The sequence below is a fragment of the Ostrea edulis genome, chromosome 1, assembly GCF_947568905.1.
Source record: "Ostrea edulis chromosome 1, xbOstEdul1.1, whole genome shotgun sequence".
Taxonomy (NCBI): domain Eukaryota; kingdom Metazoa; phylum Mollusca; class Bivalvia; order Ostreida; family Ostreidae; genus Ostrea; species Ostrea edulis.
This window is the reverse complement of record NC_079164.1, coordinates 103,340,445-103,412,533: the sequence shown is the minus strand read 5'-3', so window position 1 is coordinate 103,412,533 and position 72,089 is coordinate 103,340,445. Positions and strand designations below refer to the sequence as shown.

Here is a 72,089-nt window from a genome sequence, read left to right as displayed (position 1 = left end):
CAGAGTATGATGAACTTGTGAATGTGTCAGTCGGTGCAAAGGTTCTCGGTATTCTATGGACTATTTCTGTGTCTTGTTTTCTTAGAGATGCACATAACTTTAAAAACACGTGCACCGATAACGAGATTGGAAACCATTGTATTAAATGTTCGAATCAAAATAATGTTGTAATCTGTCGAGACCCCCCTCCAATTTTATCACCTTTTTGCGATGACTTTGTTAAAATCCACCATAGGTTTGTCCACGTACATGTAGTTTTTTTGTTGCTAATTTGCAATACAAGTCACTTTGATAGTTCACGGGAAAGGAGTCTATTGTAGAGGACTACTAATATTGTAATAAGGAATTACAGAGATAGTGTCAATTATGATTTGTTAGACCCATGTTTTGCTTAAAATCCGAATTTCATTTGCAGAATGCATGGATGCATAGTAAATTTGAAAGCACAAAACTTTACCCATATCAACAGCATCAAAACGCACTACCTTTCAACACTTTACACGACCATTCCTCGCGATAAATTAAAGACCAGGCTTTTTGACATTACAGACAGCCGTTTCTTCATTAAAAATGGAACATGAAAATATTCATATTTTGTTCTCATTCATCCAAAATATTACTTGGTTAAACACCACTCTGATTCTACACTCAGATACTATGAAGATGAGTTTAAAAAGGTGCTGGAGTTCCTCATTCACAATATTTACGTAGTTATTGGTGATCAGATCTTCTAACAGCCTGTTAGAATTTCCACGGGTACAAATTGTTCTCCATAATATTATTAGTTGATATGATTTTGAATTCTTATGGGGCAGAATTTATTCAAAAGCTTGTACATGAGAAAAAAATATCTTGTTGTGGCCTTCAACTCGACATTTAATACTCATTTTCATTCGATATATATCTGGGCATTTTAATGAACAGAGATGTCGACGGCAAACTGATAACATACCTTTATGACAAACGGAATGACTTCAACTTCTCAATAGTCAACTTCCCATATTTGTGTACCAATATTCCATTATCTCATGCATATAGTGTTTACATCTCTCAACTGATTCGATACGAGAAAGCATGATCTGCGTATGATCAGTTTTTAAATCGAGGCAGGCTACTGACAAATACGTTGATGTTATAGGTGTTTCAACAGTCTCGTTTAAAGTCAACATTTCGCAAATTCTATGGTCGTTATACTACAAATACAAGCTATCACTGGGTCGTATGCTGTTCGACATGTTTCATAGCAATTGTTAGGCCGTTCTTTACATACTGATTTTGACTACAAATTACCCCGTTTACCTGATCAATATAAAGGGATCACGGTGGATGTGACCGGTCGACAGGGGATGATTGCTCCTTCTAGGCACCTGATCCCGCCTCTGGTATGTCCGGGGATCCGTGTTTGCCCTTCTCTTAATTTTGTAATCTTTATATGATTGATGAGATTGATCACTGTTCGTTATCTTCATTTGTTCAGATGATTCTTTTTTCATCAATAAATGTGCAATGAGGGTGCACCGTGATAACCAATATTGCATTGATGTGTTTAGTGTATGCAGCTCTTGTAGTTTAGGTTTATATTCAAAATATATTCTTTTCATTGTTACCACTTCTATACGTTTCAGGTCCCGTGGGGACCGAGTTCGATAGGTCATCAGTACCCCTTGCTTGTCGTAAGAGGCAACTAAATAGGGCGGTCTTTTGGATGAGACCGTAAAAACCGAGGCCCCGTGTCACAGCAGGTGTGGCACGATAAAGATCCCTCCCTGCTCAATGGGCAAAAGCGCCGAGCATAGGCCTAAATTTCGCAGCCCTTTACCGGCAGTGGTGACGTCTCCATATGAGTGAAATATTAGTTTGTGTTATCTGTTCTTTCGTATTACGTAAGTCATATAAATTTAAGATACATTATGACTATGATTTCTTTAAGTACAATTATTCATTGCAAAGTGCAGTAAAATATAAATTAAAGAAAACATTCAAAAATTAATTTAAATTTCAATTACATGATATTGGTTTACAATGAATTTTATATTCACACATTGGAAGTGACTCGTTACGTCAAAACTCCTCAACACTGGAGCATCTACTTACACATGATGCATTGTTATGGAGAAGTGCAACAGTAATTATAATTGTATGGTACATTGCATCTCAGACATAAGCAAATTATTTAGAGGCTATATATTCTTTCTCTAAATTTATAGAAATAAAAACAATTTTTTTTCTCAACCTCAACTATCTTCAGCACCCTTCTTTTTAGCTCCCTTCCCTGTATATCAAGACTGACAATCGATTGAATACTGTTGTTTGTTTACGTCATATTTTACATTAAATGATAAATCAAAGAATCTTATGTATCACTAATATTGAAAGATAATTTTTTCATATCAAAGCATAAGACAGACACTATGCTCTTATCAAGCTTAAAACTCTAATCCAAGCCTCGTTATCGTGAGAAGAAAAAAAAAATGGAGTATCTGGAATAAAATTTGATGTATATCTGCCTGGAGTCATTGAAGTGTGTGCTGATGGTTATGTTATGCACATATGTCATGAAATTAAGTGCTAATTGATCAGATGGTATGAACATTAGCACCACATATATAGGCCAATTACTTTTTTTCTAATTTTAAAAGAAGAAACCACGCACGGTCGGTTAAGTGCAAAATGATTGATTGCTATCAGATCATGTTTTGACGCAACACTAGTTACAATTACGTACACTGTAAATGAACAGAATTCATCTTCAGTTTTGTGGAAAATTGGATCGAATTTAATTGTTGTTCTGTAACTTTCGAAAAAAAATAATTCCAAGATGGTCATCTTCAAGATCTTGTACGTCTCCAAGTAAAATGGCTCGATACACGACTGGTTGTCTCAGGGATCCTTAACGTGTAACACGCGTTATAAACACTCTGTATACATGCTATCGAAAGGTTGCAATCATAACTACATTGCAGACATGTCCAAAAAGATAAATAGAGTAAATGAATTCTTTATCTGATCGACGTCCATCATAATGGTATTTCACACTAAAATCTCTTGTCATGGTTTTGTTACCGTAAGAACATTGACTCAATGATTTCAAAAAGTCATGAACTTCGTTCAGGCGGACTATGAAAACTGTATGTTCTTCGCGTTTCCGGATTTATAACATTTTTAATCATGACCATCGTGTTATGACTTTACTTCAATATTATCACGAAGTTTTATATAATGAATCAGACAAAGTATAAATATAGTAATGGTTTATGTAATTGCAAGGTATAACGGATGCCACTGCCAGACAAAAGGTGAAAAAGGGTCACGGTTTCTTTGTCGCGTGTCATTTTTTTCTTTGATCTTCTGATAAGTTAACATACGGGTCTTCCTATATATCATGACATACAGGATACAAATCAAAAGTCTCTGTAGAGGCTGTAGCACTACTGGTCAGGTCGTAAACATCACAGACAAAATCGATATGGTAAAGCATATCATTTGTACAACATCTCATTGACATCAGAGACTGTAGAAGAAGTAGCAGTTTGAAATCATTTGATAGATCAATGTATCCTCAATAATTTTAAGTTATACGTGTACATGTTACTAGAGTATATTCATTCAAAGTGACATATAAGTCTACTGGACCAAGTGTTAATAAATATAGGTTTGCTGTATTACAGTATTATCAAATTGTGTACAACACATATCACTAGAATGCAGTACTTCTTATACAAGTATCATGGAAATCAAACGAAACCCATTGGAGGAGTAATTGAAATGATTTGATACGTTGATCCTTTTATAGTAACAGCCGACATATTGACCATCATTACATAAAATATATTATATTTGGACTGAATTATGCAACAACTTACTTTGTGTGTACAAAACCTTGCAGGAGAGGTAACATTTTGAAAAACTTTGATACAGTGAACTTAGTTTTAGCAACAGCGACCAACGAATTATGCGCCTTTATATTAAGTCTTGTACCATAGTTTGGCGTGCTTTCTTTTGTTAAAAGTGTGGGTTATCTGTACATAACCCACACTTTTCTTCAAACTCCGCCCACATTCTCGAAAGAAAAACACACAACATCACTGTCCACTGTATGAAGTTCCTCCAGATCAGAACACGGATAACTGACTCAGACTAAGTTCTCCAAATACATTATAAATATTCGCACCGAATCTCACTTAAACCTTGATACAAGATAATATCGTCAATGGTCTCGTCCCAAAGACTTTCTATTTCCATATTCTCCTCAAGTCGAGAAACACATGTACGTAGAAATACGGGTATCATTTATAAAGAGCTTTATAAAAGACCCAGTCACGTGATAAGAACGCGTTTGAGAGATAAACTTGTTTAGCGGACAGAGTGAATCAGACTTGTGTTTCTTTTATGGTTTCGCATCTTAAAATTCTTAATCTTTTTTCTCTCTTATGTTTCACCATTTACTGTATATACATGTAAATGTTTTTCCAGCCAGTTTAGTCAAAATATGTATTAGAATGAAGGATATCAAATAGTATTTTCAAAAGAGTAACCACCATCATCAGTTGAGTATATTGCTAAATTTTTAAACACAAAAATGCACGAATATGGGTTCTTAGAATTTTATTTTAATTTTTAAATATCAATTCTTTAAAGCCAATACCGGTACTAAAAGTCGGAGAATGCCTAAATGTTAAATAAAAATATCAAAACCAACAGTCCAAACATTTATATGCACTTTAAAAACGGCCTTTTAAAAACAATTAATGAACATACAATTTTCGGTGATAGAAAGTCATTATGATAGAAATATATGGTGTACAAAGTGTAATGTAAAGACATAACAATTGTCATCATATTATAAACAGGCGACCGCGCTTCCGAAAGCTATAATAAAATATAATGAATAATAGTAAACTATGGTACAATTCACTTACCCCATATAATATTGTTGATTATGTGCAGATACCCGATGGGCGTGGTCATTATGACCACGCCCATCGGGTATCTGCACATAACCAACAATACCATATGGGGTAACTACTACTTATTGAATCTTAAAAAAAAGAAGCGCAGTAAGAGTAGCAATGTTTGAAATGATTTGACAGATTTGCTTATTTTAGGACCAGTAGACAGTTCGTTCGATATGCAAAAAAGAAGTTTCATCATGTTCAAAAACACCTGTAACAGGGGTTGGTTTTTGAAATGATTTTTCCAGATTACTAGTAATGTATGGTTAGTAACAAAAGTCATGCTGTTATCGAAATAGAAAATCGATACGCAGAGTTATACTTACATGTACGTCTCTGCAATCTTCGTTTGACTCCACCGTCAATCAGATACAATGGGTAGCAGGAGGGACATTTTGAATTGCTTTGATATATTCCCTAAATTTAGCAACAATAGCCACATCATCATTTTTTTTATTTGTACTCTTCATTTATACAAAACTGAACTAAGATAATATATGAACTCTAAGGAAGAAGAGCATTTTAAACAGTTTACGATATCTTTCATAGAAAAAAACATACTGTAGGAAATATATTCTTCGGAGGAGGACCCTCGCGGGAACAATATGTGAAATTAATGCACAAGCATTCTCATGTAGTGTAGATTTCCTAAATCTTAATCTTGGGACCAGACCGGGGCCACAATATGGTGTTCAAGTTCCTTATAGGACTCTGTGGGAAACATGTTTAAAACACCTTCTCTACAAGAATTCTTGAGATTAAATGCAAAAATTATCATTTAGATTCTAGCGCTAGTTTCTTCAAACCTGACCCATATATCTAAAATACGGGTAAATAAAGTTATACATATGTATATGTAAAACTTATACATTAACAAAATAGAAAAATAAATCTTGAAAAGTACATTGTCAAATATGCAAGCGTCATGAAGTAATGCACAAATTCAGATATCTTCGTTCCACGACCCCAGGAACAAGAGTGCCGTCACAGTAGAACTCTGACGTTTTACTTGGGTAAGTATGAAAAAAATTATCCTCTAAAGAACTACAAAGAAACCATTTGTCACAATATAAGTAACCAGTTATTGAATGTGATTTATTACCATTGCGGATTCACTCAGTAAACTTTTGAATTTATATTAGAGTTGAAAGAAGATCAAAATTAACAAAAGCAACAGGTCCCATTACAATTCAGTACAGCCGTGCTATTGAATATTTAATAACTACTGTAGCAGACTTTGATGATTAATTGATTTTGTTCTGTAAAATAATACAATGTTATATTTAACCTTTTATCATAAGATTGCGCATGCACTTGTTTGCCTCATCGGTCCATGTAAACAACCGCCTACAATCTTGACACCAGTTCAAGTACAATGAAAACAAAGTTAATTAATCTAATTGTAAAAATATGTTAAAATATTTCAAATCATTAAGTGTATGCAGTGGGATTTTCCATGAGTAGTTCTAAGTTGGAAGAAGGTAAAATTATTTTGTTCTTCATCTTTCATAAAGAAACAACAACGGATATCTACATGACTGTTATTTGTGGTTTACATTCACCTCTTTAACTAGAACACGTGTATACTAATATAGCTTTTAGTTTGTTTTGTTGACATAAAAGTGAAATCTTTTCATCTAACTAACAGCTCTGATAAACTTAAAAGCTAAAATCGTTTCAATGATGGCAAATGATACCATGATAAATACATTCAATTCACCTTCAGCGGCCTCCAGTAGTCAACGAGATACTACATGTATTAACCTTATCAGGATAAACACAGCACACGTTCAGCCGTGAAACAAAAACAGAAATACTATAACCAGCATCCTACTGATTCACTTAAATACTTACGATGTGGTTTTCTGAATGAAGGCTAAACTTTTCTTTCTACAATGTACATTGCCTACAGTATACATGCCACAGCGAAAAAAGAGAGAACCAAAACAAGACTATTTACCTACAGGAGATAAAATGACTTATCAATAAAACTAAATATTGTATTGCATAAGTCAACGTTTCTTTCAATTAGTGAAAACCAAACACTTTTGACCAAATTTACTTTTTTTTTTAAAATCTAGAATACTTAGAGTTATGAATGTCCCACCTCTCACTCATACATAGATGCAATATGTTGATTATATCATATATTGATGATGAGGTGTGATTTTCATTGTATTGTTTAACATGTTTTTCATTGAACTAAAGTATGTAAAATGGTCTGTATGTATACAGTTTTGAGTAATTATTTGTATCTTGTTCGTTCATAGGCGCACCATGCCTTCTGTCCAATCCTATGCATGGTAGTATAGTCTGCAGAATATTTCTTAAAGTACATAGGGAAATATGCATGTTGGCTGAACTAATAGTATTTTCGCGAGATTAAGTTGATTTCCAATTGTAATTAGATTTTTTTTTTATCGTGAATTTAAAACACCTAGTATATTGACGATGAGATAACTGGATACATTATTTGAATTTTGTAATCGCCATTATGTTTACCGAAGTCTAAAATGGTAAAAATCACTGAATTCAAAAATAAGGGTAAAAATTTAAGTATTAACTCCAGATAGTTTTTGTGTGACAATTAGTAATCGTAATTACAATCAGAAAAGTCGTAATTAAGACTTAACAATATTCAGGGAATTACAACTTCCTAAAATGGTTACATTAACCTTATCTCGTAATTACTACTTTATATTAGTACATCCATTTGACCTTGATAGGCCTTTGTAGGTCATAGTGCCAGTGGTGACAATAAGAATAATCGAATGTTGAGGGAATGACCATAGGCACCTTGTATCAAGAAAAGAACCCACTCAATCTCCTGGTGTGGAAACGTAATTTTGGGTCATTTTAATTAAAGATATCTAATCGGTCAAAATTTCTAACTTTCAAACCTCCTTCACATTCTACGTTGTGAACTTATACTGCTCATTAAACGTTTTGGATGATGTCGGCTAGATCAAATGTTTACTTACATGTACAACAGTGAAAGCAACTAAAACATTGGGTAATTCATAAACACTGTGTGCGACAGAATGCCTCCCTTTCAACAGTATAGATCAAGACAGCAACAGTCATTTTAATGAGTTGTAACTGATTGAATTTTAATAAATTCACAATTACGTATTCAACCTGCAACTCACCTGCCCTTGATACTCTGCTCTGGGTAATCGTATATGTATGTAGTATGTACCAGGGTTGGTTTCATATGTATGGTAAAGTGGGTTTTTTTTCGAGCCAAAAAGTTGTATGTAAATGTGCTAGAGGTAAAAATTTCGAAATAAAAATTTTCATGACCAAGAATTAATCTTGTATGAAACAATAACATAAAAGGCAAATCTCAGTGTCGTTAAAAAGAATGCAATATACAACTAGACGTGTCTGATCAACACGAATGCCCCCGCTGACATACGAAGTTTAAATCTTGGACTCTATTTTGTTGTTTTACTTAATTAAGGGAAGTGTTTAAAATATCCATAGAAACTATGAATTGATTAAAATTTCAAAAGCCGAGATAAAGAGCGGAAACCGAATTATTTTTAAAAAAATCAAGTCCAAGGGGCACAACTCTGTCAAAAAGTATTCAACCATAACCAAATAAGACTTTGACCTGGATATTCTCAAGACGTACCTTCTGTATTCCAAATATCAGTTGAATATGTACATTGGTAGCAGAGATACATTATGACTGAAAGTAGTACATGTAACACTATATATTTGTACATGTGTCCTTGCCATTTCATGGCGGGGACATAAAAAGTTATAAACTCGCGGGGAAACAGTTCAAACTAACATTTTACACGGATGGTTTTCTTTCATTTTCTATGTTCCTCACCAAAATGTAAAGAAATTTACCGTTTCACATAACTGGTCTTTGGAATTGTGGTTTATAAAAACGAAAACCAGAAAACAATGCTTGTTTCAGAAGTATCATTTCAGAAAACCCATAAAGCGATTTCAGAAAGCTTGTTTCCGTGTGGTCTAGAAATGGAATTGCAAATTTTGGCCCAATAAGGACACTGTTATATTTGATCTGTGTGAAATGTACTCCGTTGTGAAGGATTTTACTATCTCATATTCAGTATTGTAATTATTGTAAATTAATTAAAATGTATTTTAAGCACAGAATATTAGCCAAAGTATATAGAATGTTCACAGGGACAACCTACTCAACGGATGCTTAGAATTTCAATGATTGTTTAGTTTTGAAATTTTTAAAGATATATTTCAGAATATATGAAGAGCATTTTGAAATACTAGTTATCAAATTATGTTGAAAATAAGCACATTTCTCAAAGAAAATATAAAAAAAGAAACGTTTTTACTGATATTCCTGCGTTTAAGCGTAAAAACCGAGTAATTGAAATCTTTTCTCTGTGTGACTGAAGATAACAACAACACTACGCCTACCCCTGAAAGTTCACCATCTGTAACATTAGCGCACATCAGTTCCAGAAGAAATAGCTGAAAATTATCTGAGAAATCTACAACATCCGGCGAAACCAGGTATCTATACTGCATCTACCCAAGTTCATCCGAGTCTGTCATAATGACAGGAAACCAACACCGAGCGCAGACGATTCCCATAAAACAGACGATCCTTGGAATGACGTTTAAGGCATTTTAAATGAATATTCATAGTCGAAGGAGGGATGTGTATACTCTCAAATATCCCACCAGGTATTAAGTACAAATACTTCAAGATCTTACTCAGATTTCTAATACCCACCTCCATGTTTTCAGTTGATCTCCATGGGGCATCAGAATAAACCAGATCTACTGCGTATATAGATGTGTTTTAAATTCTTAGATTGGATATGTTGTATTTTCGGTCATACGATCCCTAATTTTATATTTCCAATGTTTTTGCCTTCGATATCTTTACCAATTGTGATGATAGCCATTTCCTCATGAATGCGATGCAGATGTGAACAAAATGCGTAGGAATCTTGATAAATATAGAACGTCTATTTTGACAACTGCGAATTCCAATAAGAATGAAAGTAGTACGTCAATACATGAGTGTATGAACTGCAGCACTTCACGCCAGAACGTCAATACATGAGTGTATGAACTGCAGCACTTCACGTCAGCATACTTTACATGAGTGTATGAACTGCAGCACTTCACGCCAGCAGACTTGTTTTGAGCTCTAACGCGCTTCATGAAGTATAATGGCGAAATGGTCTCAGTTCTTATCCTCACGTATTTTCAAATTTGTATTTCTTATATAGTCTTCATCTACAGGCGTTATATTGTATTTCTTATATAGTCTTCATCTACAGGCGTTATATTGTTTGTTTTGCATGTTGACAACTCTTGACGTATAGTGCAATTAGATCATCAAAAAGAATCATCCGTCAAAGGCCATCTTAACTAATTATACATGTATTTTTTGCTTGGAAATGCCCAATGCTTGATCCTTTATCGTAGATAATTATAATCAGTCATTACAATTAGGTGGAAATTTCCCTTCTGATGTTAGCATATTCAATTACTTCGAGGTCATCCTTTAGCTATTGTTGTCTATAAATGTGGGCGTTTATTTGATCGGAAAGAACATTAAAATGTCAATTACATATGTTATTATGTGATATTAAACTTATGTGTCAATATTTCCCAAAAAAGGTGCTTGGGAATGAATAAGCTAGTTCTGAAGGCCGTAATCATCAAGAAACGAATCTTTTTACATACTTAAGTACTCGTGATTTACTGAGATTCCAATAATATCTGGTTTGTCACGCTTGTGGAATTATGACTGCAAGGGATATTTCCACGAGAAGCACTTTTGGAAAAAGGTGAGAAACCAATGATGTCATGAAAAGCACTCTGAAGTAAGATATAAAAATCTTATGCTTTATACTCATTTTCTCAAATCACTCAACACTTTGAAGATTTAGAAACGACGAGCAAGATTATTCAGTTCTGCATGTAAACACGCACCAGAAATCTGTGAAGACGTCTCTCTGACGTTATGAAATATATCAATTTTATACCCCGGGATTGTGATCAAACTAAATATCGTATTTGATAGCTATTTTTAACGGAACTGGAACACACTGACGGTATTATGGAAGGCTGCGATAAGACACCATGCGCTGTCGCTTTTTTTTAAACGTCCTACTGTGCTCTGTGAAAAGAGAGGAAGGTCGTGTTGGAGCCTAGCTTGTTATTAATAGTTTCACAGGTCTTAGTTTATCCCAAATAATTTTCAGTGCATGTTACATAAATCGAAAATGGCTCTAACCACTAGAAGTGCGCGTTCATGTATTTATTAAATAAAATCTGCACTAATGGTAAGTAATAAGTATACTATATTTCGATTTTGTAGTTACTTTTGAAACGCGTAGAAATCTCCATTTAACTACAATGCTTTATGATGATTAGAATACTGTAATCCGTGTCAGATTTGAAAATAATTGAAATTACAATTGGTTCTCAATTAACCATTTGAATGAAATATCCATTAGATTGATTGAATATTGTTTAACTCCCTCGAGAATATTTCGTCCATATGGAGACGTCACCACTGCCGGTGAAGGGCTGCAAAATTTAGGCCTATGCTCGGCGCTTATGGCCATTGAACATGGAGGGATCTTTATCGTGCCACACCTGCTGTGACACGGGACCTCGGTTTTTGCAGTCTCATCCGAAGGACCGCCCCATTTACTCGGCTCTTACGACAAGAAAGGGGGTACTGAGGACCTATTCTAACCCGGATCCCCACGGGATTATCCGTAAGATATTTATGCATGTGACATAAACTTTCAAAATGGAGCATATATTCTGAACTTCGCACTCCGGAATCTTGAAGTGTTATATATAAGATAACGAGTGAACTGTCTTCGCTGTGTATATAAATAACACTGCAAAATTTGAAAATATCAACAACCAACCAATCATCAAACAAACCCGAATCAAATTTTCTCTTTTGGTCTTTGACCCAAACAAATGAAAGTTACATGTAATGTCAGGACGAGCACCTCATTGAACCAAAAATCACTTTTCTGCCAAGAGAAAATTAAAGTTCAATTATTTCCTTCCTAGTGACTTGAGCTAGTCTCAATGACCTTGACTTAATTACATGTAATTAAGAGAATAGATTGTTTGGACATGTCAAGGTCATTAAAGGCGCAGTATTATACTCTTTCCAATGCTAAGTTTTTGATGCACAGGCATTCTAAAAATCTCTTGTGTGTTGTAAACCAAACTCCTATCATTTGGACAAAATACAAGCCAAGATTGTGATCACATTGGTATCCTAAATTTATTTGAACAAAGTCGTTGTTCTTGTTAGGAAACATGAAATGTTGGCCCGGACATACCGTCGTCAGAGAGTTAACAGGACCAGACCTGACACTACAGTCGTTGGTGATCTGCGAATCAAACAGAGGTTGTGTCAAAAGAGTGTCGTATATTTCCTTCGTTGAAACATGTCTTATATGGAGAACAATTTCATACTTTTTTCTCACAGTATAATTTTATACACCGTCCATATAATTTTTCGTTCCTCGTAGATTTCTAGAGATACATACACTTTTTTCCCAGTGTCCTTGGCCTTGTTGTTGGGATTACTTTCTTAATGCGAGTCCGATTCTATTACACGAATATATATTTAATTACATGTAAACCTCATGAAGTGGTTCTTGATTAAAAAAAAAAAAAACCATTTACCAATATTTTGTTACACATAAACCTTATGCTGTGTAATCTATGTTTATGAAAACACCGATACAAAGTAACGTTTCAACTTGATATAATATAAAGAAACATAAGAAATGAATGTCTAGGGTGTTTGCATGATTAGGGGACATAAAATCCCGAATACAGTCAAACTAGACATTTGGTACTTTTAAAATAGTTTTCTGTGTAATGTCAAAATACGGAAAATAATATTATGGTGGGTTTTTTTCCCATTCAAAATGTACTGTGAATAAGTTATAGAGCACTATCAACATTCGGGCAAAACCTGCGTGCATGCGCACTCTATATGGAAGTAATAAAATAAAACTGACAAGTTATTGCATTATCCGAGCAAGTCATTTAATAAAGTGCATCCATTAAAGTTTCTCGGAGTACAAAGGTATATTAAGTATAAACAGCACTAAATTAAAAATTTCAATCACTAAAAGGTTAAAGGAAAATTCATTTATATACAATGTCTTGTATCAAAGCTAAATGAATGTATGATAATATTTAAATGGTATTGTGGAAGTTCTGAATGCTCTGAAATGCATGGAAGTTTTTGGACGTTTAAAATAGCAGAGATCTGAGAACCCTCGTTAAAGAACGGTATCAAGTAAAAGTACTGGATTGACTACCAACTTCTATTTCTAGGAAACGGTCGTCTGTACTGGATATATTACAATGTAACCTTTGGAAAATTGCCGTCAATATAGAAATTAGAAATGTTCCGAGAAAAAAAAAACCACATTGAGACTTAATGAAGTCATGTAATAATTTTGCAATTGTCAAAAAAGACACATGGAAACAAGAAATGTATTTTCTGAACACAAGTTCATACAGGGGAGGAGGTCTTTAAAATTGTAATTGTATTCTAACATTTTTATGTAGTGTTTTTGTACATGTATGATGTATCATTATAACTTATTATGATAATTTAGTTCTTAACCTTCAGTGTATTGACAAACCAAGAAAGTATCCTGCTCGGCGGATCACTCCCTATACGGAAGCGATTTCGAAACGCGATGGGAAATAGTGGAAACACCCAAATACTTATTCATTGGTGGGAACGTTGAGAAATAATCATGAAAATTATATAGATATGCGCCTTAGATAACAAAGGTACAAGTCTGAATATTTAATTTGGCATTTTTAACTATTTATTAGGTGAACAGCTCATAAGGTGGGCGAGAAGTGCACGAGCTTTTTAAATAAGAATTCTTGAAAAAAAAAATGTGTGTAGCTTGAATGGTCATTAGTCATACAAAAGATAGCCATGTAAAAAAGACTTATTACATAATTTCCAGACTGTGCACCCATCTAAGTTTAGCAATTAGCATTTCTTTCGAACTGCTGCTGCAATAGTATAGATTGAGGTATTTAGTCCTATCCAAGTCTCAATAATTAAAAAAAAATTAATAATGATAAATTGATAAAATAAAAAAAAAACTTTGAAAAAAAACCTCCAACGAAAATAAGCAATATGATTTGAAAACATCACATATCCATTTATCTTCCAATCGTTTTCAGACCTCTGTATGAGAAATATAACCCTTTATATACCAAGACTTGCGTATTTACTTTGTGGGCAGGAAGTGGGAGTTGATAGACGTAGTATGCTTCTTACCCCTACAATTTGTTAAATGTTCTTCGATCGAAGAAGCTTGATCAAAATGTTGAATAATATTTAGAGATATTCAAGAATTACGTTTTTATTCATATATATGAAGAGTTTGTATGTATTCTAGAGCTGTTCTTTGTATACTTCTTCATAAGCCTCACATTTATCATTATTTTAAATGCGTTTGAAAGCAAAGCTGGGTTTTTTTTTAATACGAATATTGTAATCAACATTAATTGCAATTCTGATTGACTTGTGCTGTATGTATTTGATAGTTCCATGTTAAACAAAATAAGACAATGCACGAGTTTTCCGATTTATTCCAAGATGTTTACCATTTCAAATGACGAGCTACATGTACTTATAAATTCTGGAGATGGGTACTTTTTAATCGGTACGGTGTACTGACATGAATGGGGTTTGCTGAGAAATATCACGTGGCAAGTGCAATAAAACTGTTTATCAGAATCTTCTTTTCACCCATATAGTAAGTTGGCAGTTAACGTGGTTCTGCGCATATCTGGTTATCTATTTGTGTTCTGTTTATCATACAATATATATTTGCGAGAGCATTGGAATACACATGCACATCATAGTAGAGGGAAAAAAATCAACAGCAATGTAGATACGGGAAACACCTTTTGACCACAAAATCTTTTAAGATACCTATGTGCCGAACCTATGAACTTATGAGAGCAAAAATAAGTTCGACCAAACAAAAATGTTGGCAACTACGGTTCCAAACTAGAGGATCAGGCGGGAATTATCAGCTGTTATGAATGAGCTCTTTGCGTAGCGGAATCCCTAAATTTGGCGCAGAAGGCATAAACTGATCACAAGAAATTACGTTAAGCAGTGCGCTGACATAATTTTACAACAATAAAATAAGGTGGGGATTTTTTTTGCAGAAAGGACAAAAAACAGGTTGTTATTCCTTCCATTTTCGTCACACAACCTCTTTCCTACTCTAGCAAGTTTGAGTAAATTTCACTACATGAACTCATTGAAGGTGGGAAAGGCAGATTAAAACTGAAATTAACCTTTAGTGTTTATCAAGGACAATCATATACAATTTTGATTTGTGAGGTTTATCCCTCTGAACAACTGCCAATTTCTTTATCGAGCAAATAAGTACAATTGTTTTGGATGGGGGCGTAAATATATTGTGATACAGCAATGTCTGCGTGTCTGGTTTGTACTTATCTCCGCCCGTCCCAGTTTTGCTATGTGCCTTCCTTTTAGATTATGACGTTCTTATTCCACGTTTTCCTAACGATGCCGATTACTACCACTACAAATACTAATTGGGCCAGTGGCGGATCCATAAGGGTGGGGTGGGGGTGGGGGGTCCGGGGATCGGCAACCCCCCCCCCCCTTTGTCAGATTATTTTGCTAAAAAAGGTCAAAATAACGCTTTTTGAGAGTCGAACCTTGCTTTGAAAACCAAAATTAATGACAGAATCCCTCCTTTCAAAAATTCCTCTATCCATCCCCGTGTACTGACACCACCATACCACACCTCAAGAATAAATTCTAGGTTAGTAATTTCATGTAAGTTATAAATTTATTTATTGTTTTGAAATATTAAAGTTATATATCATGGTGGATATATAAACACAATGGAAGCATGGGCTATTTTCTACTTTTATCGAGAAATATGAAAAATTGAAACGCCGTATAAGATTATCACTAAGAAAACATTACTAACTAATGATAAAGTTGACATCACCATAAAACAGCCATATTTTTAAAATAGCTGTTACGCATGGCTGCTCAAGAAAATCTGAAATTAAGGATAATTTCAAATACTTAGTATTGAAATGTACATGTTGTAAACATGTAAACGTAAATCACCCTCTTTCCCAAAAGTGATGCCCCTTTAAGTGAAATTAGTTATTACATACACAAAGATTATCATAGTATATAATATGGTTTGTTCATCAAACTAGCCAGGACCCTTTATTTCAAACAGTATATGGGTATTGAAGATGTTCCTTTTTTTTTATAAACTGTGTTTTTTTTCTTTCGTATTTTCATCAAAATCCCGTTTGGTGAACTTCCTGCATTTTTTGATAGAGTAACACAAGAAACCCGTACACGGATCTAACTCAATCTGAAATTGTGGGGCCCTATCATTTCACAGGGTTTCTATTGGTATTAGAATTTTTGCAAAATGCTTGGATTTTGATTTTCATGGATATTGCAGGTTTTTGAACTTGGTAAATTCTTGGATGAAAAAGTGCTCCCTTAATAATGACGATGCAGTAGACTCAGCCTATAAAATTTTTCTCCTGGGCTAAAAATAGGCTACATTGATATTTTGTATGTATATCGAGTTGGTGATATTTTAACAACCAGTCCACCCCTACATCCTCTAGATTTATAGTAAAACTGAAACACCTCATCAAATTTCTGACGGGTGTGTTAAAGATACCATTATGTGTATCATTGTTAATCTTTAAGAGAAAAAAACCCCACAGCCACTGAAAGCATTTAAAGAATAATAAAATTTTATTTTGTTCAAAATGCATATACTCGGTGAAAAAATGAAGATTTATATACACTATGATAACATACTTCGAATGTGATTACGTGCACACGTCAAGGTTAACCTAAGATACTACGGCAATTTAATACACTACACATGATATAACAATAATATTTAAAATTCTTAAAGAATAATTCACAAATGCCAAAATCGTCTTTCCAGTTCTTAGAGGACACAGTTAATTGATGGCCGAACGTTATTTCACCCCATTCCTGTCAAATATGATGGTCCAATTCATAAGTATAAAAGGAAGCTCTTGTATTGAGGTGGCAACGTGTCACTGCCCCCTTTCGAGGTTTTGGTGTAAGCTATCTTCATCCTATTTGTCAACGCATGTAACATTTTCTGACCTTGAGTACATTTTCATCATTCGACTGAAGCCAGTTTTATTGGATTATCGGAGTTGAAACATCCACCAATTGCAATAGACCTTTTTTTTTTTTGCTACTGGATTCTAAATCTACCATGACGTCAACAGAGGGTATTTTCAAAACAAACATATAACCCCTTTCTCATGTAACTCTGCAACTAATCGAGCAGAAAATGTAGCATTGAAGAATTTTTCATATTTGTAAATGCTTTTTCTGCACAAGAATCCAAGGAAAGACCCAGCCATCACCTTAAGATATAGATGGGTTGTTATAGAGTGAAGCCAGAATCAGTGTGCATATTTTGTTAGTGCCATCATATAGAAAACAATCATTATGATTACAATTAATGCTTTCAGTGACCTAGCTGGTGCTAGGTACAGCACCGGATTAACCTCGTGCCATCCTGGATTTACCCAAAGTTTATTTTCCTAGTTCTTTTTTCGTCGGTGCTGGGGTGCAGTGAAGTCATAAGATGCTTTATTTTTGGATGGACCTGAAAGATGGAAGTAAACGAAACCTTTCAGTTTAAACAGGTGTCTACATCGCGTTTTCTTCTCGCCTACTCCGTTTTCAGTACAACCAAGTGAACGAGTTACGGCAATGAACCATTATTTTTGACGGAACCACGCCGAACTATCATTTTTCCAGATGCAATGTCATTTTGGTGGTAGGTGCAAAAATGTCTGGCATTTATGCTTCTTACATGGTTCTGTAATCCGAAAGAAATTACAATAAAAACTGTTTACCTGTGCCGATCATTCTTCTTCTTTTTTAACATTGTGTCTCAAAAAGTGTTTCAAGGAATTAAACCCATTTTGTGAGGAGAAATAAACCCATTGTTATCTATAATGTTAGTTCAACAACCTTAGTAAAGAAACAAAAACCCCTAAATGAATCTAGTTTACCTTTCTCAACTCTTAGTATTTTACACCACAGGAAGAATGTTGTAGTTTTGGTTTCTGTTCATCCTAGATCTAGTACCAGACTGACGCAGTAGGCTAAATGATGTGATAAATTTAATAATGTGTCCACAACAACGCCCGTGACAGTTTGGCAGACTGAATGAAAAGAAACTACAGCGGACATTACGATAGAAAAACTGCCCCCGAGTCATGACACAAAGTTTGTAGATAGGTCATTGAGTGCAACAGTCGACGTTAACCTTGTAAATTGTATATGAAATGTACAGATTGAGTAGGAAGAAATGCATCAAAGTAATGGTACTGAAAATAATTTTTATAGATCAATAACGTCTGCTTTAAAACCAATTAAAAAGTAATTTTATTCTCCAGTGGTCTTTGCAGAAATCGATAATGTGACAAAAACGCTCTTTTTGTTGACAGAAGAACAGAATGTCGTAAGACACTTATGATGCTATCAGTGCACTTCTTCACCTCAGACTCTAGAGCATTTGGTCGCCAAAGGAATGATTGAAATATTTATGCTGTAGAATATGATATTTAATTATCCCTGGAAACAATCAGTGGATACAAATCGCTCCCAAGATATTCATGCACTCTGCAACCCCAGGGTCGTAAATTTCAGTTTGGTGTAATTTGCTAAAATTATTTATATTATGGGTTTTCCCATGTATTCCCAAAATTCCTTGAGTTTAGATTTGCAATTTGCAGGGTAAAAATACATATAAGGAATGAAAATAATCGAAATGAAACGAGAAAGAATTACAGAGAGCATGGGAAACCCCTGAACGAGTGCAATGCGTACAATACTCGCAACACGGACAAATTGGCTGCCAGTATTTTACAGCTGACGAAGTCAATACAAAATATGATTTTGAAATGATACTAAGTGAAATTCCCAGAAATTCAAATTTGTCTGATTACATTCACAAATTTTAAATGAATATAAAATTTATGCTTCACATTCAATTAAACAAGTGTGAAATTTTTAAATGCCTAAAAAAGTTATGTTATCTATCAAGCCACGCAAAAATTTATTTGGTTATTTTTTCCATCGCATTGAAATATTCACTCATTATATAATGCTTCTTCAAAATAGCAAATGTGCAATATTAAGGGTATACTTTTCAACGACGTTAATCGCTAAATAATCTACAAATTTATTAATAGGTAGCAAACTGACAGGAACAAGCGGGTAGTGCCACATGAATGAAATTTGGCAAGTGAAGAGAAAATCGGAGTTAAGTCTATTCATCAATCATTCGATGAAAACACAAAACAAACTGAGAAGGTGGATTTCTGCTCGCATCAATGCATATGAACCGTCCAATCACATTTGCCCTAGCTGACAAAAATGTCTTTCTAGCCAATCGCCGCACGGCACTGACATTCCATACAAGGCTTTTTCGGCCTGTTTACCCTTTAGGCCCTGCCCCTTTGCCGACTTATGAATGAGTGAAAACAGCGCTCGTACGCTATAAATAGACGCCATCGGTGTCTTTGCGTGCAGTGTATGTGTCGATGAATAGCATGCCGGAGTAAAAACTTTGTGGTGTATTACAAGTGTAATCAGACAGAATCATTCCCTTTCTGTGTGGATTTTTTAAGCACAGGTAAGATAAGCAGGTGTGATTTACATTACACTGTGCATGTTTCATTTATATCGTGGCATAATACAAAATCGTTTTCCCCGTTTATATGTACAATATTATATATATTACACTTTCAATGCAAAAAAAAAAAAAAAAAAAAAAAAATGAAGTCAGCAATTAGTTTCCAAACCATTTCGTGACAGCCCTTCCTTGATGCCCAGCAATTAAAACAACAACCAAGGGGAAAACACACCCCTAAAAAATCTTCTCTTCTATAATGGACATGTATTTGGTATATAAATTCTGCAGGATATTTTAGCAAAAAATTTCATCGCCCTTCAACTTAAACGTAGAAACAAAATAACAGGTCGCATAATTTTACGGTATATTTATATTATGCTTAAAAGTTATTGTTTCCAGATAGGCAAATCGCCACCGGTCCCCTTATCAAAATTATAAGTAAAAGTTATAAGAAAGCGTTATGAAAACACGTAATTAAAGGAATAAAAGTGAAAAATGCGTCGTTTGAGAAATATAAAAGGTGTCATTTATTGACGGTGAATTTTACCATTCCATTTCAATGTAAGACGCATTGTTTTTTTTTTTTAACCATTTTGTTTCATTGCAGAACATAATCTACTTCAAAATAGGTCGCATTGTAGAATGAGCAGTTTTTTACCATTCTAAATTTGCGATCGTTCATAAGGAAGGAATGCTAAGTACACGATTTTTCTCTTTCAGCAGTGATAGAAATTTCTAAAAAAAAAAAAAAAAAAAAAAAAAAAAAGAGGTGCATGAAAGAACTCCAAATCCCCCTTTTCCCGTTTAGAATATAAAACGTTTAGAGAATTTCAATAAAACTAAGTTTATATCACCGTATACCACAGAGTTCTCATTCAAATTCTAACTTTTAGTTTTAAAAAAATTTGAAGCATTAGTAATGATATAAAACGTCACATACTTGTATCCGCCGACTGTCAGTTATTGGCTCCTCAGAAGATAAACCGAATCAAGATAGATTGCGGTTTAACTGGGTGTATTCAGACAATAGTTTAAGTTTGATTTGTTATTATCGAGAATACAATTCACTAAATATTTGATAACTCTACCGAGGCATTAGAATTCAAGTGTTTTAATGAAGAATTTCCCCCCGATTATTTTACCAGCATTGAAATCCATCCATCTTTAATGTTCATAAACAATTAGATCTACTTTAAACTTAGTTTTTAAATATTGTGGTCGCAATGTAGACCGGTAATAATCGTTTTTACCTTTACCTGCTTATTGTAAACGCTCCGTGCGGAAGCACTGGGGCTATATAAAGAATTTCACTGACACGGTGTGGCATACAGCTCTTTGCAGCCAGCGAGAGAAGAGCTCCGCTGGTGTTTGGAAGAATAATACATCAATGAAATGTGATTAATTGGAAGTCAAATTCACCACTGCTAATTTTATTTCATTGCAGAATATTTCTCTTGGATTTGTGTGGATTTAAAATCGTAAATTTCGTCCGTGGAAGCATAAAAGAACAGATTGTATTGACCATGTCAGAACGCACAGTACAGAGACTTTTTTCGAGGAGTTTTGCAGCGAAGAAACTTCTTCAAAATCAGAAAAGGAACTGTTTTACAGACGTATCGCAAAAATCAATGTCGGGAGTTAGACTTATTGCTGAAGCTGTTGCCGATAGAACAGACATTGCGGATATATCCCAAAGTGATACGAAACTGAAAACAATTGATGATTTACCTGGGCCCCGGGGTTACCCGGTTGTTGGGACAGCTCCGGAATATTTCAGGAAAGCCAACAGAGGACAAATGCATGAAGTGCAGGTAAGCGAAAAAAATCTTTTGTGTATTTTGTACCGTCTTCCTTAGCAACTTTGCATTCTGGTATTTCTGTCGTTCTTAACCTAAAACAAATATTATGGAAGTCTCCTGTTGGCTGTAAAATATATGCCTAGAATTTAGTCTCTAAAATTCCATTCATATATTTTTGAAAAAAAGAGAGTAATGAATGGAATTTTGGGATATAGGTGATTATCTCCGATAATTCAATTGAAGCCCAGTCGTGTCGAGGTGAGCCTCGGATCATTGCACCCCTTGACGCCAAGATAGGGTCTTGTCATGTTATAGAAAATTTACGTCGGATTGACTTAACTGATGGTGCTGTCTGCTGAACTCAGAGAAAAAAGTATAACAGTACATACATGCATATACTGAAGACCTCTTTACATATAGTATAAAGAAGAGAGAAAAATAATGTGTCGTCACGCTGCTTAGATGTAGACCAGAAAACATTCTTAGCGATTTTCAACTTTTTTAGTGGATTATTTGTTTACTGCTTTTTAATGGATTATTTGTTTATTAAATGACATGAGATTTATACAGTGTTACCTACATCTCCACTCGAGACCATCCATAATCGGTGGCAGGACGTTAACTTTTATGTATGTCCACAAACAGTTTTTACCCGTTTATGTATCTGAGCAAACACCTTGTCAGAAACTAAAGGACATTAGGAAAACCGTCCGTGGTTTTTTTTTTGGTACACACTCAAGTATATATTCAATATTTACTCATTGACCCCAGGCATGCTTACCCCCAGTGTACGTGCACCGAGCGGTGTATCTATGTCAATGCAATATTTTAAAAGGATAGTGAAGGTATTGTGAACGTTGTACAAGAATGTCATTGATTACCGTGTGATTAAAGTGCATTTCTATTTACTGAAACTTATCATGTCTTGAAACTGAAGAATTTGATTTTGCTAGCATACGTCAGACGATATGGAAATATTAGCTACAAAAATACACCATTCTGCCAGAAATAATCTTTTCCTTAAACCCGTCAATCGACTTAATATGCTAATTTGTGCCATAAAGAATGTTTGTCGAAAGATGATCGTGTATTTGGCTGCTTGACTATCGATAAGCAGAACTCGAAAAGAAGTTATTTTTTATTATTTTTATTAAAAACACAAATCTTAGCTCCCCTAAGTTTATATAAAAACTTTTGTCAATTGTACATTCTAGAAATAGAGAAATTTTCTGTACAAAGCAGATGATCTGAAAGATTTTGCAGTTAGGAAGAAATTTACCATACGATGCTTTTTGTCACATTCTAACTTCAAGTTGTATAAATTACAGAGACGATTTCACCGAAAATACGGAAGCATGTTCAAAGAAAAACTGGGACCTGTTACAAATGTGTCAATTGCCGATCCAGATATTGTAGAAGAACTCGTTCGGAAAGAGGGAAAATATCCACTTCGACCTCCCTACGAGTCATGGGTTCTTTATAGGAAATTCCGTAATCAGAAATATGCTGGTGTGATGTCCTCGTAAGTTTTCACACGTCTTTTACATAAAATGGTAATATGAATTCTCTCTGGTTTGTACATGTATCGTGTAAATTTCATATTTTTAAAAACTTCACGTTCTTTCGGTAGTGTTGGACCAGAGTGGCATAAGATGCGCCAGTCAACAGCAAAGCACACTTTGAGACCCAAAACAGTCGCAGAATATACTGGAATCCTGAACGGAGTTTCTGATCTTTTCGTAAACCGATTAAGATTTCTCAGAAACAACGAAGGATCTGTTGCACAACTTAGCTCAGAGCTCAGTAAATGGGCGTTAGAATGTAAGTGGCTGATTTTATATATATATATATGGGGATTTGGCTTGTTTTTGGCCTTTATTTGTAAGATATATCCAAAACTGTAAACATGTATATATCGTTATTTTATTCTTTTTGCAGGTGGCACGGGAATCATTTTGGAAAAGAATGTGGGTTGCCTGGAAAACGAAATTGAGCCAAGAATAGCCGATTTTATCGAAGCTGTAGGAAATATGTTCTTGACGGGTCATGAATTGATGGTTTTCCCAGAAGTTCACAAAAAACTCAACACCAAACCATGGAGAGTTCACGTACAAGCATGGGATACCATTTTCTCAGTTGGTAAGTACTGCACCATATGGTCTGCGACGTTCATACACAAATTTCTGATCTGTATGGAAGAATATATATCTATAATACCTTTCATTATATTTTAGCTACGGAATTAATCGAAAACAGAATTACTGAAATTCAAAATTCCCTCCAGAGCGGAGAACTTGAAAAAGAAACCACCACAGGTGTCTTGCGGCACTTGATATCGCACACAAAGTTGAACATAGACGAGATTTATGTCAATGCCACAGAACTGCTTCTAGGTGGAGTCGATACGGTACGTTTTCGAATCGAATAAAAACATGAATAAATGTAAAAAAAAAAAAAAAAAAAAAAAAAGTGATAGAGCAATTCGCTGCGATGAAAAGTTATTTCACACGACAAAGCAACCTAATTAAAGTTTCACTTGAATGGCACTGACCAGAATTTTATGACTACATAAATAGATCAATCTGATGAATATTGGGTGGTCTTGTGGCTGACCTTTTTGAGTTATAGTTCTTAGTTTAACGGTATTGAAATACAACTGGGGGACTTGTTCAGCAAAATTAAACAGGCACGCATGTATGTACGATGCTGTGGTCACGGGAGACCGCAGCCGGTCGCCGAAGCTTTTAAGCATGAGAGGGTACTTTTTAATCAGATGACATCTTGTTAATTCTTTTTATATAAGGTAACAATGCGGAAAAGATGACTGACAGTTTAACAATGATTATCGGGTGATTGCGGGAAAATTTATCTACCAGTTAACCCAATACTTAGGGAACTCTGGTGTAAACTGATACTGTCATTAGCAATTCAAGTGCTTAAACAGTCATTCGATAACATTTTATATGACCACATGGACGTAGTTTTCATTCTGTATTTTCTAACGAACTTCATTAATTGTATTCCATATCAAGAGACCCACAAATTTTATGCATATCAGATGACCTATACATCGCAGTGTTCTGCGCTTTAATAGCAATAATCATTTTGGGTGTAAGCTAGAGCTTAATCTTTCTTTTAACAGTCTTCAAATGCACTTGGGTTTGCCATGTACCTTCTTGCAAAAAATCCAAATGCCCAGGAGAGATTACATCAGGAGGTCGATACAGTGTGTAATGGAAACCCTTGCACCTCCGAAAACCTCCAGAACATGCCATATTTAAAGGCAGTTCTGAAAGAAAGCTTAAGGTAAATTTCATATTTTGAATAATGATAATGATTTTTATGGAAGATTCAACGTGAGTAGTTTTGTAACAATCTTTTGTTTTTCCAGAATGTATCCTATCATACCAATCAATGCGAGAGTCATGCAAGAAGACACTGTTTTAAATGGTCACGTCATACCCAAAAATGTAAGTTATAAAAGTCACTGTATAGGCATTTTACACCTCTGGTGTGTCCAGGGGTCCGTGTTTGCCCAACTCTATATTTTGTATTGCTTATAGGAGGTATAGGATTGATTACTGTTCGTTATCTTCACCTTTCATTGATATTACTAGGAACTCGGCTTTAAATATTGAAAATTTTATTCACAGACTTGTGTCTTACTGAATGGATATACTATGGGCTATAATGAAAAATATTTTCCTGAGCCTGAACAATTTCGACCAGAACGATGGCTGCGAAGTTCTGAAAATGAGAGGCACCCTTTTGCCATGCTGCCATTTGGATTCGGTTCCAGAATGTGTGCTGGTAAGGTTGATTGTTGCCATCTTCCGGAAACATTTAACGAAAAAGAGATATAATACCGTATTTGAATAATTTTCATATTTTCATTGACTTAAATTTACAGGCAGAAGAATTGCAGAGCAACAGATATTTACCACTTTAATAAAAGTAAGTGAACTGTATTTATTCTGTGAAATCGTTAACGAGATGATACAAAAAAATAGACATGATTTGAAGAATGCAAAATGTTAAAGGTGTGTTACCGTTCATTTTAGACGATACAAAGCTTTTGGATGGAATCTGACGGGGATGTTGAAACAACTGTACGGACTGTTATAACCCCTAAACATCGAGAAATTCCCATTCAGTTCATTGACCGATAAGGAGAGAAGGCTCAGGGACTCGGGAAAACCACATCTAACAAACCTTGTTCCGACAACAAGAGGAAACTTTCGAAATCCAGAACAACATGTTCCCGTACAGAGTGACTTATTCTCTTCCTTTACCCCTGAAGTGACAGTTCTACCTTACATGGCTATATCGCATACACGTGTTTGCCAGAGAGACCAGTGTTTGAACTTGTCAGATTGTACATAACCTCTCGTGTACAGATGCCATGGGTGCTTCTCACGTTCGTGATAGACTCGGAACAGACGGGTATTGATATGTTCACTATCATGTTTCATGTGATTCTTATTGGCTTTTTATACAATGCAAGTTTCATTTAATATCTTTCACTACTTATCGTTGCATTTACATATTACGATACTGTGTCATTCACTTGCATTGCAAGTAATCTTTCATTTATTTATTTGACGAATCTCTTCAAACGAGTTTTAAGGTCCTTTGTAACGTTTGATTTAAAGAAACAAATCCACGATACGAAACGTAAGGCATCATCCCTTTGTCAGAAAGATATTGTCATCTCTTAACGTTATACGGATGACTCTGATCAAATTCGTTTGAAGGGATAATAATACGATTTCAAGGTGCAATATTTATTTGTCATGAAGATAGCTTTTATTTGATGAATTGTAAGACATTCTAATCATACGTCGCTCTTTGACATGTACAGTGAAAAATTTCATCAATGTTAATGATATGTGCACACCTGGGACTAGTGACCTTAAGGGTCTTGAAATGTGCGACACTTTAAGTTACTTTGTAAAGTACGTTCACGCGCTGTCATGTTGGACTTGAGATATGTCTTATCCCTTCTTGGGTGTTGTTTCGACGAATTTTATTGAATTGATTAGAACTGTTTTTAACTGAATGTAATTCGACATGCATAATAATTTATGGAAAGCAATTTATACCTCAATTCTATACGACACATCTTTTGTTAGTTGTGTAAAATGAAATAAATAAAAAATCAAGTGAAAACGTCTCTTTTTATCTTTCCACGTGCAAAGTCACGAAAAATAAGACGAGTTTTGATAATAACATTCATTAAAACTCATTTATTCTCAGGTGTATGTAGTCTATCTAAAAGCTAGAGATAGATAGAGATTACAATAGCAATTCATAATAGCAATATCTGTGTTAAAGACCGCTGCATCAATTACATGTAGAGGGGGACATAATATGAACATGGCGACTCCCAAGACAAAATCGTAGGCAACCTCGTTATGACAATGTCATAGGTCGTGATATCCATGACAAAATGGATGGTGCTGCAAAAGACATGGGTCACCAAGGATCAACATAATATTGTTTTCTTTTCCAAAGTACGACTGACCAAAATTCGAAACGCTGGTAGTTTTGGATTATTGTGTACTGATCATTAAAAAATAAAATTCATTTTACATGGGAACAGACAGGCATAACCCATATCTGAAGTGGAACATAAATTCGTAATCTCTATCTAAGATAAATGAAGACTGATTTCATCCAGGTATAATTCGCAGCAGGATTGCAAAACAATGTGAATGTTAACCTTGGGTTCTTAAGCTTGTTGAACTAGTTGTAAGATGCTCAGGTATACGAATATGACCAGTACATGTAAACATTGACGTTCAATAAAAGATAAGTATTTGAGGTCTTGGTATTAGTGGGGTAAATTTATCGATTTATGAAATGGAACTGCTTGATTATATTGCACTACGCACCGAGTTGAAAATCAGGAATTTGACTTTAAGACGGGTCGCATAGTGCAAATAAAGTAAGAACAGAGGGTTAAACGAAGTGGATCTTACTACATCTACGTCATGTCAGGGGGAAACCGCCTTAAGTTAGATTTTAGTAAGCAAGAACATTAATGAAAGTTTCAAACCTTAATTTTATATGTCGTCTGTATAGTAAGAAAAATCTTGTCCCCCGAGGGCAATCATTTTTTGAGGGTGAATAGAGTTTCTCATGTCGCTGATACATATAATAAAGGTTACGGATACCACATGCACAAGTGTTTCTTTCTATGAAATAAAGGTTCAGAACTGTTTACAAACTTTAATTTTATAACTGTTTAAAAGCGGAAAACATATGAAAGTATATGATACGAACACAAGTTGGACCAGAGAAGGAGTCGATACTTAGGCCTAAAATGGATGACATTTGCTGGATGGTACGTTTTTTGTCTAAATATTACTATATTTCAAGTTTTGTGAAAGCTTTAATTTCATTTGACATCTGATGTTAAAATGTAAATATTTACATTTGCCAATGCACTTCCTTTTATGACAGTACTAATGAAATCGATGTTCAATTTCGTGTGACATGAATTTGGTCACGTGATCAGTTTGGTCTTGCGTATGAATACAATCACCGCTTCAAAAGTCAGTTCCTCTACTTTCACTTGGCTTCTTGTTTATGCAATGCAGTGGGGGATTTAGACCCCCCCCCCCTTTCGCCAAAAAATTAGGATTATCTCCCTCATGCATAGCTCTTATCCTTGGACGAATTTGGCTCCACTTTTTTGGCACGCTGTTTTTGGCTATATTTAGCTCTAAAACTTCATAGTTATTTCGGATTTCAAACATTTCGGTTGAGCATCACTGAAGAGACATTATTTGTCGAAATGCGCATCTGGTTCATCAAAATTGGTACCGTATAAGTTTTACATTATGACCCCTGGGTCGAGGCCTCTGCTGGTGGACTGTTAGTCCCCGAGGGTCTCTACAGCCCAGTAGCTAAGTACTTCGTTACTAGCTTGAAAATACGGATGTATATTTAATTGCTGTTATAAAATTTAGAAATTCATTTCAAAATTAAGGATTATCTCCCTCATGCATAGCTCTTATCCTTGGACGAATTTGGCTCCACTTTTTTTGGCACGCTGTTTTTGGCTATATTTAGCTCCAAAACTTCATAGTTATTTCGGATTTCAAACATTTCGGTTGAGCATCACTGAAGAGACATTATTTGTCGAAATGCGCATCTGGTGCATCAAAATTGGTACCGTATAAGTTTTACTTTATAATAGAAATAGTGTGAGTAAAATTCCAGATTGGCACCCAAAATGGCTGAGTATTTTGGCTAATACTTGACTTTCACACACACCCTTTCGTAAACCCTGGATCCGCCACTGCAATGACATCATAACAGAAACACACGCAGCAGGATATTTATACAAAGTTTATTTTGTAAACAAACAAGAATTTCATCAATTTATAAAAGAGAAACATTAAACATACCATTCTTTTGTTTCATTTTATACAGTTTAAAATACCGTCTGCAACTTATGCATGGCGAATTTATAAAATAAAGTTCTATAATATTGAAAGCGAAAAATGTAGGCAGAGTTATAAGCCTATTTACTTTATGATGATAAGTTAACCTGTAGTTTCCTGGCAACTGCCATCACGGCTATGACTCGGCATGATCATAAGCGAGGCTGGTTTCGAGACTCGAATTTTTTTTATGTTCATGTAAGGATACCGGTGCGAGTCTTCATTAAAATCCTACAACAGAAATCTCTCAAGTGAACAAAAACTCCGTCAGTTTTTTTTTTTAATTTACTCATACACACACTGAAAGTAAATAAAAGACGCAACCTACCTGCACTTAGTGTAAATCTGTCCTACTGTTCGATGAACATGCCGTTGATTCTTTCCAAAAACCTGACTAAGAGCTTACCATCATATCCACCATCAATTGTCTCAGATCCTTTGAATTTCTGTCGAAATCTGTGTTCAACAATTGCGTTTTCAACTTAGTAAGATAGACCTATGCCAGTTTCTTCATCGCTGATCGCGACCAAATCACATCACGGATGTAGTTTACTCCGCTATTCTTGTCTTCATTTCAGTTAACTTTACGCTCTAAATTACCCTTATTTTACACATGTTTCGTCTTGTTTTAACATTTTTAATTAAATATCTATATCTTATATTCTCTTTGATATTGTTCCTAATATTTATTTGATAAAACTCTAACAAACTGTATTTTGTGTTCTACGATCGTTATTTTGGTCATCTGCTACATAATCATGGAAGCTCGGTAAGAACACAAATCAAAATAGAAAATATAAATATAAGAAATGAAATATCATTTTTGAGTGTTATTGGGATATGACATGAAGTTGGTACGTGATCAGATCTACTATAACACCCTTCGGGCGTTATAGGATTTGATCACGTGACCAAATTCATGTCATATCCCAACAACATTCAAAAATAATATCTTATTTCTTAAATAAAAGATTTCTCAATCGAATAAAAGCAACATTGGAAGGTTTTTGGTATTTGGAACAAATTTCTATTAAATTTTTAAATTCTTATTTCCTAAATATCTTCTGGTATTATAAAAAAACACCACGATTTAGTATTGAAATAAAGATCCCCATAATCATGTCTGTTGATAGCAGTAAACATTTATCCCATTTTTATGTCGGCGAATTTCATAGCCCGAATTTCTTCTGATGCATTGGATAAATTAATATCTCAGCAGTATCATAATACAGCAAAAAGAAGTATCTATGCATTCCGTTACTTTAAGTGAATTAACTCTACCAACACTTCGGGTGCACGGCATATGGCAACTCCCGTCAACAAACTCCCGAACCGTCACATTAGGTGCCGAACAGTCACACAACCGAACCGTTGCGAATCTGAACTGTCGGTAATTCTAGAGATTCATAAAAAGAGATTCATGACTGCGGATAACTCCGTTTACCTGATCAGGATATGGGGCTCACGGCGGGTGTGACCGGTCAACAGGGGATGCTTACTCCTCCTAGGCACCTGATCCCACCTCTGGTGTGTCCAGGGGTCCGTGTTTGCCCAACTATCTATTTTGTATTGCTTGAAGGAGTTATGAGATTGATCACTGTACGTTATCTTCACCTTGCATTCATAAAACGAAATTTATCTTGGGTTTTGGTAATGGAAAATAAAATAAAATTTCCCATTTTAAGGGTTAGGGACTTAAATATAAAGGATTTCTAAAATTACCTCATCGTATCTAGATTTTTCACTAATTTTCATTTCATAAACACATTAGTGGAAGTAAAACCTAATTTGACATATTAGTACTGAAAATATAAGTACCTGCACATTGTTATGTACCACTGGTCAGTGGCCTGGCACTACAGGTCAGATTTAAACTTCTACACGAATTTGTGTTTAAGTTTGTATTAGTATTGCTTCAGGTGACACTAATTGTTTTGTCAGTACGATTTACGGTACACAAAGAGTTCATTCGAACGGTCCATCATCCACTGAAGACAAAACACATACATGTGATCGATAAATTCACAATGAATTTTAATAAAACCGATCATACAATAGTACTTGCGTGGAAGTTTCATATAGCATACAATTTTAAAACTGCCCCCCCCCCCCCAACAATTTACAGAGATCGTCTCATAAAATAGTGTACCGTCAAAAATGACATTGAGTGTCGCTTTTATATTTTGAGATTTCAATTGTCAGATAATCATGTTGACTCGTCTGATGATTTTGTTGACTTTGTTAAATAAGATAAATCTAAATGTAAAATGTTTTCACGCTCAAAACGTGCTACCCCCTTAACAAAGTAATGATATGGCAGGTCGACATAATAATCTGACAAGACGACATAAAGATCGGACAAGTCGACATAATGTTCTGACAATTACGTAGAGTCAGAATTTTTTGTCGACTTTTCAGACGATTATGTTGACTTGTCAGGTAATTATATTTACTTGTCAGATCGTGATGTTGACTTAACAGATATCAAGACGGAAAGTAGACTGTCAGCGAATGGTAATGGAAAATCAGAAGCAAAAGATATTGAGAGAACATGAAAGGTAAAGATAACGAACAGTGATCAATCTCATAACTTCCATAAGCAATACAAAATACAGAGTTGGGCAAACACGGACCCCTGGATATACAAGAGGCGGGATCAGGTGCCTAGGAGGAGTAAGCATCCCCTGTCGACCGGTCACACCCGCCATGAGCCTTATGACGAACGATGGTTTCTTACGACAAGTGGGCATGATCATCTGACAAATGGACATAATATCCTGATAAGTCGACACAATTCTATGATGGCATATTTCTACCATTACTTGTCAGATAATTGTGTGATGGCTGAGATATGCCACTATACTGTACACCTTTGGGGAAACTTTGACCGATTAACTAATGATCCACCAGAGTGTGGTTCATACAACAGGACTTTGAAATATTCCCACAAGGGAAACACTCAATGAGCTTAAATCAGGGGAGTGTAGTGACCAGATATAGTCCGTCCTTTTCTACAAACGTTTCTTGTAGCAAATCAACAACTTTTCCTGACGCGTGTGGAATTAATAGAATAATTCATTATGACGAGTGTGGGATTGTGAACTTCCACGGGTGATTATATAAGAAAACCCTTCTTGTGATTTACAGTGAAAAAATGTATTGTTTTCTTCAAATTTCGATAAGACATAACTTTCTGGGGGGTAGCCTTGGGATTTTTAGTTCACTAATCACCATATTTGGGTATGCTTTTTTTTTTACTGTTTAATTAGTTTTTGATGTTTGGTTATTTGGAGATTTTGTTAGTTTTGACTTTTTTAAAGCTCCTGAATTAATGCACTAGATTATGGTTAAAATGTAAGAAAAATAACCATTCATTATAAACTCGTGTGAGATAGTGAATTTCCGCCTAGGGGCCATGCTTCACGGTCTTTGGACTCGGCAAAAGCTCGTTCTAGCCCGTGAACCTTGTCCCCTCGGTAGAATTTCTCCCATACTCGTTATAACATGAGGTACTGTGAGCAATACTCACTAAGAATATCCCCCGCTTACCCCAATCTCCCAAATAGTGTTGTTAATAGGTATAAATTACCTCTTTCCCGAGTGTAAAAATATGGTATGCCTTTGTAGAAGAAAATGGAAGATATAATCCGAACACAAATCCATGGCATAAACCTATAGTTTTGACCTTTAGATCAAAGGTCAAGGTTATAAAGAGGTCATGAATGTACATGACACATAGTCTCATGGTGATATACCCATGTTTTATGGTATGACTATGTCAAAACCCTATAATCAATTTTGACCTTGAGGTCAAAGTTCAAGGTCATATAGAGGTCATGAAGGTACATGACACATCGTCTCATGGTGATACACTCACGTGTCAAATATGGTATGCCTATGTCAAAGAACAAAGAAGTTATAGCCCAGACACGAATCCATTGTTAAAAAAACCCTTTAATTTTGACCTTGAGGTCAAGTCATATAGAGGTATTGAAGGTACTCGACACATCGTCTCATGGTGATTCACTTGTGTGCCAAATATGGTATGCCTAACTCAAAGAACAAAGAAGTTATGGCCCGGACACGAATCTGCACAGACAGACGGACGGACGGACGGACAGAGTGATTCCTATATACTCCCCTGAACTTTGTTCTGGGGGTATAATAAATGATTTGACTAATCTTGCTTTATATGATTACATACACAATGCACGGTAATCTTTGATTTGTTTCCTGGCAAAATCAAGTATCGATCACCTGTGTCGTTTCTGGTTTACGCTATGGAGACATCTGTGTTGCTCTCTGTTCCTGCTTGCTGTTGCAGTCCTCCTTGAAATCGCTTCACTAACCTTATTGTTTAGCAAGCTTTGTGTCAGATGCATATCTTACATTGCACGAGTCACTGGACACTTAGTAAATCCATATACTGATTTATATGACGTCATAATGATGTCAACAATTTCCGTAATTTATTGTACAGTATAAAGGGTACGTATACGAGATTAAAGTAGTTCCAGCCTCTTGTGACGTCATAAGATTTTGCAAAATCAATGATTTATTTTAATTTATGCATATGACCATCTTTGAGAGTACATAGTGTATGAAAAGTGTGCTATATAAATATGGTATTATTATTATTATAAATTTTGTTGGAGTCTTTTCCAATGGTTATTGTTTAAAAAAAAAAAGGCTTTCAAACATAAAATATTTCAAAATCTTAAGTTAGATATAAATAATCGATGATTTGTTTCAAAATATTGACTCCAAGGGCAGTAACTCTGTTTTTATTGAATCCTTTGTAAAGTTCAATATGCGATTGATTTTCTTTATTTTTTACAGAAATTTTGAATAGTTTTGTAAAGAAACAGTTTCATGGAATTATTATGAATACTATTGTATCGTTTTAACCAGTTTTTGTGAAATTTTGATAATGTTGAAGAAAAATTGCAATTTTCTGACGTTGATGTATGATTTTGTATATGCATGTTTCGCATCTTAAATATTTTGTTTGATAATTCATTAGTTTTCACTCTAATTAATTGAAATAAATACATATTTTAAACTTTTATCAGATTATAATGCGAGTATGAAATAACCTTAAATTGATGCATCAACGAAAACTGTATTATCATCCATGGGTTTTCAGTTTGATAGGGTATAATATATTATGGATCATCCAACACATTTTCAGAAATGCATTTAAAATGGACGATCAGCAAAGTGTAATCGAATTATGGAAGGAGAATAGAGTACATGTGGACTTTGTCATTTTAGAGATCATGCTATGTTTAATTATAAATTTTAAAAAACCTTCATCGGTATACGTACAATGTATGTAATATAAAAGTAAAATAAAAAACCAAACAAAACAGCGAAGACGTATCAAAATATGTCATTTTTTAGTGCAATATCGAAAAAATGTAAACACTGTGTGTGTGTGTTTTGCATGGGTGACCTATTTAGAAAAATAAGGTTAAGTAGTCTATATAAAAAGTCGCATCTAACGGTACCAAACTCCAAAATAGCGGGAAAGCAAGACGGATAAATATAAAATGGAGTATTATCATAATGGGGGATTAAGTTGACTTTGGCGCACTGATCAATTCCTGTGATACGTTATTTTTATGCCTACATCAAAGATGATAGATGAAATTGCGTTCTAACGATCCTTAAATTATCTCAAATTAATGCTGTCCGAACAAGTTGGTCCTTGTATTCCACGCAAAGGAAATATGTGTGCATTTTGAAATTAAAAATGAAGATATATGAATTCATCCTACACTATGTAAAGGGGCATTTTTTTGGTCATAGAGAGAGAATTATGAATATCTACCACAGGATTGTGGTACATGAAAGACGATACTATTCTCAATCTGCAAGCACTATTATGGCAATGAGTTATATCGAATAAGAAATATTTGTCTAGTCTATGCGTATGTTATACATGTATTTGGAGGAACTATCTTTATTTTTATGTCCAATGCATACCACTATAGTTTACTGTTGTTTTTCACGCAAAAATATTTAGCTCCCAAAATCTGATGACACCTTGCCAGTCATCAAACCTACTTTCAATGAGAATTTGAAATTCATTTTTAGAAATGCACGTTTTGTTTTGGAAAATTGGATATTGGGCATTATACTAATATGGAACAGAAAGATTTACCGTTGACAAAATGCTTGCAAATATGAATATTAGAAAATATCATAGGCATTTCTAAAAATCATAACAAACATTCTCTGTTGTAAATTATCGAAATATGATGATAAGGCATTTTCCGAATTTTACTCGAACCTAAATTGTCTCTTCATGCTGTGACGAATAACAGTTCCACCAATAACAGTACCACCAATAACAGTACCACCAATAACAGTACCACCAATAACAGAACCACCAATAACAGTACCACCAATAACAGTACCACCAATAACAGAACCACCAATAACAGAACCACCAATAACAGTACCACCAATAACAGAACCACCAATAACAGAACCACCAATAACAGTACCACCAATAACAGTACCACCAATAACAGAACCACCAATAACAGAACCACCAATAACAGTACCACCAATAACAGAACCACCAATAACAGAACCACCAATAACAGTACCACCAATAACAGAACCACCAATAACAGAACCACCAATAACAATAACAGAACCACCAATAACAGAACCACCAATAACAGTACCACCAATAACAGAACCACCAATAACAGTACCACCAATAACAATAACAGAACCACCAATAACAGAACCACCAATAACAATAACAGTACCACCAATAACAGAACCACCAATAACACTACCACCAATAACAGTACCACCAATAACAGAACCACCAATAACAGAACCACCAATAACAGTACCACCAATAACAGTACCACCAATAACAGAACCACCAATAACAGAACCACCAATAACAGAACCACCAATAACAGAACCACCAATAACACTACCACCAATAACAGTACCACCAATAACAGTTCCACCAATAACAGTACCACCAATAACAGAACCACCAATAACACTACCACCAATAACAGTACCACCAATAACAGAACCACCAATAACAGAACCACCAATAACAATAACAGTTCCACCAATAACAGTTCCACCAATAACAGTACCACCAATAACAGTTCCACCAATAACAGTTCCACCAATAACAGTACCACCAATAACAGTTCCACCAATAACAGTTCCACCAATAACAGAACCACCAATAACAGTACCACCAATAACAGAACCACCAATAACAGAACCACCAATAACAATAACAGTTCCACCAATAACAGTACCACCAATAACAGAACCACCAATAACAGAACCACCAATAACAGTACCACCAATAACAGAACCACCAATAACAGAACCACCAATAACAGTACCACCAATAACAGAACCACCAATAACAGTTCCACCAATAACAGTTCCACCAATAGTCTTTCAGGCTCTCCTTATTGACGTAGATGTAGTTTGTTTTCTCTTTTATTCGTACTTTAATAAGATTTGAATACTAGAAATTTATGGAAAATGTTTTAGCGTGTATTACTATATCTACACTCAGTGTTATACTTGGAACAATCAACTGAAAACTGCAACAAAATATAGCGATGATTTAAGGCTATTTTACTGTAGAATACATTTAAAATGACTAATTGTACATTACATGTTATACTTGTGTGTCTGTCATCCTCATCCATTTGTATGTAATCATAAAGATCAAGTGGTGAACTTCCCCTGGGGATTCGGCTTAGAATAGGCCCTCAGTACCCCTTGCTTGTCATAAGAGGCAACTAAATGGGACGGTCCTTCGGATGAGATCGCAAAAACCGAGGCTCCGTATTACAGCAGGTGTGGCACGATAAAGATCCCTTCCTGCTCAAAGGCCATAAGCGCCGAGCATAGGCCTAAATTTTGCAGCCCTTCACCAGCAGTGGTGACGTCTCCATAGAAGTGAAAGATTCTCGAGAGGGACGTTAAACAATTTACAATCAACCAATCAATCCCGCTTCTTGATTGTACTCACTGAAACTCACTAGCAATGCTGGCATTTTCCAAAGGTGTACCCAAAACCAAATTCAGTGAAAGACAGACAAACCTGATTTAGACCTTGCATGTGCTTATGTAGATGTCTCGAATGATAACACTAGTATGCAAGGTGAAGATAACGAACAGTGATCAATCTCATAACTCCTACAAGCAATACAAAATAGATAGTTGGGCAAACACGGACCCCTGGACACACCAGAGGTGGGATCAGGTGCCTAGGAGGAGTAAGCATCCCCTGTTGACCGGTCACACCCGCCATGAGCCCCATATCCTGATCAGGTAAACGGAGTTATCCGCAGTCAAAATCAGTGTGCCAAGAACGGCTTAACAATCGGTATGAAACACGTCAGACAGCATTTGACCCAATGCGAGGTTGTATTGACGAACTAGATCGTTATAACGACCATAGAATTTGCGAAATGCTGACTTCAATCGAGACTGTTGAAATCCCTGTACCATCAACTTGTTTGTCAGTAGCTTACCTCGATTTAAAAACTGACTATACCCAGAACAAGCTCTTGCATATCGAATCAGTTGAGATATATAAACACCATATGAAGGTGATAATGGAATATTACTACATAAATGTGGGAAGTTGACGATGGAGAAGCTGAAATCATCCCGTTTGTCATACAGTTGAGTTGTTAGTTGGCCGTTAATGTCTACTTTCAATAAAATATCTAAGTATGAAGCAGAAGTGGACGACTTTGTGGTGTCCTTTCTTTCGAGCTCACAGGGATATATCAAATCGACATATGAATGAAAGTTATCATTGTTAATAGACAAAACGTCATCGATATATCTAAAAGTCGAATTGAAGGTCACAGCGAGAGATTTTTTCTTCTCACGTAGAAGTTTTTGAATAAATTCTGCTTCATATGAATATAAAAACAGGTCAATGATGTTTAATACAGTTACTTTCATGGAGCACAACTACACAAACAATGAACTTTACAACATACATGTAGTCATACTTGGAGACAGAAGGCCCTACGTTTTGTAGGGGACTAGGGGTCCCTACAAATGTGTCAAAAATAACTGAGGACAAACAGGTGATCATGTGTAGAGACAGGTGCCCGATCCAGACGATCACTATGGTATGTTACCAATGAATATGGGGCTTCTTCTTGTCTCCAGCGCCACCTGGTTTATATATTAACTTTACCAGACTGTGGCATCCCTCTGCGCTTGTATGAGGTGGAGGCGGAACCAGCCATGAACCACAGATATTTCCGTGACAGGTTGCTTTGAACAATTTATGTGATTTGTTTACCTGTGTTTTATATCCCTATATGTAGGCAGGGTGTTGAGACATCCGGGTTATGGGGGTCACTATATCCTAACAGAACAACATGAAAAGAGTGTATGAGATCACCAGGGCCCTGTTAGGAAAGAAATTCAACCCGAGTAAGCCAGTCAAGGACAAGAGCGGGAAAATCATCGCAAGCGACGAGGAGCAAAGAAGAAGATGGGAGGAGCATTTTGAAGAAGTCCTCAACCGACCACCACCGCAAGCAGTTTCCGACATAACACCAGCAGAAGAGCCCCTCAGCATCAACACCAATCCACCAACCAAGGCAGAGATCATCAAAGCCATCAAGTCCTTGAAGAACGGTAAGGCAGCAGGTCCGGACGGCATCCCCCCAGAAGCTCTAAAGGTCGAAGCGGCAACAGTAGCAGAGATGTTACATCCTCTTCTAGTGAAGATATAGGAACAGGAGCAAGTGCCTGCCGACTGGAAGCTTGGGTACCTGGTGAAGCTTCCAAAGAAAGGCGACCTCTCCTAGTGCAGCAACTAGCGGGGAATCATGCTGCTGTCCACTCCCTGCAGGGTGTTCACAAGAATCATCCTGGAGAGAATGGAGGAGGCATTAGACAAGGAGCTGAGAGCAGAACAGGCAGGTTTCAGGCAGGAGCGATCGTGCACGGACCATATCGCCACTCTGCGTATCATCATTGAGCAATGCACAGAGTGGCAGTCTCCCTTCTACACGACCTTTGGCAACTTCGAGAAAGCATTTGACAGCGTCGTCAGGGAGACTATCTGGAAGTTGATGCAGCACTACGGAATCCCACAGAAGCTCATTAAAATCACCAAGAAGCTGTATGAGGACTCAACATGCCAGATCATCCACAACGGGAATCTGACCAACCCCTTCGCAGTGAAGACAGGAGCGAGGCAAGGCTGTATACTGTCGCCGACAATTTTCCTGATCGTTATAGACTGGATCATGAGGAGAACCACAGAGGGCAGCAACACCGACATACAGTGGACCCTCACCAAACATCTAGAGGACCTGGATTTTGCGGATGACATCAGCCTTCTGTCTCACAAGCAACAACACGCCCAGTCCCTGGCCGATCGGATTCTGGCTGGTTCTTTTCCATAGGTCTACGTTCGAGATCTTCTCCGGCCACCTGATGTTGAGGATGTGGCGCAAGCACTTGTTGACGAATGTCTGTATCTTGTTGGTGATGGTGTTGGTTACCCGCCATGTCTCAGATCCGTAGAGGAGCACTGCTTTGACATTGGTGTTAAAGATGCGGACCTTGCGGCGCTAGGATAGGGCTCTGGAGTTCCAGATGGGTCACAGGGTGTTGAACACTATCCTTGCTTTGTTTATCCGGCTCTTAACATTCTCGTCTATGTGTATATGTGATTCAAACAAGGAACAGTGTTGTGAACGTAAGATAGCAAATTAAAACTTATCAACATACCAAATATAAAAAAAGTTGTGATCCGCATACAAAAATGCTCCAAATATTCTATTATTATATAAAAGGTCAAGGTCAGCGAAAATTGCACACGACACACTGTCTTATCATGGTTTATACACATACCAAATATAAAGGCCTAGCCCAAAACATTTTATTGTTTGACCGTTATATAGAAAGTGAAAGGACATTGAAAATGGCACGCGACACACTGTCTTATCAAGACAAAAATTCTATTAATTGACCTTTACATTAAAAGGGGCAAAGGTAATCAAAGATGGTACGCGACACAGTCTTATCATGGTATATCCACATACCAAATACCAAAGGCCTATGTCAAAAGACAAAAAAAGGTTATTGTCCGGACATAAGAAGGGCTCTAAATTTTATTATTTCACCTTTACATAAAAGGTCAAGGGTATTTACAATTGGCACGCAACACATTGTCTTATCGTGGTAAACTCACATACCAAAAGCCAATGTCAAAAGACAAAAAAGTAAGGATCCGGACAAAAATGCCCCAAAAATACAATTATTTGACCTTTACATAAAAAGTCAATGTCATCACAAATGGTACGCGACACATTGTCTTATCATTGTGTACACATATACCAAATATCAAAGGTCTTTGTCAAAAGACAAAAAAGATATTGTCCGGACAAACTTTGTATGAGAAGCAGAAACAGAAGAATTCACACGAAGGGGAGACATAATTATAGTGATAACTATTTGAAAACCTCTTTGATATGGCTGTTGAACAACGAGCTGCTTCATACATAGACGGAGTTTCACACTGCTATGTATTTTATCGCTGCACATTTCCTCTATAAGTCTGGAATAAGTATATTTGTCTTGGTGTCCTGCAATGCATAAAAAGAAATAACCGAAAAGGGGACATTTTGGGTCAAATGCTGTATGATGTATTTCATACTGATATAGGCCGTTCTTGGGACACTGATTTTGACTGGGGTATAATTCTGTTTACCTGATCAAGATATAGGGCTCACGGTGGGTGTGACCGGTCGACAGGGGGTACTTACTTCTTTTAAGTACCTGATCCTACCTCTGGTAGTTGAGTGTTTGCCCAACTCTCTACTTTGTATTGCTTATAGGAGTTATGAGATTGATCACTGTTCAGGTCACATTGCTTGCTCAATGAAAACGTGAAGATAACGAATAGTGATCATTCTCATAAGTCTTATAAGGAATACAAAATTACGAGTTGGACAAACACGGATCCCTGGACATATCAGAGATGGGATCAGGTGCCTTGGAGGAGTAAGCACCCCCTGTCGACCGGTCACACCCAGTAATGAGCTCTATATCTTATCAGGTAAAATGAGTAATCCGTACTCAAATCTGTGTGTAAAGAACGACCTAACAATCGGTATGAAACACGTCATACAGCATTTGACCCAATGCCAGATTGTATTGGCAAACTAGATCGTTATAACGACTGTAGATGTTTCACGAAATTCTTACTTTAAACGAGGCTGTTTAAACCCCCTGTGACATCAACTTCTTTGTCAGTAGCCTGCCTCGATTTAAAAACTGACCACACACAGAACAAGCTCTTGTGTATCGAATCAGTTTAGAGATATAAACACGATATGCAGGTGATAATGGAATATTGCTTCATAAACATGGGGAGTTGACGATGGAGAAGCTGAAATCATCCCGTTGAGTTGTTAGTTTGCTGTTAACATCTATGGTATGAATATCTTATGAACCCTTTGTATGATTGACATCAAATTAGGTACTCGCTAGAGTACATGACCCCTATTGGTCAAATGTCTTATGGCATTTTTTGATTTTGAATTCCAACTTGATACTTTTCTTAATAGCCAAACTACATGTTTCTAAAAAATGTCTTGCTCAAATAATAAGCTATCTGATATAAAATCAAATAACGCTGATTGAATTCAAAGTAACACATTGACAAATGGATGAAATTCACAAAAAAGGGAAACGCTTGGAAATATAAATACACGTTTTCTATTTCATTATAACACGCATAAATGTACGTTATGCGTCACGACAGAAAAATATAGATGAGTGGGTTTTAGTCAGCATTTTAGTTTTTTTCTGTACGTAGATACCGATCTTTTATTTTGTATGGTTATATTATATGCAGGATGACGTCAATTTAGCGTCATTTCAGCCATAGTGTGGCAGCAACATGTCGCATGTTTTATAACCAGATAATAGAATGGTGTTAGAGTAGGAAGAACAAAAGACGAATTTTTATGTTTCTATTCATACTACAGTTCATTAACACATGAATACAATAAAGTACTTTATGTTGACAAAATCTAAAACATTTCCAATCTACATAAATGTGACATGCATTTGCATTTAAATGGCAGAGTAAAAGAAAAATCACAAATGGCTGTATTCCATCGAGGTCAGTGTTGTGTATGTGATCATTAAAAAACATTTAAAACAATTTAAATTCCAGGTGAACTAGACATATATCAGTTTCGTATGTTTCGTCTTTGGTGGTAAAGCAATCAAATGTAAATAAATATACAAATACATGTGATACAACCCTACAAAAAATCTCATAAAGTAATTTAATTTCCTCAAATTAGGAGTTATTCAGTCACTGCTCCCGTCATGGTATCTGGCGGCGACACTAGTGGCACAAACAGACATTCGTTGGAAGTAAAGAGTTAAGTTCCCAATGTATTTTTTGTTTGAAATATGTACACCCAGTGAAATGCAGAGCTTTACCGATTAATATGTAAAGAAACGTGCTTTAATCAAATCTGTATATTGTTTAAACTCAAACGATAAGCATGACCGTATTTTCTTTTCTCCGGTTTCGAATAGCCTCACATACGGCCACTGAACACGAAACCAACATTTACGGCAAATGTTTTTGTATTAATCAATTACAGTTAGAAGTAGTGGGGCTTTTGAATTAAAGAATGGTAATAGTTGTAAGAAAGTCAATTTGTAGTGTGAGTGATCAGACTGAGCGTCAACGCGATTTTATAGGTAAACGCCCCAATAACGAAATTAGCATAATTGGCGCTTTCGACGACATCCGTCAATTTTAAATTAATCGAGACATTTACTACTTAAAGAGATAATATCTGTCAAATTGATAATTTCTGAATTTCCCATTTCTGAGATAGTTAGAAATGATAATAAAACATATATGATTAGTATACATGCACAACTGATTGATGTGATATAAATGTGATTGGAACAAAAATATTCGTCTATGGATTTCTATTATCGCATAATATTAAAACAGAGTCTCGGCATAGCGACTCTCCCTACTGGCTTGTGTGTATGTTCTTTCCGGAATTGCCCGGGTTGCACATTGTAGTACCTGTCACTATATATTGCGTTTAAAGTTCGTAATTTCCTTCTTTTCAAAGATAAAGACGAATAGAATAGTAGAATGTATTATATCAGAATCACATCAAGAAATGGTGTAATCCGATATAAATGCAATCATCTTTATCCACGAAGCTATAATCATAGTAATTAGAATTACACCATTTGCGAAGAAGTGTTTAGTCTCTATAGAAACATTCTAAAAACTAATATTTTAAAGCAAGTCAGTACAGCTGGATTTATTTGACAGCTGGATTTATTTGAAACCTTTTAATGTCTATCAACTACAACTATCCCTTTAAAGTCATTTCACTTTTGACAATTAAGCAGACTTATTGCAAGAGTTGATTAAACCTCGTGCTGACCATTGCTTATTTAAAACAGAAATTTCTAAAAGTAAAGTAAATTTTAAATGATGAATTTATTCAATATTCCAAAAACTCTTGCAATATGTTTCTGCACAGGCTTGAAATTATTCGGAACTGGAAATGTTCGGAATTTACCAACCGATGCGTTTCTACATTTAGATACACGGCATACCTCCGTACATAAACGTTCGTGAGTTGCTAATTGCGTAAAGTTAAATCAATAATAATGAATCTTGTTCACCAGTAACTGTACAGAGTGTATTGAGGAATAATTGGGCATGTACATAACACATTAAAATTCTATGTTCAGATGAATACGAATGACCATAGAAAGCAATTTCGATTTAATGATTTGACCTTTGAATAAACTGATTACCATGGGTATTGTTGATCTTAAACGTCATCCCAGTCAATTGACAGTTTGAGGTTCGATAGCGAATTCAAACAATGACGTTAACATACGGCACACTAATTTCATATGACGTGCTTTCAGATAGGTTATCATGTGAATTCATATTACAGATTCTTCTCCCAGGCATAAACTTTCAAACTAAGTTTTAATGATATATTAAGCGATAAGATAGATGTTCATGAAAGGCATTTATGAAATGTATCGTTTTGTTGAATTTTCCACATAATTGTGAAGACGAGGTTTCAATCTATCCATACATCCTATTTTCTTTAAAGTCGAGCAAAACCTCGGATATAATAATACGTCATCATATTATACCTAGTTTGTGTCACACGACAGGAAAAATGGCGTCGCCCGCAGTTTACAAGTTTTGTGGTCGCCCGCAAAAAACTCATATCGAGTTACCGGTACCACAGCAGTTTTTTGAGAAAATGTTAATAGACGCATTACAAACCCATGTCTTTCAATGTCATACCATTTCAAAATATTGAGCAGGCAATATCTTCCTATGTCCAGAATGGATTGACCATGTGACCTAATCAATAAAGGTCATATACTCCTTATGCTGAACCATTGTACCAAGTTTGGTGTCAATCAAGCAAATGATTCTTAAAATATAGGAGACAATATATTACTATGTCCAGTTTAACCCTTCACCTTTGACCAGGAAACTTCAAAATCAGTAATCCCGTGGGGATTCGGGTTAGAATAGGTCCTCAGTACCCCTTGCTTGTCGTAGAAGGAGATTAAATGGGTTGGTCCTTCGGATGAGACCGCAAAAACTGAAGTCCCATGTCACAGCAAGTGTGGCCGATAAAGATCCCTCCCTGCTCAAAGCCCATAAGCTCCGAGCATAGGCCTAAAGTTTGCAGCCCTTCACCGGCAGTGGTGACGTCTCTATATGAGTGAAATATTCTCGAGAGGGACGTTAAACAATATTCAATCAATCAATCAAAATCAGTAAGGGTCATCTACTCCTTAAGATGTACCAGTGTATCAAATTTGATATCTGCCAAGCAAAGTGTTCTCAAGATACTGAGCGAACAGTATATTCTATGTACAGTTTAACCTTTGACTAAATGACTTTACAATTAATAGGGGTCATCTACTCTATAAGATGTACCGGTGTACCGAGTTTGGTGTCTGTCAAATAAGAGTTCTCAAGATATTGAGCAGACTGTATATTCCTATGTTCAGTTTGACCATTCACCACGTGACCTCAAAATCAATAGTGATAATTTTCTCCTGAAGGTGTACCAAGTCTGATGTTTGTCAAGCAAAGAGTTCTCAAGATATTGAGCGGACAGTAGATTCCTATGTCCAGTTTGACCTTTGAGCATGTCACCTCAAAATCAAAAGGGGTAATCTCCTCCTGAAGATGTACCGGCGTACCAAGTTTGATGTCTTTCAAGCAAAGGGTTCTCTAGACATTGAGTGGTCAGTATATTCCCATGTCCAGTTTGACCCTTGACCACGTGAACTCAAAAGGGGTCGTCTACTCCTTAGGATGTACCAGTGTACCAAGTTTAATGTATGTCAAGCAAAGGGTTCTCAAGATATTGAGCAGACATGTCCATAGTAGATTGATCCTTGACCTTTTGACCTGAAAATCAATAGGGGTTCTCTTCTACTCGTAATCAACCCACATATGAAATATCATTACCATGAAGTGAATGGTTCCCAAGATACTGAGCGGACATATCAAATTTATTATCATTCAATTTGTTTTTAGAGATAACGACTTTGACAAACTAAGACAGAAGAAGAGCAAACAAAAAATTAAGTTTGGAACGATTTCGGAACCTATGGCTCCAGGAAAGGTGAAGATAACGAACATTGATCAATCTCATAACTCCTATAAGCAATACAAAATGGATAGTTGGGCAAACACGGACCCCTGGACACACCAGAGGTGCATTCATTCATGATTGCCAAGTCAGGCAGTACCATAAAACTTATTAATCAAAGATTCTACCAACAAAGCGGGAGGAATAGCTTCATCTGATGCCAACCGCACCAAAAAAAAAAAAAAAAAAAAAAAAAAAAAAAAAAACCAACAAAAAACACCTTATTTTAAATCAAAATGGTTTAATGTAGAACATATTACCAAACATAAATTGTATACTTATCACAGTAACAATGAGACCACTAAAACAGAGAATCGCACACCTCCTGAAAATAAAATGTATGAATACATGTTAAAATATAAAAAAAAGTATTCAGCTACCAATAGCTTCAAATACAAGTTATAGAACGGACTAGATCACATTGTTGCAAAATCAACGTTTGTGTATATCAAAACAAAAATAAAATAATAAAAGTAAAAAGGGGATATTATTCCTAATGCTTCCAAACAAAACACAATACTATGATAAACGTTTCAAAACATTGAGCAAAAAGGGATTAGTGTTCATGTTTGATTTTCCACAGGCACACGGGTGAAGATGTCCTCCTCGGTGTTTGTTCTTTAGGTGGTCCCTGAGTTTGCGCTTGCAGAGAAATTTTGTCACAAAGGTCACAGCAGTGCTGCCTGGGCATTTTCGTTTTCCTACACACTGTCGTGATTTTTGTTTTTACATCTTTACATTTTAGAAATGGATTCGAAGTGTTGTCATGAGATTTCAAATGCCCTTGCAAGGCATAGTTATCTTTTTTGTTGTTGTCATAAATGCAAGTCATAGTTATCTTTTTTTTTTTTTTGGTCATAAATGTTGCACGTTCGTCCTTCATCATTGTGCTTAAATTTAACCTGATTTGCAGTGACTACTTTACTGTTGAATGCCTTACCACAGTGTTGACATATAAACTCTGCTGAACTCTCCTGGTCTTTCCGCTTAACATGCTGGATCAAGTAAATTTTGGATGTAAAACTTTTTTGAAATTGGTCACAGGCGTATCTTTATTTTCATGCATCAATGTGTGTCTTTGAATAGAGGATTTATGTCTAAAACCCTTTGTCGGAACATGTACTTGTGGTGGCCACTTCTACATGTAATTGGTTGTCTACATCCATCTAAAAAGAAGAAAAAATCCCCCCGAATATTTGTCACGAAAGGTGAAGATAACGAACAGTGATCAATCTCATAACTCCTATAAGCAATACAAAATAGAAAGTTGGGCAAACACGGATCTCTGGATATACCAGAGGTGGAATCAGGTGCCTAGGAGGAGTAAGCATCCCCTGTTTACCGGTTACACCCAACTATATCTTGATCAGGTAAATAGAGTTATCCGTAGTCAAATCAATGTACCAAGAACGGCCTAACAACCAGTAAGGCTCATTATTTGTATTGTTTATAAGCGTTGAGATTGATCACTGTTCGTTATCTTCCCCTTTCATCAATTGCAATAATTATGCAGCATGATTCATAAACCATATGAAAAGGTCTAGACATTTCTTCTTTAGCAAATACTATCAAGAAACACACCTATGAATGCATCAAATTCTTTGTTTATAGCGTGTCTCCTTAATTGAAAAAAAAAATTAGAATCGATATATTATTTGTTACCTATCTACTGGAATGCCAAGCAGGATCAGAGTAAGCTCTGTAGCCCTGGGATGTTTGACTCCCTAAATTTTATTGTCCTATATAGCCCGACATTCAACATCATTTTGATTGGATTTTGTCGATCCTCTATGGTTCATCCATTGACCATACTGACCCTCTGTGATTCGACCTTGACCATACTCCTATTCAGATCGTTTTATTGATAAATAAGCTTTCTTTTGAGAAACCTACAGTGTCTAACATTAAGAATACTCCACTGGACACTTTATTATCGTAAAATGATGCAAAGGCATAATCAATTGTTTGAAATCGTGATTATGAAATTCTTACCGATGAGGTCAGCTGCCATATTTTGACGACCTTAATACCTACTAAGGTCACCGGCTTGTACAGTGCTAATTGATGTATACTGACCCTCCCCAGTTGGATTTAACTGACCATCTGTGATTTGGCATATGGATTAACCTACATGTACCTTACTTAAACAATCTGTATAAAAGTGAAAAAGAAACATACATGTATAACCGCGTTACATTTTTAATACAGTAAGCGACAAAAATGTTTCTTGTTCATCTTTATTACTTTTTTTTTTAACAAAGTAATATATTCGTCTAACACATACTGCACTAACTTAAATTAGATTTCCTAATTAATACTCTGAACTACGTTAAAAACGAGTCAGTAATTCCCAAGAGTGCAATCAAGTACTATATCAGGTAGAAGAATAATCGTGTTCTTGTTTGTTAACAAAACAACATCACTTGTACTCTAACTGGAAATCCAGCAATTTGTTTTCTGAATTCTGTCGATTGTAAGTTTACCCTTGTCATCAAAGTCATTCAAATTCAGAATTCAGTCAATATTCCTCGTTTCCTCGTTCCTATGATAATTTAAACAAGGCCATGGTAAGTAAGGTGATTTTGTTGCACCAAGATAGAAAACAATTTGTAGCAATGAAAGCGAATCATTTAACAGTACTAGAATGTGTCATACGTTGGAAATTTTGTAGAACGACTTCATTGGACATTTAAAATAAAAATTGTCAAATTACAGTCCTTATGTAACAAAACCATGATTATATATACAACAAAAATCATTCCATTTCGTATTAGAAATTTACTTCAAGTAGTATCATCTGTCGTAAAAAATTTTTACCAGAAAACATCATATTAAGCGCTTGGTTTTTTTTAAATTTCAAAACTATTGAATAACTTATTTTCTTATAATCAATATAATTTTATCGGAAAGTTGTGCGTACATTTTTCACAATTAAGCAAACCTTTCTTAAAAGAAATGAAAAAATATTTCAAACAAATTTAAGTCTATATCACTGTCCTTTGCAAAACGATATAGTGGGATAAAGAAATATACTTCTTCAAAGAGTGATCAAACTAGCATATGTAATAGCACCTCAATCCTCAAAATATCATATCAGATCAGAAATGTATAATATCCTAACCGAGAAACGTTGTTAACGAAACGCATATTGAAATCTCGATATTTCTTAATAATGACGTGACCTTCACGGACTGTGATGGTTACTACTAATTGAACATATCTACCATTCATTTTGAATCCAGTACTATTTTTTACAACGCATATTTTTAGTTTTGAAATCAATGGGAGAGCTGCATTTTTTGGGTAAAATGTGGCGTTTTGTACGCAAATATAACAGCCCCTTACCAGTATTAAACCAACATGACTCCAAACTTTTCACAGATATTTTAAAAAGAATTGAGCATCTGTATTCCAAATATGTTTCAGAACTTTTCTTAAGTTTCTCATTGTATGATGGCATAAAACTTACCCTATCTATCAATAACAGAAGGCGATTAACACGTCGGTGTAACGGTTTTGTAAACGTTACAAGCGGGTCAGTTTGACTTTTTTTAAACGCCTGGAAGTGGATTAGTTTTAACGTCTTTCAAATTAACTTTAAATTAAAAACGTCTGAAAGCGGATCGGTTTAAGATTTTTCTTAATTCGTCTGCAAGCGGATGAATTCAACCTATTTTAAACGTCTGCAGTTCAGATAAGCGGACAGTTTAACGTCTTTTTAATGGACGGCCGTACTTCCATCATTTTCTGTCAATGAAACGAATGAATATTTTTGATGTATTTCGAATTTACAGACATTTCTTATGAAAGGCGTATATGAATTATTAGTTGTTTATATAATCTATCCAGCAAGAAATAGAATTGAAGAGACTATTTATAATACAAGGTTGAATATTTACACAATACAAACATTTGATACATCATAATTACTCAATATTCCGTTAAATCTAATGATATATACTGTCTACATATTCAGGAGACTAATCCGGCCTAGTACTTTCTATTCTAATTACAAACAGGCCCAGATCATCAAGACGCACGTCCATTATGATAGCATGTGAAATATCAATAATTTTTCACAAGCCAAAAAAAATAATGTTCATCTCTTTTCTGACGATCTCCATGTGCATTAAATCATATTTAATCATTAAAGGTATGAAATATTGGTAGCATCGACTTGTATTAAAACATTCAGCCTTGACTTACATGACATCAGTCACTTGGTGCGTCTTCTTCGGGAGACTGACGACTTAGACAGACTCTATCTCAGAGACAATCTATTTTCTCTTAAAGAAGAATGATGATCCCTAGACGGCTCAAAAAAGATAAATAAAAATTAAACGCAAAAAAGATTCTCTCGTATTTCTATCGCTCCCCATGCATCATGTTGATACTCTATGTACATGCATATTCCGTGTATTGACACCCTAAGAAAAGAGGACTCGTCCATCACTTCAAAGTAATTAACGCACGAATCCAGTAAAATCCAAGAGCAGTTATTAAGATTGATCAAGAGTTCATTCTGGTAATTTTCAAAAGAAGGGAAATAAAATGGAATGGTTTGCAGGGTTTTTGATCATCTTTCCTTCCAAACTGTCAAATAGATGGGATTTTGGTAATGCAATGGCATCGCCAACGAAGACAAAGCAAGCACTTAGAGGTACAATAAACGATTTGCCCTCGACAGATTGTGGTACCTTACATCTTATAAGAGTGATGAATAGATCGTTCATCACAAATTTGTACTTAAGTGAATTCCTTTCATTTTTCTTGTTGTTTTGTTTGTTTATTGTTGTTAATCCCGCAATTTCCAGTATTAAAATGCGAACTTACGAGGTTTGTTTCACAAGATTTAATGATTTATGTAAAAAAGACAAGAAATTAATTGTTAAGAAAAGACAAATCTAAAAATAAAAAAACCCCAGCAACATGAAATTAGAAATGTTCACGCCTTTCTAAAGAATTTGGTGATTTATCTGGCTTTTTTAAATAATAATGATTTGTGATTTCATCAATATTTGTCAAATTATGATTAATGCATGTCTCTTCAAAGAAATAAATTCAAGTACAGATAAAAATGCATAAAGTGCGAAACAATAATTGCTTGATAACTGCTTTATTTATACCAGTATATTTTTATTGACGAATTGTGACAATTTCCTCTTCAAGGATAAACAATTACAGTTGTGATATTGAGGAGTTCACGTCCTCGTTAACATGCAAACAACGCGAGTTTAAGTATTCATATTTGACAATAGGAAGACTTACACTTCCAATCCAGTGACACAACACTGTTCCTATTGTAATACAACTGGTATTTGTAGTGCTTATCAGATGACAGTAACCTTCAAAGATGACACCGACGTTAGATGACAGCAGTTAGACACAGAGACTTTGGGAATTCAATAAAAGATATAAAATACGCATAATCACATAGGACTTGGTGAATAAGCCGGTTAATGAATACTTTGTTATAAATATTTGATCAGCAGTACCAATCTCTTATCTTAAATGAAACATATGATTTGAAATTTCTGAGAAGAAAGTTCAAGATCACGGTGACAGCCTTTTAGTTAGTGAACACGAATGACTTTATGAATCAGTCATTTATTCAAAACATTTGAAGAATATGAACTTTATTAACCTAGTGACTTTTGTACACCGACATAGCAAACAGTAAAAAAACCCTTCATTTATGTTTCTTTTACAGCAACTTTCTTTTCAAGTTAAATCTAACAGCAAATTGCTTTGAGTAGGATACAGCCATCTAACTATACCCAGAGCTGTTGGCTGTGACTGGTGCACTCAGTCGGTCTTTCAACTCGCAACCAGGACCTTCATCGCTTTGTGACCAGAAATGACTGGCACTGAAATACGTGTATGCACGCATGCTAGCGGATAAACCTGTCATTCCCGCAATTGCCAAATCCTTTATTGTTGGGAGAGATCAAATGTAACACCTAACAGAAAATTACATGCATCTACAGATTTCAAAGCTTCCCCTTTTTTCACTTGCGAATCTCGATGAATTCACTTTTGAAAAAGAAATCCATGGAAAAAAATTTCAATAAGATATTGACTATATCCTATGGGGTGTTTCAAAATCTTATATGATTTTGATGTTAATTTTCCCAAAGATACTTTATTTTCATTGGGAAAAAACCTGTTCGAAAATTTTAATGGGATCTTTTAAATTCCTGAGGATTTTGTTAAAATACCTCGGGATTTTATTTCCCCGATATGGAATTCAATTCTTTGTAAGAGTTTGTGAAATTTCTATAATGTAGGATTTTTTAAAATGTATGATTGATAAAATTATATTGGAAATTTAGCCTTTCCTAAAAACATTTTCAGGTGAATATCTCACCTGCATGTGAGATGAACCAAATCATTCTTGACCACATAGGATTTGGAAAATTTATCCGTTTTTAATTACTAGTATATTTTTCAAGATCTTTGGAATGATGTGACATGGCCGTCCATCATCAACATTGATTTACTTGTATATGACTTTGGTGACACCTTTTCATTTATATCATATGACCTGACAATGTCTAAAACATTTTACACTGTAATCAACAGCATCAATACGTATGACTTCTTAACAACACGACCATTTCTCACGATAATCAAACTTCAATCTACGTAGTCTTTGGTGGTCGTATCTTCTAACATCTGTTGAAATTACCATAAGCACCAATTGTGCTCCATTATTAGCTGACCTATTTGTATTCTTATGAGGTAGAATTTATTCAAAAGCTTCTACGTGAGAAAAAAAAACAAAAAACAAACTCTTGCTATGTCTTTCAACTCGATATTTAGATATATCGACGACGTTTTATCCATTAACAATACTCATTTTCATTCATATGTCGATTCGATAAATGCGCCCGTGAGGATCCGGGTTAGACTAGGTCACTTGCTTGTCTTAAGAGGCGACTAAATGGGGGCGGTCCTTCGGATAATACCACAAAAACCGAGATCCCGTGTCATATCAGGTGTGGCATGATAAAGATCACTCCCTACTCAAAGGCCGCAAGCACCGAGCATAGGCCTAAATTTTACAGTCCTTCAACAGCAATGGTGACGTCTCCATATGAGTTAAATATTCTCAAGACTTTAAACAATATACAATGATTCGATATATCCCAGTGAACTTGAAATAAGACATCACATAGTCTTCCATATATGCTTCATATTTGGATGTATCCAAATATGAAGCAGATATGGAAGACTATGTGGTGTCTTATTTCAAGTCAACGGCAACCTAAAAAGTCAACTTGATGACAAACGGGATGATTTCGCTTCTCCAATGTCAGCTTCCCATTTTTGTCTAGCAATATTCCATAATCACCTGCATATACAATGTAGTGTGTGTATCTCTCAATTGCTGTGATACGCGAGAGCAAATACTGCATATGATCAATTCTTAAATTGAAACAGCCTATTGATGAATAAGTTGATGTTATAGGGGTTTAAAAAGTCTCGTTTACAATTCAGCATTTTGCAAACTCTATGGTCGTTATAATGATCTAATTTGCAAATAAAAGCTATCATTGGGTCGAATGCTGGTTGACTTGTTTTATACCAACTGTTAGGCCGTTCTTTACATACTGATTTTGACTACGGATTACGCTGTTTACCTGATGAAGATCACGGCGGGTGTAACCGATTAATAGGGGATGCTTATTCCTCCTAGGTACCTGATCCCACCTACCATGACGAGGGGTCTGTGTTTGCCCTTCTCTTAATTTTGTATTCTTTCTGGGATTTATGAGATTGGTAGCTGTTTCGTTATCTTCACTTGTTCATTTAATGCATTTTAGCGCATGATATATATACTTCCGCTCTGGGACATGAATCCCGAACACAGAGACCATAAATATTACGGTTTATATATAGTTTTTCTTACTCGTTATAACTATGCATCCAATTCATATGGGGAGGGGGGGGGGGGGGCTCCGTGGCCGAGTGGTTAGAGCAATGCGCTCAAAATCACACGACCTCTCACCTCTGTCGGCACGGGTTCGAATCCCGCTCGCGCCGGTAAGTGAGAAAGTTTCCCAGTTTACTTTCGGAAGATCGGTGGTCTCTTCCCAGGTACATTGTACAATGTAACTGGGTCCTCTCTTCCACCAATAAAATCTGGGCGCCACCAGATAACTGAAAAATTGTTGGGTGTGGCGGTAAACATCAATCAATCAGTCAATCCAATTTATATGATATATGCTCGAGAGTGAGAAAGATGATATAAAAAGATAAAGTTCACATATATGGTACATGATCGAAGTAAAGAAAGAGGACATTGAAAAAATTATACATTTTCGATAGATAGTCACTCTAACTACCTGACCGGCCGGCGGGGGCCACGAATTTCACAGCTATAGCGGTGTTTCCATGTTCAGTAGAATTGTAATCCAATCTATATGCTAAGGACTAAAGAAGATGGTTTTTAAAATTCATCACATGACCTATTTAGCCTGAATCCTGACCCAAGCGCCATGACTTTCCCAACTTTGGAAGCGGTTTCCTCGTTCATTATAACTAAGCACTCTGTCTATTAAATGTTCAGGATTAGAGAACTTACAGGTACATGTAGCATAGCTTTAAATATGCCGAGGACACTCGTCTGGATGTTTCAGAGAAGTAAAAAAAAAAAATGTTCGAAAGTTTTTGAACGACGGACGGAAACCAATCGCAATAGGTTACCCGAGTCACTCATGTGGCTTTAAAACGAGAGGGAATATACATATACATGCAAGTTTAGAATCATATCTCTAGATCTTAGCATGTTATGCATATTTTTCATCAATGTGTGTGACCTTCATCCCCCATTTGAGAAAAAACTGGAATCACTGCACATGGTGCAATATTTAAGCAAATAGCCATATGATTTCTCAACTCAATATTTCAAATCAATGAAATTTCCTTTCACGCTGAAAGTAAATTTTTTGGTATCTAGTTTTATTCTTTATATTAAAGAAGTTGATGCATTTCTTCATTTCGCTTGTATTGTACTTTAACATCAGAGTCAGTACACTGATTAATTTTCCCCAGAATATCACGCCCCGTTATTCTGACCTTTCCATTGAAGGTTCTGGCGTGATTTATACTTTCGATAAATCAATAATCCAGTTTATTCTTTCACCTGGTATTCTATGAAAGGCCGTTTAGTGCAAATGTTAACAATTATTTAGAAAGGACAAATTAAAATGCATATACGCGTTTGTACTTAAGATAAAATTGATGAGTTAATCTTCAACTTTTCAGTTAATTGCACCAAGATCATGGAACCTCGCCACAGAGCAAGACGTGGAATCTAACGAGTGCAGGTCGTGACACACTTACATTGCGGTATTATAATGACCGACTTCTGAAGAAGAATGTTCAAGGTCACACGTTAATGTCACGAAATTGTCCTATATTGACCATTTAATGTACTTAGTCATTTTCTGTATCAATTACAATGCAGAGTCAGGGCGCACTCTTAATCCCCATTTCATAATACGCTATGTGACTTAAAAATACAATCAAGGTGTGTGAGCTTAAAAAAATATTTCGTAAAGTAATATTGTATCTACATGCATGCTTTATCTTTTCATAGAATGTTAAAATATGTGATTCACGAGCATAACCCAGCAGGCTTTATAAAAGTGTGTTAATTTTTTGATTTTGTTTTGACATCGATCACGTGTGGTTTATATCGCTAAATCAAATAATAAATCATACATAGAGTCGATACCTAAGTTTATATTCAACAATTCTTAGCTTTTCAGTATTTCATTTTATTTTTAGAATTAATCTCTACCTTTCCCTTCGATGGGTCGTTGAGAACACAAATCGCTGCGGTACATGTATTTGACCCAAATCAAACACCCACCCTTTTTGATGGCGGGCAGGATTTTGTATGTGGGGTTTTGAGGGGAAGGGGGTCAGATTGCATAAATATTTGTGTGATGTTTAGTTTAGATTTCACATTGGCCCTAGTCATTACTACATGTACCACCCACATAATAAATGACATTTTTGAAGATACACGGGTTTTTGTGTATTCACCTGCTGTGTAAAGAAGAACAACCATGCAGCGCGCTTCAGCTCCTTGAAAAGTAAAAGAAAGAACATATTTGGACAGTTAGAACTCACAGCAGATTCGTAAAGATTGAGAAGACAGTTATATGGTCAAATTATACTTGTGCTAATTGGGCCAAATGAAGAATCTTATGTAACTTCAAGAATTACGACTTTCCGCTTATTTAGCGAACGCTGCACCGATGGGTTCGGTTTTAACAATTCGATGAATTATCATCTCATTTAAAAAAGATCTAAGACACACAATCAACTTTTCTTTAACTCTGAAGAGTAAGAAAAACTGGACCTTGTTTCAGTAATGACGGACACTTATCTTGTAAAACAGGTACGCAGAAATTGCATTACAGTAGTCGAAATTTGGAACTACGAATAGAAGGCATTTAACATCAATGCAATGTGTTTTAATTTAGTTTAGAATAGTGATAGTATGAACATTTCAAGAAATACCTGTGATACATGTACACGCATATCATTTTACTGAACATAATTTAATTCTCTCTTATTTAAAGATAAACTCTTAAGTACAGTTTAGTATTTAAATAGTACAGTTACTTGTAGATAGTAAGGAGTACGTGTAGTTCCAAAAACAATATATACGTGTATTTGTATTTGATTTAATTGTTCATGATCATAAAGGTTTTCAAAATTTAATTTTGTAGTAGAGATTTTGTTAATTAGTAATATCAGTGGCACTTTGTACATGTAAAGTACCAATAAACACTAAGCTTAGCATCTATTTTAATTGTGTTTGTAAAAAATAAGTTTAAGGAATTAACATAGAGTTTTCGCATACATTGTTTTCTTAATGATGAGGGGTTTCATACCATTCATATTATGCTTGTCATGCGAACCTTTCTGTGACAAACAGTTCAGAATTTTACACGATGTAAAAGTTAAATAGTATCATTCCTATAAAACAGAATACTAGTAACAAAACGGTCCAACAGCTTTAATCTTACAATGTTTAACTTTGCGTTCCAGTTCACAGACATTGCTAATGTTCGCCGCTTGTTTTTGAAGTTCTTTTTTCAAAAGCCACTGATAGTTTTCAATGATATTAAGGTCTGGGCAGTGTTTTACAAAAAGTCGTAAATCTGAAGTCCTAAGTCATGAATTTGAGGAACTTGCGGTTTATCGTAGGACCCTTTTACAACGTATCGTAATCGTATATATCGTAACTTCTTTTGTCGCAAGTCGTATCGGAACTCTTCAGTGAAAATAAACATAGATACCGCGAGAGACCCGACGCTATTATACTATAAAAAATAGTTAATGCTGGAGCAGTCACCCAATATCTCTTTATTTGCAAGCATATGAAAGTAGAAAAGACCATTGTTCATAAAGTGCGCGTAGAGAGAGAGAGAAAGAGAGTGACGCAATTTTACATGTTTATCATGTTTGTGTATCACATTGTCTACTTCCCTAGTTCAGTTAAAAATTAATCGTTGCAGTTCATTAACATTTGATTAATGGAGCTATAACAAATAATATGATGTTCAATCCATGTTTGTTGAAGTAGGGGGAAAGGCTGGATTAAGGTTGGGGATTAATTCACTTACATTTTTTTTTTAATTTGAAAAATGCAACATAAATACTAATAATGTGGCATAAAGTATAAATCTTCCAAGGCATTTATTTGATTGGATAGCACCGTGCGTATAACGTTTTATAGTGCATGTATAATACAGGTATCGTATGCAGTACGCAGTGCGTGGGAAGGGGTGTGTCGAAATAGGGGTCTAATATGGCATGCATATATTTTTTAAAAGCTTGAAATAGTCGACAGCATCATTGGCAAAGATATGGTTTATGCGGAAATATACGAAGATACAATGGATCTCCTGACACATATCTGTCACTTTTGTTTGATCCGCGCACTAACCGAAATATAGATATACGAGTACGTAACCACATTTTGCGTGACGAAGTTATCAGAGGAAGTGACGCATTTTAATACACAAAGGCGGCAAGATAGGCCTATATGTACATGCAGAAATTAATAAATTACGGTATGTTCTTGAATGAAAACTGGTACAGCTTTAAAATTGCTTTTGTTCGTAGAATTTCTACATATCCCCGCACTATTCTCTTTAGAGAAGTCGAGAGGCATAGCCTTCATCGACTTCTCTTCGCAAGCATTCATGTTTTGATTCTGGAAAACGTGTAAATGCCGGAGTCGGTGACGGTTTATGCTTCGACCGACGTTTCGACTCAGATGTGCCTGGATTTACGCAACAGACAACTTATTTTCAAACATTTAGCAGTAATGCACAAAACCGTCACAAGGAAGTCAAAACTTACTTGCTTTTAATCCATTTTCAACATGCCCCTGTCCCGGGTTTAAATCACAACTCTGTTTACGTCAGTCTGCTTTCTCTTAACTGGTCCCCTATTGTGACAGCTCCCAAGACCAGTTAACGTAAACCCGGGGCAGGGTACATGTTGAAAATGGATTAAAAGCAAGTAAGTGTTGATTTCCTTGTGACAGTTTTGTGCATTACTGCTAAATGTTTGAAACAAGTTGTCTATTGCGTAAATCCAGGCACATCTGAGTCGAAACGTCGGTCGAAGCATAAACCGTCACCGACTCCGGCATTTACACGTTTTCCAGAATCAAAACATGAATGCTTGCGAAGAGAAGTCGATGAAGGCTATGCCTCTCGACTTCTCTAAAGAGAATAATCCCCGCACTAAAGCTGTCATACCGCCTGTTAGCTCGTAGATGTACCGCCTGGGCAAACGATACCTTTCGACTATCTCAACATCATTTAGGCCATCCCTATCGCCAAACACCCGCAACGCACGTTTTTCATGAAATTGATTTATGACATCGAACACTAGTAACAAAGATTACATAGGCCTAGAACACTTACGACCAAACTTAGGACACAGGTCTCCCCCGACCAAATTTCCTCGTAACTCGCAAATCCTAAATCTTTGTAAATTATCCGTACATCGTAAGTTGTGTCTTACGACTAATTCTAGGATTTACGACCTTTTGTAAAACGGACCCCGAGTTGGCCAAACCATAGACTTAAGTTGCATATTTCTGCGGAAATCTTGTACTAGATGAGCACTATGCACTGGAACATGGTCATCCTGGAATATTGTTTCCATCCGCAAAATGCCGTGCAATACCAGGTCACTGGTTGTCATCAAGGTTAGAAATACACCTTTCTGCATCAACGGCACAAATTGTCCCAACATCATGGAATATGATGCACACCCATTTAAGAGTTTAAAACAACATATTGGAGGTAATGTCAACTTATAAAGATTGTACACAACTTAAAAAGTTTTCTTAAAATTTAAAATGGAACTTTAAAAAGTGGGGGTTAAAAATAATTTTTTTGAATTATTGGTCAAAACACTTGAGTTTTTATACAAAATTTCGGGTAAATTGATTTAGACATTTTTGAAAACCTTGTGTTCTTTTTAGAAAAATATATCAACCAAATAAATGAATTACAACATTTGAATTAGTTCAAAGTCTCACCTACACTTTACTTGTATCATAAATTATAAAACTGAAATACAAGCATAGGTGTATAGAATTGATGATATATTGAATAAAACAGAAACTGTAAAAGCATGCAGATTTAGTACTTTTTGATTAAACAATCCTTCCGCTATAAAATGTAGTCCCTGTCAAACCCTTTCATATTTTGAATTGGCACAACAATTATCAACTAGATATGGTAAAGTAATACATGAATAATATGGATGAACCAATGGGATCAGTATCGAACCATTACATACAAAGTTATAGCATCCTGCGCAGTTGTGCTCAAAAGCTGAGTACCTAACTTCCCAAGTTAAACATTCCTAGAAGACTTGAGCAACAGTATATTCAGAGAAAATGTACGTCCCTAAGAGTTATCTTTTACATACTAATTTAAAAGAGACAATTTGTACATATCATGACAAAAAGGACTCTTTAGCACTTTCTGTATTTCGTTTGCTCTATCAACTGTGGTGAATCACTGTGACAAAGTCCTTTGAGTACATTTATTAAATTGATGCGTAAAAGACAACACTCCTCTTTGATAATTTAATCAAATGGTCCTATACATATAGATCAACGTAAATTATTATCTTAATGTGAATTAATGATTCTAATAGATATCAATTGTGAAATCTGCCTTGCCTCATTCATAATTTTGTGGTAAAGACTCAAAGTTATCGATATTAAAAAGTAGTGGGAGTTATTTTTCCAGACACGTCTTTTGGCCGAAGGCTTACATAGTCATAAAAATTAATGTTTTCAAGTAAATAAATCATCGAAGTTCTAAGCCGATGGTGAAAGGTAACATTTAATATTTCACTCTGATGGCAGTAACAAGTTTAGAATGATGTCATCCGCTCGACTTGACCTTAATTATTCTAATAAGTTTTTCTTCCGTACCTAGGCTCAGAAAATCATTGTAAATTCGATCCAAATTACAGCCTCATTCAAAGGCAATTTTGTAAGTGATGGATAATAATGGTTTACTTGTACACTAATAATAATTGATGAACCCGTGTTTCAGTACTATATCTGTAATCAAGAACTTGTAATTTATACTGATGCGGATCCGCTACAATACACCAAAGGGGATATACCGTGAATATTCCTTAGATCATTTGCATGTAAATATAGACCTTAATAGAAATACCTTACATACATATTTCATACTGAAGGAAGAAGATAGAGGAAATGAATGAAATATATTAGACGTTATGAAGCCTCCCGGATTATTTACTGATAATAAAGGTGAAAATGCCCAGAAAGGTGAAACGCTATGACTTGATTAAGCAAGATAAATGACATTTTCTCGCTAAGAAATTAATACAAGTTTATGTCTTAAATAATTATAGGCTGGAATAATTGAATTTAAAAAAATGAAAACGTCATATTTCGTGTTCTAAGCAGTCCGCCATCAACAAATTGTTCATGTCTTAATAAAATATTTTCTGTAACTATTCATGATTGATTGAAATATTGTTTAATGTCACTCTTGAGAATTTTTCACTCATATGGAGACTTCACCATTGCCGGTGAAGAGCGGCACATTTAGGCCTATGCACGGCGCTTACGGTCATGCAGCATTGGTGGGTCTTTATCGTGCCACACCTTAGGTGACATGGATCTCGGTTTTTGTGGTCTCATCCGAAGGACCACCCCCATTTAGTTGCCTCTTACGACAAGCAAGGGGTACTGAGGACCTATTCTAACCTGGATCTCCACGCGATTCAACTATTCATTTGTCTCGAAACAAATATCTAAGTTGTATTCAATTTTTAAATGTTGAGATCGACACTATACTGGAAATCAAAATAGCGGGCTTCTAGAATGACTGTGAAAACATAACGTCCGTTTCAAGGTTATAACGAAACCGCTTACAACGTGCATTTCTTACCGATCCCCTGATATACACCGTAAAGCGAAGTTTACTGTACATGTTGTATGCTTACGTTTATATCGTATTCTGAGGTACAGCCAAAGATCATAACATCATAAACAAAATGGCGCCCAAATGTAGGCACGTGAAATTTCAACACCTTTATCTATCTATTACTTAATCTTATAGGGGTATTCGGTTAAAAGTCAACATTTCGCAAATTCTAAGGTCGTTATAACTATCTAGTCTGCCAATACAACCTGTCATTAGGTCAAATGCTGTCTGACGTGTTTCATACCAATTTTACACGCTGAATTTGGATACAGATTACTCAATTTGTCTGATCAAGATATGGGGCTCACGGCGGGTGTGACCGGTCAGCAGGAGATGCTTTCTCCTATTATCTAAGTATTGGCTTAAATTACAACAATCAAATAACTGTATCTTAAAAGCATGCTATGATGAACGAGTTTCCTGTAATGATAGTTGGATTGTAAACATTCAAAGAGAACTGGCAAATCTAGGTTTATCTTATCTTTGGAATGTCTCAAATGTAAATAATAATACTTACAAGTTAATTGAACAACATACAACAATAGTACTTCGTTACTAGCTTGAAAATACGGATGTATATTTAATTGCTGTTATAAAATTCAGAAATTCATTTCAAAATTAAGGATTATCTCCCTCATGCATAGCTCTTATCCTTGGACGAATTTGGCTCCACTTGTTTGGCACGCTGGTTTTGGCTATATTTAGATCTAAAACTTCATAGTTATTTCGGATTTCAAACATTTCGGTTGAGCATCACTGAAGAGACATTATTTGTCGAAATGCGCATCTGGTGCATCAAAATTGGTACCGTATAAGTTTTACAATATGATTGATGTTTACAAACAAACAATTTTAGAAAGCATTTCAAATTCACCAAAAGGCTTTTTATATCAGCATTTGATTGATAACTTTTGTTTACAGTTTTACTTGACTAAACCCATTGACTCTGTGCACAAATCTTTTATTACTCGCTTTAGAACTTCATCTCATAAACTGAATGTTGAAGTTGGACGACGTAATAATATAGTCAGAGAACGACGGTTATGCACTGTTTGTGAGCTAAATGATGTAGAGGATGAGTTCCACTTTATTTGAAAATACCCTCTATATGATGACTTGAGAAAAAATATGTTAAAAAATTCTATTAAACAAAACCCAGTGTTTTCAAACTGATTACACTACTCAGTGTTGAAAATACTAAAGAACTGATTAATGTTGGAAATTTTTTACAGTTTGCTATTAAGCTACGAAACTCTCAAATGGTGTGATATCCTTTGTTTAATTTAGATTGTACATCGTTGTAGCATTGTTGTCTACTCACTCTCCACAATGTCATTTTTGTTTGTATAATTGTATTTATGTATATGATATCGTTTGTTTGTATAATTGTATTTATGTATATGATATCGTTTGTTTGTATAATTGTATTTATGTATATGATATCGTTTGTTTGTTTGTATAATTGTATTTATGTATATGATATCGTTTGCTTGTATAATTGTATTTATGTATATGATATCGTTTGTTTGTATAATTGTATTTATGTATATGATATCGTTTGTTTGTATAATTGTATTCATGTACAAGATATCGTTTCTTTGTATAATTGTATTCATGTATATGATATCGTTTGTTTGTTTGTATAATTGTATTTATGTATATGATATCGTTTGTTTGTATAATTGTATTGATGTATATGATATCGTTTGTTTGTATAATTGTATTTATGTATATGATATCGTTTGCTTGTATAATTGTATTTATGTATATGATATCGTTTGTTTGTATAATTGTATTCATTTACAAGATATCGTTTCTTTGTATAATTGTATTCATGTATATGATATCGTTTGTTTGCTTGTATAATTGTATTTATGTATATGATATCGTTTGTTTGTATAATTGTATTTATGTATATGATATCGTTTGCTTGTATAATTGTATTTATGTATGTGATATCGTTTGTTTGTATAATTGTATTCATGTACACGATATCGTTTCTTTGTATAATTGTATTCATGTATATGATATCCAATGAGCCTGTGGCTCACGGAAATAAAGAATCAGAATCAATCAGAATCCCTTTAGACACCTGTTCCCACCTCTGATATGTCTAGGGGTCCATGCTTTTATTATATACCCATCAATGTATCGTTCGTTGATACTGTGGATTTCACAGCGTGTGATCCGGTTTTCCGGATCACCACACTGTGGTTTTCTGATTCCGTATCTGTATCCTCTGAAACTGATGCCGTCACAATGACGTCACAATGCATCAACGCAACGTTATTTGTGGAAAATATTGACCGCGTCACAAAACAAAACTACGTACACAAAACATAATTTCATGGTATGTCTGTATTTGATAATTTGGATTACATTTATCATCTTATAAATGTGGATTTAAAATGCAGAAGGGGGTATATAATAAATTTATCATTACTATAGTAACTTGATCCGAAGAGTTGGATCACGTCTCGTTGACAGGCGCGGATCATCAGATCAAACTCGACGCTTCGCGTCTCGTGTGATCTGATGATCCGCGCCTGTCAACTCGACGTGATCCGACTCTTCGGATCAAGTTACTGTAGTAATAATATATATGTCCAACTCTGAATTTAGTATTCGTTATGGGAGTTATGAGATTAACCATAATAACTTTCATTCATATGTCGATTCGTTTGATTGATTGATTGATGCTTTTCGCCACACTCAACAATTTTTCAGTTATCTGGTGGCGCCCAGTTTTTATTGGTGGAAGAGAGAACCCAGATACAATGTACCTGGGAAGAGACCACTAACCTTTCGAAAGTAAACTGGGAAACTTTCTCACTTACCGGTGCGAGCGGGATTCGAACCCGTTCTGACAGAAGTGAGAGGCCGTGTGATGTTGAGCGCGATGCTCTAACCACTCGGCCACGGAGGCCCCTGTCGATTCGATATATCCCTGTGAGCTCGAAATAAAAGACACCACAGAGTCGTCCACTTCTGCTTCATACTTCGATATTTTATTGAAAGTAGACATTATAGGCAAACTGACAACTCAACTGTATGACAAACGAGATGATTTCAGCATCTTCATCTTCAACTTCCCATGTTTATGTAGCAATGTTCCATTATCACCTGGATATGGTGTTTATATATCTCAACTGATTCGATACGCGAGAGCTTGTTCTGCGTATAGTCAGTTTTTAAATCGAGGCAAGCTACTGACAAACAAGTTGATGTTACTGGGGTTTCAACAGTCTCGATTGAAGTCAGCATTTCGCAAATTCTATGGTCGTTATAACGATCTAGTTCGTCAATACAACCTATAATTGGGTCGAATGTTGTCTAACGTGTTTCATACCGATTGTTAGGCCGTTCTTGGCACACTGATTTTGACTACGGATAACTTCGTTTACCTGATCAGGATATAGGGCACACGGTGGGTATGACCGGTCGACAGGGTATGCTTACTCCTCCTATGCACCTGATCCCACCTCTGGTGTGTCCAGGGGGTCCGTGTTTGCCCAACTATCTATTTTGTATTGCTTGTAGGAGTTATGAGATTGATCACTGTTCGTTATCTTCACCTTGCATTAGTACAAGTTATAAACATGAACATCATACTATTACCATTATCACCTGCATATGGTGTTTATATATCTCAACTGATTCGATATGCAAGAGCTTGTTCTGCGTATAGTCAGTTTTTAAATCAAAGTAAGCTACTGACAAACAAGTTGATGGTACAGGGGTTTCAACAGTCTCGATTGAAGTCAGCATTTCGCAAATTCTATGGTCGTTATAACGATCTAGTTCGTCAATACAACCTATCATTGGGTCAAATGCTGTCTGATGTGTTTCATACCGATATATCAAATCGACATATGAACGAAAGCTATGATTGTTAATAGACAAAACGTCATCGATATATCTAAAAGTCGAATTGAAGGTCACAGCGAGAGATCTTTAATGTCTTCTCACGTAGAAGTTTTGAATAAATTTTGCTTCATATGAATATAAAAACAGGTCAGCTAAGAAAGGAGCACAATTCGTGCCCATGGGAATTCCAACAGACTGTTGGAAGACCTGATCACCAAAGACCACGAAGATATTGTCAATGAGGAACTCTAGCATATTTTTTATTTCAACTTCAGAGTACTTGTGCATGGAATCAGAGTGGTGTTTAACAAAGTAAGTTTTTGAATCACTGATCACTAGATATGAATATTTCCGTTTTCCGTTTTTGTTGAAGAAGCAACTGTCTATGATGTCAAAAAGTCTAGTCTTTAATTTATCGTAAGGAATGGTCGTGTATAGTGTTGAAAACTCATAGGTTTTAATGCTATTGATTTGGGAAAAATTCTGTGATTTCAAGTTTACTAAAAGTTCTTTAGAATTTTTTAGAATCCACATTTGATTAACACCACTTCTGGCATATGTAGTTGCACAGTAAGTTTAAAGTTTCTCCTTCACAGCTGTTAACATTTTCGTGAGGAGCAAAGATAGGGGCTTGGTAGAGCACTTACTGGATCCAACAATGTATCTTTGTTTGTAAGGGTTTTTATGTAGTTTAGGAATCCAGTATAGGTACGGTAACTCATATTCATTCGACCCATTGACTGGAATATTAAATGTGTCTAAAACTGAAGCATGGTTTTGAAGAATTTCGTCTTTTGAAAGGGCAGTTGGAGTATAAGTATGATTACCAAAAGTGGAATTAATGCCAAGTTCGTTTAAAATACAGTTGTAATAATGAGCCTTACAAACAAAGACAATGTTGTTACTAGCTTTGTCAGCTGGAACCAAAACATATTCCTCATGTAACCTATTTAATTCTTTTATGACTTCTGGTTTACTAAACACAGAAGGATAGATGGTACGTACTTTTGTTTTCATGTGCCTAATGCGGGATTTTAATATCCCTCTTATGCTCTGTACTAATATAATATGATGTTCACGTTTATAACTTGTACTAATATAATATGATGTTCACGTTTATAACTTGTACTAAGATAATATGATGTTCACGTTTATAACTTGTACTAAGATGATATGATGTTCATGGCTTATACTAAGGTGGTGTGATGTTCACGTTTATACATGTAACTTGTACTAATATATTATGATGTTCACGTTTGTAACTTGTACTAATGTAATATGATGTTCACGTTTATGGCTTACACCAAGATAGTATATAATGTTCTCGTTCATGACTTATAATATGATAATTATTCAAGTGTGTGGCTTATACTAACAAATCATTTCGATTTTGAAACAAAAGTACGAATATCTTTTACCACAGATGACTTTACGTGGAGTTTTAATTTTTGTTTCAAGAGTTCATTTCGAAGTTCCCCGACTTTTCAAAATAGAATACAGATTTCATTCCTATGATTATAATCTCAATCACATGACTGATATACAAAGTTAACGACATTACACTTCCACTTCGTTCTACTTTTAAAACAGGATTTTGCAAAACTGCATTTCTTAAAACTGTTTTTGCAGATGAGATCTCAAACGCTGTGTATAATTTAGAATCCGAAGGTATGAATTGATGCAATACCTGTCTGTTGTTTTACGTCCCATTTGAGAATTCTTTCACGTACAAAGGGACGTAAGCTGTGGGTCAAGGGCCACAAAATTTTACCTATGCAGACGATCAAGACAGGTTCTTTATCGTGCCGCTGTGTTTAATGTCATATCCGAAAGATCTGTGATTTTCTCTTGTAATGTCGGGTGCTTGGTGAGGAAATAGTTGCTATACCTATTTTAACGCATCTTCCCATTTCGTTTGATTAATCGATTAATTAACGAGACTTTTCTGAAATTCATTCAGTAACTGGGAAGAATTGTTTTAGCACACTACAACTGATGCCTCCCTTTCTATTTCCATAGTTTTAAAAAACATTTGTAAGGATCATCTTTAAAGTAGAAAATTAATAGCTACGGTACAGAACAGTCACCTATATGCTTTTGTGCTTCAACCAAGGAACAGTGTTCTGAACACATGATACATGTAGTAAATTAAACTTACCAACATACCAAATATCAAAGGCCTATGTCAAAAGACAAAACATTATGGTCCGGACAGAAAAAAAATTTACCCAATATTTCTATTATTTTACCTTTACATAAAAGGTCAAAGGTCATCAAAAAATGGTACGCGAAACACTGTCTTTTCATGGTATACCCACATACCAAATATCAAAGGTCTATGTGTTATAGCCAGGGGAAAAAGTATGAGAAGAAGAATTCACACTAAAACAATATGTTCCCCTTCTGGGAAGGGGAGATACAAATACCATGTTGAAATAGTCGGAAACTAAATCAAACAACAATAGGTCAACTTGTCTGTGCATCAATATGTTTGTTTACAAGGATATTGATCTCGGAATGCAGACAAAGTTTTGGTGAACGTCAAATATCCTTAAGTCATTTATGAATTTGTTTTGTAAGAAATATTGATCAATTTTTATGATTGTGAAATAAAATTATCAGCTAATAAGCAAAATACGTAGAGTAAGGAACGTGGAACATGCATAAATAAGATATATAACAGCTATTTTAAGACGATACAAAACGTCCAATCAAGTAGAAAATATGAAACTAATATGATTTTTAATAAGTATTACATTTTAATCCGTGGATTGCGGCATTTCATCGATCTCTGTAATAACCGTAGTAGAATCTCAAAGCAGTATATCCATACCTTTTTCAACAACACATTTATACAAACGCTTTTGTTATCAATGTAGACTGAAATTGAAGTCGGAATGCGGACCATATTAGACTAGTCGTGACCATAGTCCCTCCCCAATGCTTACATTCTTTTGGATCCCCGAGAATACAAAAACATTATATTCCATATAGTTGCAGTATGGTTTTTACAGAAAAAAGGAACAATCTTTAACTCGATATAGGTACGGTAGATAACGTGATCAAGTCCCATGAAGGGTTATACATACAGTACATTAGATAAAGTGGTATATTGGATGAATACGTTATACTTCTTGGCACGCAAAAAGTAGCTCTGTTGAATCCACCACAGAACCTAGGACGATCCATGTAAGCATCACCGACTCAACTTATGACTCCAGTCAACTCCGGTATTGCATGAATAGTCCCAATGATCTTTTTTCTATTTGTTGTTATTCTCTAAACGCCAAGATTTGCAACGCTACTTTTCTTTGTCTTCTCATACTAATTTCTTTTCAATCATTACTTTTTGTCAACTGAAATAACAAGTAACCGTAGATGACTTTAGGAGCTTCTCCGTATCATCAGAATGGAGCACATAAAAACAGTGATATGAAACCATGGTATAACGCCGACTTCCAGTGCTAGGCATGCCTCTCGCTAATGAACTTTAGACATGCTTCCGGCTAATTTCTTTTAATGCTAGCCGTCTTTCGATAACTTTTTATTTTCGTTTGACCATCCTTACGCGATGCACGTATTGTCGCTAAACGTTGAATTGGTTTTCCAATCATACATATGACTTCTTCTCATTTTATTTACACACGAACTACACAGCTACTTCAGTGCTGACATAAATGTAGTTTTATGTAATACCCGTTTGATTTTGATCACAGAAACGTGTTTGCTTTGACCCCAACAGTAAGAGAGACAATATTACTTGTGTGAATTGTCATTTATTGTGATGACAGTGTAAAAAGGGGAGACCATCCAGAATGACATACAGTGGTACTAATTAAAATTGCGTTGTGATATCCTCTGATATAAAACAAATTAATGTAAAAATAAAAATGACACTGTAAAAAGGGGAGATCACCCAGAAATATATCATACATTGTTACTAATCAAAGTTGCCTAATGATCTTCCCTGATATAAAACAAAATACTGTAAAAATTAAAAACAGAGCAAAGTGTAAAAACATATACAATACAACCCAAAAGTTGGCGCTGAAAAACAAAATGCCCACAAAAGAGCAAACAAACGTTTGCAAGCCAAACAAAAAAAACAACAACAAACAAACAAACAAACAAAAAAAAACTCCACCAAAAACAGCCCAGAACAATGCCAACCAAAGTGGACTAGCCAAGCATGGGTAGTCGACCAAAAAGGGGCCGAGTATAATACAATAAACTTCTACTCATTTTATTTACGCACGAGACTGCGCTGAGACTTATTCAGTAAATGTAGTTTATGTAGTAAATAATTTCATGCTGGCAAATTATATTTGATAAGTTTCATTAATACATAGTGTCTATTATGAATTTATGGTGATTTTGAGTAACCCTAATGGAATTTCCAGTCATTTAATCTTGTCAGCGTGTTTTAACTGGATGGCAGCTAGCGTCACTTTGTAAGTTAGTGTCGTATTGTAATTTTTGTATTTACATCAGTGATGATCTATCTAGCGAATTCAAAATTAGTCCCATCTAAAAAACACAGAATGTTGTTTCATGTAGAAAAGTTTTCGATTTAATGCGAGATTTGTTTACCCTCCTAACCCCCTTTTCACATGGTAAACTCAGGTGACCTATTGCAATTGGTTGTCGTCCGGCGTCGTGCGTTTAACAATTGAACATTTTTAATTTCTTCATAACTACCATTCCAATTCTTTTCATTTGGTAAGAAGCATCTATGGGACACGTGTGTGTGTGTGTGTGGGGGGGGGGGGGGGGTATTAATTTTTTTCAGGACTCCTGAAGCCCTAGGGTGGGGCAAAAACTGTCCAAATTTGACCAATTTTCAAAAATCTTCTCTAGAACCGCAAAAGTGTAGGAAAAACAGAGGGAATAGTGATGTAGAGTAGCAAGGCCTCTTCCAAAAATGTACATTTCATGATCCCCGGGGTAGGGGTTATGATCCCAGGTGGGGCCAAACTCAGAATATAGTGTTTATGTGTAAAACACTTAAATAACATTTTCTATAGTGCTATTGATACTAAATTGAAACTAAATGATATTTAGAAGGAGCAGGTAGTCTTTTACTTAATTTGGAAATTTGATGATCCCAGGGGTAGGGGTGTTGGTATCAGGATGGGGCCAAAATGGTCAGTTATTAAATGTGTGAACAACAGAAAATTTTAACTTCTTGATAACTGCCATTCTAATTTTTTTCAAAATTGGTATGGAACATCTTTGGAACAACGGGTACATAAATTGTAAATTTAAGGATTACTGGAGCCTTAACTGCTAAAATTTGACCAATTTTCAAAAATACTCTTCTCTAGAACCGAACACATTTCAAAACAACTAAATGCATAATGATGTAGATCCGGAAGGCTTCTACCAAAATTGTAAATTTCATGGTCCCAAGGGTAGGGGTTCTGACCCCAGGGTGGGGCCAAACTTTATGTGTAAGTCTGCTGATACTGTATAAAATCAAAATGCATACTTAGGAATAGCAGAAAAGGATGCACAAAAAATGGTGAATGTCACAACCCAGTGTTTTGACTCTAGGATGGGTCCAAATTAGTCATATGTTTTAATGTTAATGCACCTATTATATCATGTAAAGCTTCTCATCAGTATATGTACCTTTGAGGTCATTGAAGTTTCAAGAACACATCTTGTTCTATACTGTTGCTGAAGATTAGAAGTTAGCTTAGATATTCAGAACAGGAATTTTTTTCTAGATTTCATAGCCCTTGGGAGTTGTGATACTTTTCCACTAGTACTCAGGTGACCGATAAGGCCCGTGGGCGTCTTGTTTACTAATTCCGTAGAACTAGGGTACAATTTAAATCTCCAAAGGTGAATCTACATGTAAACAAATGACATATAATATAGTACTTAAATACAGTCTCAGCATATTCGATCTTTTCAAAACATTGAATATTTACGATATAATATGCTTCTGATGCAACATTTGGCATCATGCAGCTTTACTTCAGCAGCAGGGCATAACAAACATATTCATACATAAAAGCGACGATTTCTACACAGGTTTGTATGTATATACTGTGTGTGTACTTGTTTTAGCGTGTTTAAAATTTGGCGCAGTCGGGGCTGATGCACTATTTAACGTAATCATGATTTGGCGCTTCCTCTATACATGTATATGAGAATGGAGAGATAGATATATTTAGCGCAACTATAAAATAGCTCTCTTGCTTCACCGCCAAATCCTTTAAAATTTGAATCCCAATAAAATAAGTACACGAACAGTATTCTACCGATAGAGGGATGCTGTATTTAAAGTGGTAGATTCCATCGATGGAAAAGCTTAGTGGAATACTAAGTACAATCTAATTAAAATAAGATTTTATCGAACCGTTACACTGGAAAAGTGTCTGACAGCATTGCATTTAAGGTCATGTTATTAACCCCAGTCTCATGAATAATTCAATAAATATTCGTCCAATAACAATAGCATGACGGAGAATCAAGGACCAATCAGGAATCGTTTTACTGAAGCGTATTTGGATTGTAGGCGTCGTTCCATGAAAAGTTTAAACGAATTCCAAATATCGACTGTAAAGGATCTTAGATACAAAATATCCATTTTCGTTAAAGCAGACCTGTGACAGAACTGTCATGCCACAACTGGAGATTTGAAAATTTTCAGCTGGAGTTTTGGTCTGATAACTGGAGATTTTTTATCGACATTTTTTTATACCGTTTTTGTGTGTTCATTGGCTAATGAAATCATGCTACTAGTAGTTTTTTGTGTTACAAGTGTCTGAGTTCATAATCATCAGATCCTTTTTGTGTTGAGAACATTGATAATTCCTTTTTTGTGTTAAGAACATTGATAATTCTTAAGTCAATACCTTAAAAACCACAATTAAAAGAAAAAAACTTGTTATATTTATTACAGAGATAACAAGTTATAACAATTATCACTTTTCAGAAAAGTTGACCAACATATTAGATCTTGGCCTACTAAC

General features: G+C 35.4%; 2 protein-coding genes across 3 annotated transcripts; one reads left to right on the top strand and one right to left on the bottom strand.

The window, feature by feature from the left end:
• The first annotated feature begins 14,462 nt into the window (after positions 1 to 14,462).
• LOC125650244 (1,25-dihydroxyvitamin D(3) 24-hydroxylase, mitochondrial-like) lies at positions 14,463 to 26,682 on the top strand. Of its 2 annotated transcripts, XM_056141971.1 has the most exons (11): positions 19,574 to 19,714; positions 21,159 to 21,525; positions 22,842 to 23,035; positions 23,144 to 23,334; positions 23,452 to 23,652; positions 23,748 to 23,920; positions 24,656 to 24,819; positions 24,905 to 24,983; positions 25,167 to 25,323; positions 25,424 to 25,467; positions 25,575 to 26,682. In XM_056141971.1, exons 2-11 carry the CDS (start codon positions 21,238 to 21,240, stop codon positions 25,680 to 25,682), a joined length of 1,599 nt encoding a protein of 532 aa, XP_055997946.1. In that variant the 5' UTR covers positions 19,574 to 19,714; positions 21,159 to 21,237; the 3' UTR covers positions 25,683 to 26,682. The 2 variants fall into 2 exon arrangements, with proteins under 2 accessions (XP_048734358.2, XP_055997946.1); XM_048878401.2 differs by having other exon boundaries at positions 14,463 to 21,525.
• Positions 26,683 to 35,249: 8,567 nt separating this feature from the next.
• Positions 35,250 to 36,666, bottom strand: LOC125653539 (uncharacterized). The gene is made up of 2 exons (XM_056145383.1): positions 36,652 to 36,666; positions 35,250 to 36,416 (listed from the first exon to the last, which is right to left on the bottom strand). Exons 1-2 carry the CDS (start codon positions 36,664 to 36,666, stop codon positions 35,250 to 35,252), a joined length of 1,182 nt encoding a protein of 393 aa, XP_056001358.1.
• Between the last annotated feature and the right edge of the window lie 35,423 nt (positions 36,667 to 72,089).

Bases quoted from the DNA above. Each gene is read 5' to 3' on its own strand.
- LOC125650244 (XM_048878401.2), top strand. From the start codon at position 21,238: ATGTCAGAACGCACAGTACAGAGACTTTTTTCGAGGAGTTTTGCAGCG. The intron at 24,820-24,904 runs GTAAATTTCATA...TTGTTTTTCCAG, and splicing joins GTTCTGAAAGAAAGCTTAAG to AATGTATCCTATCATACCAA. The intron at 25,468-25,574 runs GTAAGTGAACTG...CGTTCATTTTAG, and splicing joins TATTTACCACTTTAATAAAA to ACGATACAAAGCTTTTGGAT.